Source organism: Malania oleifera, chromosome 6 (assembly GCF_029873635.1).
Source record: "Malania oleifera isolate guangnan ecotype guangnan chromosome 6, ASM2987363v1, whole genome shotgun sequence".
Taxonomy (NCBI): Eukaryota; Viridiplantae; Streptophyta; class Magnoliopsida; order Santalales; family Ximeniaceae; genus Malania; species Malania oleifera.
The window spans coordinates 73,306,667-73,374,167 of record NC_080422.1 but is presented as its reverse complement, the minus strand read 5'-3'; the positions used below and the strand labels follow the sequence as shown (position 1 = coordinate 73,374,167).

Below are 67,501 nucleotides of genomic sequence, written 5' to 3'. Positions count from 1 at the left end.
TTAACTTTTTCTCTTTCATCACTGTTAGATTACCTTTACACACTTTCATAATCCCACTTTCGGACTTGTAATTAAATCCATTGCAATCCAAAGTGCCAAGTGAAATGAGACTCTTTCATAGGTTCAGTATGTGTCTTACATTACTCAAGGTTCTTACAGCACCATCAAACATTTTAATTCTAACACTTCCAATGCTAAAGATTTTACAAGAGACATCACTGCCTATAAGAACTAAACCTGAATTTACCAACCTACAAGTGTTGAACCACTCCTTATTTGGAGTCATATGGTAAGAACATGCCAAGTCTAGGATCTATGAGCCCATGAGGTGGTCCAACCCCAATGAAACTGAAAGTACATCACCTTCACTGCAAACTGAATTTTCTTCTTGAACTACATTTGCTAATTTTGAAGTCCTTTCATGCTTTTCAGCATTTCCTTTCTTCCAATCCGAACATTTCGGTTTAATATGCCCCTTTTTACCGCACTTATAACACCGAATATCCTTTTTCTTCTTAGATTGAGTTCGAAACTTTTGACTCGATCCATTTCTGAATTTTCCTCTCCCATGATCATGGTTACCTTTCACCACAAGTCATTTTAGTGAATTTTCATCACAGACTTTCATCCTTTGATGAAACCCAACAAGGCACTTCTCATCTCTTCTAAGTTTAGGGTGTCTTTCCTGCATGTAAGAGTGGTAACTAGGTTCTCATATGTGTGGGTCGCTGGCAAGGAATTTAGTAGCATCAACGCTTTATCATCCTCTTCAAATTTCACATCAACACGCATTAAATTACTTATGATTTGATTAAATGCATGGATGTATTGATTCAAGTTTGAACCATCTACCATCTTAAGTCAATAAAGACGCTACTTAAGAAATAATTTGTTAGTAAGGGATTTGGATATGTATCGGGTTTCAAGCTTTTGCCAAATAGCGGAGGAGAATCATCCTCCATGACATGATAGAGCACTTCATCGGCCAAACATAATCGTATTGTAGCAACAACCTTTGCCTTTAATTCCTTCCAATTAGCGTTATCCATACCTTTCGGTTGAACACCATACGAGGCCTTCACCATCCCTTGCTGCACAAGAAAATCTTTCACTCTCCTCTGCCACAAACCGAAGTTTCCAGTTCCATCAGATTTGACAATATCAAATTTCACAGATGAAGTGCCCAATTCCATAACAACAACACTTTGATACCAATTGTTGTGAATGAACTTGGAATTGCACAGTGAAATTTAAAAGCAGTAATAATGAAGAACAAATATGGAACACACACACACACACACACAGAGTATATATGAAAGTAAGAACAATAACATAAAGAATTACGTGGTTTGAAAATGCCTACATCTATAGGAGCAATCAGTAAAGGTTTTCACTATGAGAATGTCAAAGAATACAATACGATACAATATACAATGATTTTCCTCTCTCAGAATACACCAAGAATGGTATATTTATAAACGCTTCGGAGGTTTACCTCCAAACACCCAACCAACTTAACTTACACATTCAAATTTTGAAAATTTGCGCTGGGTTCTCAAGCCAAACAATCGACTGATTGAGCCAAACCATTGACTGTTTTAGACAAAATGTAAATTGTCTGAATTCTGGAGCAAACGGTCGACGGTTTGCTGCTGCTCCTCAACACATGTGATTTTCAATTATGTTTTCTTCCTTATTTATGCACTCCACCAAGTATACGAGCCACAAAAACACAACATATTATTTACTTTTTTTGAAATAGGTTTCATGCTTGCATCATGAAGGAAACAAGATAGCGACCATAGAGCTTCTATATTTGGCCCGTGGCTTGAATAACGTGATTACTCACTTTTCTAGATATATTGTTAATTGCTTACACTTTCATACTTGTATGCGTGAAATTCAATGTGAAACACAAATAGTGGAGTGACTGTATAGGGTGATGAAAAATTAGGATGTTTGGACTATTTTAGGGTGTTAAAAGACATTGTTGAGTTAGAGTATGATGGGAGAAATAACATTGTGCTCCTTAAATGTGACTGATGCGATACATATAGTGAAGGCATAGGTCATAAGAAGGAAGGGAATGGAATCACTTCCATTAATTTTGCTCGTCAGTTGGCAACCAATGAGTCTTATGTATTGACAATTCAAGTGAAATAGGCTTATTATGTGGCTGATGATAAAAACAAATATTGGCAAATTGTAATAAAGACATTACCTTATAACTTCTGCAATTTCATTCTAAATGTAGACACCCCATTTTGATCGGGGCCTAACATAACAAAAATAACACATTTTTTTTATTATTTCATTTATAATACATGAGAAGAAAATACAAAAATTTGGGGGGGGGGGGGGCGCCAAATACAGCAGAGCATACAATACAAAGAAATACATAATTCAATACATGGAAGTATATAATGCAATACATGATATACAGAATATAATACAAGGAAATGCAATGGAAAATACAAGGAAATACAAAGATACAAGGAATATACAGATTTCCCCGAAAGGCCTCTGCTAGCACCTACACACACGCACAAAGAGAAAACGTTAGGGAAGGGAAAATTAAGCAATAAAAGAGGATTTATTTCTTAAGATTGAATGATTTGCAAAGAAGAAGATTGATTTGGTCTCCAATCCAATTGCTTAGATGGGAACTCATATCTGATTCAATGAGCCTTGAGTTAGGAGGGAAATTCTTGTACGAAGGAAAGCATGTGCATGGGAAGGTGTAAAATTTGGAAATAGGCAATTGGAAAAGGGTGATTTATTGCCAAAGAGGGTTGATTCAGTTTTAATGTTGGACAAGACCCTGGCCATATAAATAGGGGCGTCTGCAAAGGGAGAAGGCACACAAAAGCAATTGAGAGAGGAAGCAATTGAGACAAGAAATTGAGAAAAAAAAAAAAAAAAGGCAATTGAGAGGCCATATACACATTATTCAAAGTCTCTTCGAGATATTGAGAGTATAGTGAGGAATATTGGTTGAGAGAAGGGTGGACTAAGCCCTCCCTAAGCAAACTAAGAGTCCAATTGCTGAAGGACCGAAGGACCAACGATCCTATATAGCTTGAAGGGTTGTCAGAACCAAGGAATAACGGAGAAGATAGGAGCAAATACCAACACCCTTAAAGGAGCAACCCAAGGGGCAGAAAGCTTGGATAAAAAACAAAAGGAGTGGAAGACCCAATGTTAGTATTCCGTTCTGTATTTTGCTTTACTTCCATATTCTCAGTAGCATACTAGTTCTGGTAAACCAGGTCGTAACCCCCCCCCCCCCCTTCCCCATGCAATCTAACCTTGAGACCAATCCCAAGCTGGAAGTAAACTAGAAGCCTACTAGCAAAGGACTAAACCCAAGCCCAATTTTGGAAAAGCCCAAAGGCCACTGTTTCAAAAGACCTGAACCCCCCATGCTTAGTTTAGAAGAAGCCTGAAGGAGGCTCAGAGCCTGTGTTTTTAAAAAAGCCCAAAGCCCAAAGCCCACGATTTTAAATAACCCCCAAGCCCACATTTTTTTGTTTTTTAAAAAAATAAAATCCAGGCCCACTATTTTAAATAAGCCCCAAAGCCCACGGTTTTAAATAAAACCAAGCCCATTGTCTTAAATAACCCCCAAGCTCATGTTTTTAAAAACTCCAAGCCCATTGTTTAATTATAGAATGATTTATTATTTAATATAAAGAATAATATAATAAAACAACCACATAGCATTATATTTTTTTATAAAATAATATTTTTTTTTTGCAAATTGTATAATTATTAAAATTTACTATTATATAAATATATATATTTGTATTAATGATATGAATAATATTAATTTTATCTTATTCATGGTCATACACAATAATAAAATAACTAATCATACCACAATTATATCATAGTCTTTTATAATTTAATATATTCTATTACTTTTTTGTGTTATAATATTATTATATATAATGTAAATATCAATACTAATGGTTAAAACATTTTATATTATAATGTATAATATGTTATTATGTATTTATATTTAACGATGTCATAATATTATTTTTCAGATTTATGTAATGTATATTATATTGTATTATATATAGTATTGTATTAATATTTTTTTATATTTACATAATATTTATTATATTATATTATATATAATATTACATTATAATAATATGTACCTGCATATATTTAAAATACAATAGTATTATATTTTTTTTGTCCCATATCATAATTAAATTTTATTAATATATATTTATAATTAGTTATAATAATTGTTAGTTTTGGTGTATTCCCAAGAGGGGGGTGAATTGGGTATTAAAAAATTTGTCCCTAGGCCAACCAATCTAATAGCAGCATTACACAAACTTAGGGTCTTTCTATTTAATTAAAAATCCAATCAATACATGTACTACATATAATCAATCAAGCATACAACATACATGTGCTGAAAATAAAAGTGCGAAAAATAAATTTGCTGAAATATAAAGAACACACACGATATGTTATCAGGGTTCGGTCAATTGTGCCTACGTCTCCGCCTTGGCTACATCAACATAAGGATTCCACTACTGCTCACTTAATGGGTGGAGCGGAAGCGATTACAATCAGGTCAATTCAAGGGGCTAATCTCAACCAACACGCATGACCAGGATGGTGCACCTAACTTTCCTAACCGTGTCTAAGCCAGTCTGGGACTATTCAACAGGACTAGTCTCCCTCTTCAGGCCTGTGCCTAAAATACAATAGATTTAAAATTTTGCGTACAATCAAAGCACTTCTAAACAAGCAAATTATGTACCAATTCAGCACATGTAATAATCAACACACATCAACATGTATGAACTATAAGTTCGGTGCTCTACGTGTGCAATCAACACTCAGTAAGATATAATTACAAGTATGCTCAAGAGTGTTCTGACAAGCTATTTTTTTGAAACTAGATATATCAAATCTCAATACTAGATTAGGGTTTCAAAGATGTTGCAAACAATAATCAAATCAACTCAAAAATATTTTCCTCTATAAAATAGGCACAATAGTTGTTTGAAAAATTATAACTTGTAAAATCTTTTACACACAAAAAATATAGTTATAGGAATCTTGCAATGACAATGCAAATATCCTTAAGCTCATAAGTTTTTCCCAACACTAGATTTGTCAAATAAAATCTGTGAGAAAATTTATGCTTAACTCCCAATATCAAAATCAATCAATAAACAATACAAATGAGAGTTATAAGCAGTATGAAATGATGTATCCCTAAACCCTAGACCCTAAACCCTAAACCCTAAACCCTAACCATAAACCCTAAACCCTAAACCCTAAACACTCTTAGCACTCTCACTACACTTGATTAATCAATAAAATCAAAGTTGTAGAGTGTATGGAGGTAGTATGAGCAAAAAGGGTTTGGAAAATTTGAGAGAGTTTTTGGCTTAATCCTATTTGCTAATCCATCCTTAATCTTGACAAATAAACCCCTATAAATTATAACCGTTGGGGGACACTTAGGGTATTCTTGAATTTGTTTTAAAAAGTTTAGCAAAATTAACCTTGCTTAACTATTTTTAACTTCAGTAAAAATTTATTTAACCCGCTTGATTAGGGTGCCTGAATAGACTCACTCAAAAATTCATTTTTTTTAAAGGTCCGGGTGCTTGAAATGAGAGTCGGTTGGCTGAACCAAAGTCAGTAGCATTCTGTCTGAAGTTCGGGTGCCCGAATCTAAGTTCGGTTAACCGAATTACCCAATTCGGTCGCTCGAGGCCATAATGAACATGAAGGTTTAGGTGCCCATGTAGTTGAAAAGCATTTTGACATGGGTTCAATCGCCTGGGGACGATATGTTCATTACAGGTTCGGTCGCCCGAAACCTGGTCAACTCGTTAACTTTTTAGCAGTCCGGGGGCCCAAGGTGTTTTGAACACCTGGGGTTCGGTCGCCCGACCTCTCACAGGATTTTCAATTAAATCCAATTTTTGTTTCAATTAATTCTCCTGATTGTTTAAATGATACGAGAATTGTTTGTGCATTTGTTTAGGGACCTAAGGTCTTTCTATCTTATTGGAAAAATTTGACGTCGGTCGACCGAAAGGTGATCCCTAAGGTCTCTTCTAAGGTCTTGAGCTTATAGTCCTACATGCATGATATGCAGATTATTACAGACCTTGTATGATTATTATTACAAACCCAGGAAAATGAGATATATATTACAACAATTAAAAACATTCCGGATCTTCATTTTCCTCAAGTTGCCATGTGCCATAAATATGATCTTCCTGATATGATCTTACACACAAACTTGACAAACCTTAAAAACCAGAATATTTGTCGTAATCAAACTCATGAGGTCAACAAAAATAAATGTTTTATTTTATTTTATTTTTAAGGTTATAAATAATGGTATAATAAATCAATAGTCATATCATAATATTTTAACATCTAATATTGTTGTATTAATTTTTACATTGTTAATATTTAAAATATTTATATATTTTAATATAAATACTAAACCATCATCATTAATACTTTTTATTATTTATAATAATATTAATATTATTTTTAAATTTATATAATATAATATAATATTTATTTGTATTATCATATTATAATAAATACTATATTTTCAATGATAAAGATTTGATTTCAGACATTAAAAGGTAAGTTAAAGAAGAATAATTGTAATAAGATTATTGTAAAATAAATATTATTATTATTATTACTAAAAATTAATGATTTTTATTGGTTCTGAATTATTAAATACTGCCTGAATGGATTGTCAAAAATAAAAAAATTATACAAGGAATTTTTCTCCATAATATTAGACATGTAAATAGGAAGACGAGTTTCAATAGGCGTAAAATTTCCCCCAAAAGTGAAACCTTTATGCGCAATGGTAGGTTCGCTGCCATTTGGCCCTTCAGTATTTCAGAAAATTTTGAGGGAAGGAGATGGATGAGCTGTGTGTTCAGTTTTGTTGAACCGGGGAAGTGGAAAAAGAAGACTTAGGAGCGAGTAGAAGTGTACTGTGAAACCCTAGCGCACCAAAGTCGTCTCCGTCTCCGTCCCATATTTTGCTCAGAAGAAACAACAATGGTTTAGGTTTTAGATACTTTTAGTGAGGTTTGATCCTGTCGGGTCTGGTTTGGGTGTTTGTGCTTGAAACTTCGACTAATGGAGGGTCTGCAGAAGGTGCTCCAAAAGATACCAAGAGAGCACAAGTTGGGCTCTTCCTATTCAGAGAAACCATCTTTTAGTGGAGGAGTGTCTGCTTCATCTTCAGAACATTCTCAAGTTTTGGCCACTAGAGTTCCCAGGTACTTCCTTTGCTCTCTTTACTTATATGTTTCTGATCATTTTCATTTGCCAATTTGCGTGGAAGTACTTGCCGAATAGGCGACGGGTAAGTGAAATATGCTTGTTTTTCTTTCATGCCCTCTTTGATTGCCGAAAAAACGGCGATAAAGCAAAAGTAGAGCTTGAAACTTTGTAATCACTGCAACTCCTCTGTTCCAATGGTCGAAGGTTTTTTGCCTTGTTTTCTCGGCAGCTTAACAGAAGTTCCGTTTGGAGCTTGGTGAATATAGGAAAAGAAAGAAGTTACGAATGGATCTATTTTTCTCTTTTTGTTTAGTTATAAAATGAGAAATATTAAATATAAAGTAAATGAATAAATTAAAAAAAAAAGGTATTTTACCTGTCATTAACCTTTAATTTTCTTATTTTTCTATCATATTTTAATAAAATTTCATTCTCAATAGTATTTGGGATAGAGGGAAAATGTAGCAAAATAATTATATCTTTGTTTTATTACCCTTTGCTTTTTTCCCCACTAAATCCTTGATCCAAACAGAGTTTCGTGTTTTGAATCTTAAAATTTCCATGTGGGTGAGTGCCTTAAATTCTCAACTTTTTATAACTTAGTTTAAGCCAATGCCCTTCCTATTTTTAATTAATTTTGTTAATTAAGTAGAAATCGAACTCAAAATTAAACTAACACTTACATGTGCTGCACTGCTGCTTCACTTCACCATGACCTGTGGTCCATGTTTGATTTCTTCTGCCACTAATGAATAGGGTGTTGAGCTTTATACTTCAAGCTGACATGTGAATGCTTAAAGTCTGACTCATGAATGGCATCTTTCTATATTGCCTCTTAAGTGCTATACTTGGTTAAGCTAATTTACGAAATAAGGTTTAAAAGGTGGAGCTCTACGTTGAGATTTTTGAGCTAAATGCTCCAATCTTCATGCACAAGGACTTGATGACATGATGACTTGAGGGTCCAAGTTGAGGGCTTTATGCTTTTATGGTTTTACCTAAACAATGTGGAGGCTTTTGGGGGTTGAAGCCTTGATGAAAGGCTTCAAGCTGATGGATACATGCCTGAATCCCTATTGACATGCGGTCTCCAAGTTGAGGGCTTCATGCTTGAAGCCTTGACGATCTAAGGGTCTTTTAGTTGAGGACTTTGTGCACATTTTCTCCTGGGCTTACCTTTTCCTCCTGAAATCCTTGAATGAGACAGAGCTTAATGTGTTTAAATCTAAATTGTCTCGTGAGCGCCTTAAATTCCCAAAACTTTTCAGCACTTTGTAATTTAGTTTAAGCATATGCCATTCCCATGAAGTGTATAACTAATTTTTTTATTTGAAATTGAGCTCAAAATAAACTTACTGCATGGTGCTTCATTTCTCTAATGGCCAATGGCTAGTGTGATATGACAGTTTTCTTTCTTTTCTTTATACTTTATGGAAGCTTAGAAACTCAATTTTAAGTTGATTTATTTTAGTTAGTAATTTTTTTTAAGAAAAAAACATTTTTGGGTTTATTTTCCTTGAAATTCTCTTTTTTAACAACTAGCATTCAAATAAACCGAACTTTTTCTTTCATAAATTAGATATGTTCATATTCTAAGTTCTTTAAATTTTATTATTTTTTTTTGTGCTTTTCTTACACCTAATTTGGAGACAAATATGTATTGCTACATTTTTTTGTTCCTACTTAACATATGAACATTATATATTTTATGTTTGGATAATAAAAATTCCATTAAAGATTAAAAAGTACAAAAGATGGCATTATATACTTTATATTTATTTATATTTATGATTTCTTAGTTTAAAATTTACTTGTACTCAATAAAGTAGTGAAAATTAGCAAATGCATGCTTCTTCTCGCTGATAGCAACTGAAGCAACCAAGATGACATTGAATACTTGCAGCATCTGTATATTTAAATTGATTATATTTTATTAAAAATCATTTAAAGCATTAGTACATAGGATTTTGGGATTAATACCTGTGAATCTATATGTTTCTAACAAATTTTCTAGTGCAAATCAATTTAAAGAGGCAATGTCTGCTACCTGTTACATAATCTTTGTGATGCCACAACCATTACACTGCGACCATTATTGTTTTGCGGATGGTTATTGATATTTAAATTATGTTTATATATTTTTGGCACAAATTATACTTTTGATTCACAAACATATATATTTTTTTCTTACAATTAGCAGAATTTTCAGCATCATTATTAGTTATTATTTTAGTAAGCTGAATTTTTGATTCAAGCTCATGGGCTTCAGGTGGAAAGGGCATGATATGGAGAGGGTGTGCTTACAAATTAAGCAGGAATAAGGGGGGGGGGGGGATGGATGAGTGCTCGTAGATTGAGAGTAGATGAAAAGGATATAGATAGATGAGTTGCCCATAGATACAGATGAGAGGAGTGTTCCCCTAGATGAAGATATGAGTAGTGGATGATCATATGTTGAGTATGAGAACCTAAGTCAAGGTGCAAGTGCCATAGTTTTTATTGAATGATGCAATCTTGCTCTAGGAGAAAACACATTACATGCTAAAAACGATCACATCATTCATAATGAAGGGGTTAAGCACATACAAGAAGCAAACTTCAATTGATAGGAAAGTTGACACTCATATGGAGAAGGAAGGAGTCTCTGTCCCAAGATGGTAGGTCTTTAAGCACAAGTTTTATACTCTTAAGGCTCTATTCTATAGTTTAGGATTTCTATGGCCCATTATGTGAGGTTAGGCTCTAAACACTGACAATAGTTGGTTCCCAGTTTGTGTTTGCATATGCTAAGTCTAGCCAAATTCTCATCCGAACCCATTATAGGTTATAAATGGGCAAGGTACATCCTGAGTGGAATGCTTCATTCGCCCATTAGGAGACTCATGTCTCTCAAAGGCTAACATTACCACATTCTGAGCTAATCTTAGAAAGGGAGGAGCCCGAGTATAGGGCTTGTGAAGTGTGTGCAAGAAAAGGTTTAAGAAACCCAAGCTTCCATAATCTAAACTCATAGTAGCATGCAAAGGGTTTGATTATACATGCAAAATACCTTAGTATACACACAAGTATTTGGAAAGATTGTCAAGTCTTGATAGGTTAGACTTAAGGTAATCATAGGCTAATCCTTGGCTGGACTCTCTAATGTCCTTAGCAGAGTTTCCAAACTGTCAACATGTTCCAAAGGTGTGTCTACTAGAACGCATTTTGAATCGCCTCAACAGGGGTGGCGAACTCAAAATGTGAAATTGGTGTTTTGAGGATGAGATGTGGGTCAATGACATGTCAATGGAATTGGGACTAACCTACTTTATTTTAGGTGAGGTTAGAATGCCGAATGATTTATTACTGATTGATTGGTCAACTAGCTGATCTAGGGTCCAAGGAACCGATAATCAATGAATTATGCACTAGTGCAAAGTTTGGGAGTGCGGTTATGTGAAGGAAAGGTAATAGCATCTCTACACACCCGTTCTACGAACAGTACCGAATTAATCTATGGTTATCTTCGAATTCAACCCATCAAAACTTTAATTCTTTTATTTTAACATTTACCAAATTTTAAGATATTGGATAAACCCATACAAGACGATGATTAACAAGACACCATCTTGAGGTCCATTGTAGGACAAATTTTATTATGGAAATGTGCTTGATGTATATTACCTTCTATTAGATATTGGGCGCCGCACAAGATGACCATTACCCTCTCCTCGAGATCCTCGAAGGTATGCACAAGACACCCCCTTGAGGTTCGTCATCGGATTCCTAAAAGTATTTTTGGGTTTTTATATTCCTATTCATCCAAACCGTTCAACATTCAAATAAGAATTCAAACATGGTTTCACATTGTGGAAAAACGGGATCACATATCATTGAGGCATAATATGCAATTCAAACTATCTTGAACCCAAACAAACCGCATAGGAGTGTCATTCCATTGCATTTTGGCACGATTTAAACATCCCAACATTTATACATAGATAAATGCACAAAACAAGGTATTGAGGGCTACCAAGGCTTGGTTTCTATACATTCTTTTACCCTCATTCCGAAATTAGGGTGCAAATGAGTTTAAAATACTTTGAAAACCTTAAAAATAGAGTAAAAACCCCTCTGAAATTTTTTGATATTTTTAGAGATTTTTTTTTGTTTGCAATTTTTATGATTTTTTTGACAATTTATAAAGGCTGAAAATATGAGAAAATATAAGAAAACTTAATAAAAATTATTTAAAAAGAACTTAAAAACTTAAAAATCCCTAAAAATTGGAAAAGGGTCCCATAAAATTACGAAGTAGAAAACTCCCTAAAAATTTGAAGGATTTTTTTTTTGAATTAGAAACAGCCAAGTTAAAGAAAATAAAAATAAATAAATAATAATAAAATAAATTAAGAAAATGATTTAAAAATAAAAAAGAAAATTTTCTGGATGCCTCCTATTTTTTCATAAATTTTTGCTATTTAAAAATAATTTTTATTAATTTTTAAAGTTTAAAACAGATTTATTAAATTAAATAACTAAATAAAATAAAAAATAAAAAGACAAGATTTGACTGGTCAATTGGTCCATGTGGACCGGTCAACCAGTCCACTTAAAGATTCATGAGTGAATCACGTGTGTGGTGGGCGGATATATAGTAGTCATCTTCCTCAATTGTTGAGCGGATATACAAACGTCTTCCTCGATTGGACTCCGGTGAGCTGCTAGAACCCTAAATATAACTACACTCTAATTTTTCCTATTCCAACCCTTTATGACGTTGAAAAAGCTCCCTACCACCGCCATTCGCTCCTTGTTGCTTCGATAACCAATCCTTGACCTCCAAAGATGCCGGTAGCTTGCAACAAGACCCTCTTTGAATCATAAATGACTATCGCTGGTGATAATTGCAATGATTGTTCTCCTCTTCTAGAGCGTCTCATGAGATGTTTTTGACTTGCTTTGGACCCTTTGACCTGGGTTTGATCAATTTTTATCCTTCCAGCCTCCCATGCATATAAAAAAGGTGTTTTTTTGGAGCTGATCTCCTCCTCTCTTCGCCAACTGGCCATGGTAGACATGGCCTCTAGCCATCTATTTTTTCCCTCTCTTTTTTTGTTTTTTGTTTTGTTTTTGTTTTTGTTTTTTTGTTTTTCAAGCTATTCCTGGACTCTTTCAAGTCTAGACACACATATGGCCTCAAAACTCTAGCTTTTGGATTAGTTTTCATGTCAATCCTAGGTTGGCCTACCCTTGAATCATAAACACCCTCGAGCTTGCTCTAATGGACATATTTGGTGCAATCAAACCCTAAAAATCATGACTTTTTAACATAGTATTTGCAAGAAAAGTTGTAGCTTTATCTCGTACATGAAAGAAAACATGGAGGTCTCACCTTTTGCATGCAAATAGGAGGACTATGAAACCTAATCATTCATGCATACTTAAACTCATGAAATCATGCAAGGGGAGTTTGAGAATAAGAGATTTCCCTGGCAAGTCATGAAGTTTTGATTTCTCCAACGTTTGAATGAGCTTTTCCTTATCTAATCATTCATGCATACTTAAACTCATGAAATCATGGAAGGGGAGTTTGAAAGTAAGAGAGTTACCTTGCTATTCATGAAGTTTTGGTTTCTCCAATGTTTGAATGAGCTTTTCCTTCTCTTAGATTGAATCTCCAAGCTGCAAGGTTTCCTCCCCTCTCTTATTCTTTTCTTCCTTTCTCCTCCTTCCTTCTCTTGTTCTCTCCCCCTTTCTCTTGGAGTGAACATATACTCCAATTCCTTTGTGTGTTGAATGTGTGCCTCCTTTTTACAAGAGTCATAGCTTCTTATTTATAGAAAAGCAAGAGAGCTTGACCTAATCCATCAATTTTCAAAATGCCCTTTTTAGAACAAGGAAATCCCTTGTCCTAAATGGATTTTTGGCAACATGAAATAACTCTTTCAAGGATAGGAGCTTATCTTTATCCAGCATAACTCCTCAATAAACTCAACTAAGACTCAATTAGCCTTAAAAATGCATTTGAAGGTTTAAATTTGAAATTCATGAAGAAAGGCTTAGGGCAGGGGGAGAGAAATTTCAATTTGACTCTCCTGTTCTCCAATTAATTTCAGTTAGGACAAAATTAGGTGTCTACATTATGATTTTTGGAAGATTGAAATGTTGGTCTTGCTATGCTCTCAAAATTTATGGAAGTTTGTTGAGATTGGCTATACTAAATTGGAATATCAAGCCATTCCATATCTTTATTAAGTGTGGAGAAAATGTATGCAAAGTCATCATTGATTGAAGATGTGCTATGAACATGGTTTCTAGAAATGGAGTCACTTGCAACTTCATACAAAACCTCACCTAGAGCCTAATGAGATATCTTGGTTTGATAACTCTACAAGTTTGTGAAAGATGTTTGGTTCCTATCCACATGCGTTATTATTTTGATAATGTTTGATGTGATATCATACAGATGAATATTGGGCAACGTACATTTTGGTTCTCCTTGGTTAAATGATTTGGGTGTGACTCCAGGGTTTGAGAACACATATGCTACAATGTTAAGATCATCTTGAAGCTTGCCCTACCAACCAACCAAGATAAAGGATTTGCTAGGGTTAACTTGAAGATACTAGAAGCAAGGAAATGAATGTGTTTGAAGACATCCAAAGTCTTTTAGACATTCCTATTGTTGAGTTTGTCATTCACTCATTCTGGATGTGTTTATTGATGCCAACTCTCTATTCAAGTCTATGATGCTGCCGAAGGACTGTGGTTCCTTGTGTCACTGAAGTGCTAGCTTTCCAAGAGTCCAAGTTTGCTTCTTACTTCTAATCCTACAATGTTTCAAAATTCATGGCCGAATTTATTCAAACTAGGGGATGTTTTTTGGAGAATAATTAAGAACTGGATCAAGGGATTTTTGGGTTTAGTTAGTAGTTTATTATGTGTTTAGTTCAATTAGTATAATATTATGTGTATTTGGAGCTTGTTTGTAATACTTGAGCATTTCAGGGTAATTTTTGTAATTTCGTGTAGTTTGAGGGGGTATATGTAATCTGTGTAATTTCCTGTATTAGAGGTTTACTTATGAATAATGTATGAAAGACATGTATGTGGTTTCTGAATTTAAATTTGAAGTGAATGTGTGATTTTCCCCTTGTTTCTCCTCTCTCCTCTCTTCCCCATAGTCTCTTTGACCACATCAAGGGCACTCTACATTAGATGCAGAAATGGAGGCAGGTTGTTGGTTTATTTTTTTCTATCTAGGGGTGTACAAATATTTCCAAAAATAAAAAATCGTCCCAAAACCAAACTGTTTCACTATTCAGTTAGGTTTTTTGGGTTACTGTTTTTGCTCTTGGTTGTAAAATTTCAAAAAATCGGTTTTTGGTCTCGGTTCTGATTTTGTAAAATATAGGTTTATTAGTTATATTATTATTTATAAAAACACATAATTTTGGTTTTGTACTTTTTAAGATTTATTTGCATAAATTTAGTTATATTTGTATTTGATATCATATTTAAACATTCTACCATTTTCTCTTGGGTTTGGTATATAATATTAGATTGTATGAGGGGAGGATGGGACATTTTCACATTTTATAGAAGAGCTGGATGCTCTTCTCTTTTCCTTTAGCTGATGTAGGAAAAGGTTCTTCACTTGAATTGTAGCCAACAGACAAGACGAGCACACACTTGACACTATAGTACAACCACCGCCCCTCATTGTCCCACATCAATTATATAGAAAGATGTTGATCCCTCCCCTTTCCTATAAATAAGGCTCTCCCCAACCTTTCCTTGCAGGGTTCACGAGGGCTAACAATCAGCCCTCTATTTGTACTCACGTGGGTTGATTAAGTCCACGGCCCAATTGCCTTTCCTCTTTGGCAGCTTTAGTTAAAATATTAACATCTCAAAAAAAATATTGTTAACCAAACCGACCGGTTACATCTGCAGTTTGGGTTCTAACAGAGCTGGCAGTTTATGATTTGATTTCTGTTTGAGATTTTAAAAACCGATCAAATCCGTGTTTGGTTTTGGCTATAATCGAACGGCAATGAACTGATTAGCCCCTTATTTCTATCAATTGGGGCCCTCCCTTCACCAACCCTATGGTAGGATTGTGGCTCTATGAATGTGCACCAAGGTTTCTGGAAGCTGGAATTGTGCTGGGATCACTAGATTCTCTTATCAAAGGTTGATGATTCCCCTGCATTGCGACATTGGAACTCTAGCAAGGGCAGGCCAAGGAAGAGAAGTAATTGAGATGAGTATCTCTGATCAAGGCAAGAATAAGGGCATTAATATGAAATTCCATATTCTTGTCGAGGGATTCTTTTCAAATGGTTTGGGTAACTTTGGTTAAAAGAAGGGGAATCATTTATTGAACACAATCCATCCTGAAAGGCCCAATAATGGGAGTCGTCTAAAGCTTTACGCCTTCGCAACAAGCATATATCTTATCTAGAGGCTTTAACAAATGAGCTCTATGATATTTATCCTAAAATGGGGCTTAGTTTAATAATGGGCAGGGCCCACCAATAAACAAACCCTCACATTTTACTTGGGCTTGAAGGGGCAAGGGACTTTCAAGCCAGGTTCGTAGGAGGATACTATCTTCTTTTGGAGAATAGTGTTGGGAAATTGTCCTTGTTTTGTTGAGAATTTTTGAGAAGGTTTCAATGTTAAACTTGTCCAAAAGTGGGTGGCGAGCATTGAGTTGGAGAGTTTTAGATACCTAGCTAGGTTCGACTATTTGGCTTGACTTTTATCGTATATAGGTTGTCCTTTAGGGGGGTAATTCTTTGTTGGTTGCTTCTTGTGGTCTAGTAGTTGAGAGGGCAAGGAGGAGGCTAGATGGACGGAACTCTAAAAGAGGGCTTATTTATTGTTGAGGGCATGATTACTCTTATCAGCATTGTGCTGTCTAATATTCTCATTTATTTATTTTTTTCTTTTTGAAATTCCTGTGAGGGTGATATGGACATTGGACAGAATTACAAGAGATTTCCTAATATTCCTATTTTTTTTTTCTCTTTTTGAAATTCTTGTGAGGGTGGTATGGAAATTGGAGAGAATTATGAGAGATTTCCTTTGGTCTGATTTTTGAGGAGGATAAGAGGGATCAACTTGTTAGCTGGGGATGTGGTTAGGACACCCAAATCTAAGGGGTGGTTGGGGCTTGCTAATGTGGAATGTGAAAGCATACATTAATTAGGAAGTCTTTTTACCAGTGTTTTAAAAGGTGAAGGCGTAAGGCGAGGCATTTTACGCGTAAGGTGAGGCATTTTACCCTCCGCGAGGCGAGGCATAAGCCTTAAGGCTTTGAGGCGTAAGCCTTTTGGGATTATATTTTTTTAAATAATTAATAAATAAAATCATTTTATATATAATAAAAGAATATAAATTTTTTTAAATAATAGAAAAAATATAAAAACATAAATTTTGAATATCATATAGGCCAATTTTAAGTATTAACTAACAAACACAAATAATATATATTAAAAGAATAAGCATGAGCCAAGACAAATTAAAAATGTCTCTAAGATTCTAATTTTGAAGCCAGCTGCAGCCAACACAGTGGCAGAGAGTACGAGAGGGTGAGAGGGTCGTGGAGAGAGGCGAGGGACTGCAGAGTGTTGCTGCAGAGAGACGACAGCTTCGAAGGGTTCGTTGAAGGGAAAAAATACGTCAGAAGGAGTTGTCGGAGGCATATCAGACTTTGGAAGGGAACGTCGACTTGTTGGAGAGAGACTTGAAGTGTGGAGGAATTGTTGGAAGCAGCCGTCGATTCATTGGAGAGAGAGGAGGTGCTGGAGGAATCATCTGAGAGAGAGCAGAGGCTATCGTCAAGGAGAAGACTCGCTGGAGGCTTTGTCGAGGGAGCAAAACAGAAGAAGCTTCGTGCAAGAGAGGTATGATAGGGCTTTTGATGCATTTTGGCTTTCGTCAAGAATCCCGAAAGGTGTACGCTTGGCATTTGAGGCGTAAAAAGGTGAGACTTTAGGGCGTACACCTAAGGCGTACACTTTCTTCCCTGAGGCATACGCCTTTTAGGAATTGCGCATTTCAACTAATGCCTTAGGGCGTTTTAGGCCCAAAACGAAGGCGTGCCTCAAAAATGCCTTTTAAAACACCGATTTTTACTATTATAGAGGTCCCCTTAGAGGCTAACTCCTTATGGCATCAAGTAATTAAAAATACAGAATTCATCAGAATGGGTGGGATACAAAAGGATGTGGCAATGTTTCCTGTGCAACTCTCTGGAACTTTGTTTCCTAGATCTCGCTTTAAAATGGTAATAAAACCTTGTTTCTGGGAGGATGTGGGGTGGGAGACTGTTGCAGCTGTTGGTGCCTTTCTACTCCTTATAATGCACCAATTTCAGCTCTTTTATTTGATTGTTTTTAAAATTATTTTTTCCCTCTCTCTCTAGCGGGGGGGCTTCTTTCATGGGACTTTCATTTCTTCAAGAGTATCAGTCAAAGGTTGATGAGCCTACTGTGTGTATTGGATTCATTTGTTCTGATCCCCTGCGGGGTTGTCTTTTGGTGTTGGGGGGGCCGCGCGGGGGGGGGGGGGGGGGGGAGGGATGTGCTTTTGATTGGAGACTCTTCTAGGTGTTTGTCTTCCAACTCTCTCTTGACTCATCTTCTAAAACCTTTTAACTCCTAGCCCTTACCATTTGAATAAAGTTTGGGAAGCAGAGATTTCTTTTCATATTCTGGCTTTGATCTGGGTTCTAGTTTTCCACAATACCAATATGAATGACTTGCTACCTAGGAAACACCAACTCTTTTGGAACCCTGTAGTGTTGGTGTTCGACATCTGTCGGATGCAGACACCTGCCCAGTACTCCCTGACATGTATCTGGACGTGTAAAAAATTAATTAATTAATTTTTATTTTTGGACATGGTTGAGATACTTCTTGACGCAGTAGGGACACCTTCGGGACTTTTCTTGCCTTGAAATGTTGCATTTTGTTGCCCCTTTAATTTTGTTAACGGAACCCCAAAAAAACAAAAAAGGAAATCGAGTGAGAGGCAAGAAGTTCTTTGAGATTGGATTGGTTGGGCTTTGGAGCCCTAGTGCCACTATGGCAACCTTGTAGAGGCACCTTCCAGCGCTTAGAACTCCCCCCTTTCTCTAAGGCTATCACCTGTTTGCCACTCTATTACTCTCTGTCTCTCTCTTAATTTCTTGACAAGCCATGCTCATTGCCCTCCATCAGCCATGCTCATTGTTTTGTTTTGTTGCGTGAGGTTTGTTTTGTAGGTTCTGTTTTGTTTTGTTTGGACTTGTAACTCGGTTTTTGGCTGGATGTTGGTGTTGTTCTTTGGGAGGTGTCTTTTGTTTTCTCCCATTGATTTTCTTGTAACCACGGTATTCCTCCGCCAAAAGTGAGGGGTTATCAATAAATAAATGAAGGTGCCGCCCTTCTTGAAGAAAAAAAAAAAAAAAAAATGATATGAGTGATTTGATAAAAAAAAAATTATATGATGAGTGTACTTGATGGTTTTATAAGTGTAGTTTGTAAAATGTTTTATTAATAATTTTGCATGAATGGTGCTTATATTTCATTTTAAATTAATTACGACAATATTAGTCATAAAAAAGGAACACATGCCAATATATATATTTATATTAATTTATTAATGTATTCCTTCTGTGGAAAACATGCCTAGATCCCTGTGTTACCATTGTGTTGTATTTGTGTCTTGTGCTGGTATTGGTGCTTCCTAGCTTGCTACAGTTATGGAGACTTTTAAAGGGCACTCAGCCAGAGGTTTGTATGCTGTGCTGTGAGTCAAATGAGATTAGCGCCATCTTTTCCATTGTTGGGTGGTGAGGTATCTTTGGATATTTTGTTCTCTCATTGTGGTGAGGTGTGGGTGGCCCAGCAAAATGTGTATGGTTTTTGTTGGTCAATTACAGGGCTTTGGAGAAAGTGGAAGTGGGAGGGCTTTATGGATTTGTGCCGTATAATATAAGCCATTTTTTTGGCTGGAGGGAATGTGAGGATTTTCAAGGACTATAAAGAGAAGGTTATGTTTTTGCATCTTTTTGTGTACATTCTTTTGAGGCTTTTTTTTTTGATTTTTTGCTGTCCAATATTCAAAGAGATTGGAAGGCGGTATTATTGTGATTATGTATAGTTTTTTCTGAGGATGCCTTACTTTCTATCTCTAGTAATATTTTAATCTTCAATGGAATTTCTGTTATGTAAAAAAATGAAGAGGAAGAATATAATCAAATGGAGAGAAGAAAATATCCACCTTGTGGCATTTGTAAGCAGTAAACAAGGAAAGGATTTTGACATTAATGAACGCTGCAATGCTACAGTAGTTCAAGGTTTGAGCTTGTACAATAACTTCTCTGTCCAAGAAGAAGAATTATCAAGCAATTGCTGCTGAAGATGAAAAACAAAAAAAAAGAAAGATTATTTTCCCCTTTTAATAATTATGTTGGTGAGAGGTGCACTACAAAAAGATTGGAGGGATGGTACTCCAATGGACAAGAAGAAAGAAGAATACTCAGAGATGGTGCTTCTAGAGATATAAGCAATGAGATGCAAGAGAGGGGAGCAAGTGCTTCTGGTGCTAGTGAAGGTTATAAATTTTGAGGAAAATGAGGGGGAGTGTTGTAGTTGATGCACTTTCTAGGATGATTTGTAAGGATATTCGCATGTGAAAATATGTGTAAGCTTGGTCAAAATGTACCAATTTAGGAAATTGAAATATATGAATTATTTGAAATATTAAGAAATGGAATTGAAGTACTAGATGAATGTATGTGGGTGATTCAGTGGACTAGGCCTATAAGGTATGCTCCAATAAAAAGAATGGTTCCATTTTAGTGCCCAAGCATCTGACCATATCTGTCATTGTATTCCATCTACACAAAACCAACATATGGCATTATTGGTAAATGTCAGAATTTACATCATTTGTGAGCACACTGAAAAATGCAGCCAAGGCGGTCTAAAGTTGTGAAAATTTTTATCATCATGCTGCCTATAAATCAGTTTAACTATGGTAGTGCCTCTATTAAACTTCCATTCTCGTGTCTTGTTTCAGACAGGTAGTGTCATTGTGGACCTGCTCAAAACTTTGTGCAATTTTCTTTGCTGCTGGAGTAATTGTGGGATACACTCTGAAGCGACGTGTCCGGCATTGGGCCTCGAAGCTTCTAAAAAAATTGAAGGATGACTAGCACCACCCAGTTCTATGGACAAACACTATTCTCCCATGGATCTGCTTCTTTCCATATCCACTGAAAATTTGTTGACAATGATGAAAAAGTTTTGGCGGAGGGGTATTGATTTGGAGTAGTTTCCAAGCTCTAGATGGGCAACTGTTGGCACCTTGTTGTATCCTTATTTGATTTGACTGTGAAGTTTCAAGGTGGATGGATATGAGCACAGGTCGTTTTATGGTATGTAGGCTTCACATTGTCATTGTTTGAATTTTTTGAGATATACTTGGCATGGTTAATATTAGCAGGTTCATCCTGCATGAAGTTCGCTCTTTCTTTTCATGATATGGATACCTCCATCTCCCCACCCCCCCCCAAAAAAAGAAAAAAAGAAAAAAAGGATGCGTAATTGCTGTTACAGGCTCTGAGATATGCCTTCAATAAGTTTATTCACACTCCGGATGGTCTTCCAATTGGAACTGATGAAAATAGCATTTGTTCACACGATGTGCACGCTAGCATTTCTTGCTACTACCCTTCGACGGGCGCAGGTGTGTCCATGCTGTGGCTGCTCAGTTTCTTTCTAGCTGCTCAATTTTATTTCCCAAAGAGGTAAAAATCATAGGCTATTGACGCCTCTCTCTCTCTCTCTCTATATGGGGAAACGGGAGGAGGTGAATGCAAAAGATGCCTAAAAAAGGTGTTGAGAAACTGTATATGAAAAGCGGAGGCAAAGAGTTTCTAGCAATTAACAAAAGGCTGATTTGTTTGTCAGATTCTGTGAGTTGGATTAGTTGGGGAAAAAAGAAATAAAAAATAAGGAGAAAATTTATTTTTTACTATATTTTCTATTCATATTAAAAACTACTGAAAATGAAAATTTATTTTAAGGTGATTAAAAATTAAGAAGAAATAAATTTAAATAGTACTTAAAGTCATTTTTATTGATTGATTTTAAATAATTTTATTTTCTTTCCTACATTCTTTGAGAACTAAACATAAAAAAGAAAAAGAAAAAAAAAGATTCTCTCATATGGGTATCAATAAATTAATAAGCAGAATATTTTCTCTCATTATAAAAATCTTAGTAGCGATGAGCATGTTAACAAAGTCAACTCAAAAAGGCAGTAAAACTAAGCCTGTAAGGTTGCTCGGATGCTTTCCCCCTCTTATGCCGCTATTATTAATATTATTATTATAATTATATAACAGGTTGTCTTCGTTAAAGTCTTTGGTATATATATATTTTACGTGCATGCATTATATATGGATGCATATGGTCAACGGAATTGGCTGTTAACAAGTAGTTGGAAAGCATCGTGAAGGTGGTTAGAAGCCGTTGAATTCTCCACCCTATTTTTATTAAAACATTCTCTGCTTTGTACTTGTACATGGTTTGATACATCACCACCATTTGTCTATATATATATATCACTGCGTTTAATTTACATTTTTCTTCAGGTGTGGAGCTCATATGTGGTGGGCAATGGGGTATAAATGTATGTATAATAACTTGAATAATTTACAAGAGTACAAAATTAAAATATATAAAAAAAATCAGGATGAATTTATGTTTTCAGAAATACTCCTTGTGGAACTCGAAACGCGTGGTGGTCTTGTGACTTAGCTCGTGGGATAACTTCTTCAGCTCCTTCGCCAACACTGGCATCCCACAGTAGAAGACCCCTGCATTTCATATATCATCATCATCTATCTAAATTTTTATATAAGATATAATTAAACATGAAGAAAATTAAATATTAACAGTACTATGCATTTTATTTTATTTTATTTTTTCATTTTTCCTTGCTACCAAAAGTAAAGAAAAAACAGATTTTTTAATATATATATTTCTCTTCCTATTTTCATTCAATTTCCGAACATGGTGGAAGGTTCATGTTTGTGGGCTGATCAATGTATTTGTCATCATCTTAAAAATTATTTTAGTCAAACGTTGCGAGCTATCAGTATGTGAATGCATATGAACATGTATATTTTGGGGAAGGTATTTCTTTACCTACTGTGGCACACGGATGCTTTGCAGCTAATTTGGTGAATACTTCTCTCCAATTCGGCCTTGCAAAGTGTGTCCTTAGCTGCAACAAATCAATGTATTTACATTAGTTAATTCCAATTTTGGGGCGTCCCTTCTACATGCTCATGAGCTATGAGTAATATCCCAATCCCCGAGCTATGTGTATTTGCTCTTAATATGAAGGTGATAAAGGATCATTACCCTGGTGCCTGATACGATGTCAACCCCATGCTTGGCATGGTTGAGAGCTTGGACCATAGTGAGCAGCGTCGACCTTGCATCGCCCTCTTCGTAAACGCTCGTAAGATAGTTGTGCAGCTCAATTTGACCCTTTTCACAGGAGTAACCATTAGAAAAGGAAGGAAAGAAAAAGAATAAACAGTCGCTAAATGTGACCTAATAACCATGATTAAATATTTGTATGCAGTACTTTGTGATCCATTTCTGCAACTTCATTCATTACTCCTTTAAACCATTCAAAGGATCCAGGTTCTCTGGTGACCCAGTAGAAATGGGCACTTGTAGCCCTCTGTGATTTCTTCTTCCCACCACTTGATGTTAAACTAGAAGATGTAAAACTGTTCTGGCTGTCATCGGATCTACTGGTTTCTGTGTTCAAATCCTAAACCACAGATACAACAACAAACAATGATTGGAACTTCCCAAAAGAAGTAGTTTAGACAATGCAGAAAAATATTACTCCAGGTTATGAATGGTACCATGTCTTCTGCTGTTCTAGTATTGTTTAAGAGATCTTTAAGTATGCTTATGAATGGGGTTGCTCCAATGCCAAGCCCCACAAGGAGCAAGACGTCGTAGTTCCGATAGTCCTGTGCCGGAGCTCCGTATGGGCCATCAACAAGCAATCTGGGCAATCTGCATTTGATGTATATATATATCTATATATTAATTGGATGAGTTATATTCTAAATTTAACAGTGTTAAGATTTGGCTTAGATGAGGCTACCCTTTCTGATCCACATGATCGTGTTGACCAAACTTTGCTCGACCAATTACAGATGGTGAATCATTTGTATCAGTGAATACTCGCTTCAGCTCTTGCGTCCAGTCTCCCACTGTTCGGATGTGAACACTAAGGTACTCATCTCCTGGTGCTGAAGTGATGGAAAAAGGGTGCCTGCAGAGATATATATTGCAAGATTTAGTAGCTTAGTGCTTTACATACAACGCTTGAGAGAGAAAAATGGGAACAAATATATGAGTATAAATTGGATCATGCTTACCATTCAAACGGGGAGATTGTTGGACATTGTAGAAATATATATTGCCCACTTTTGTACCTAAATCCGTTTGGCTTGGACGTGATTAAGCTGAAGACATTTCCTGGAAGTACTGAAACCTGTAAACATTAGGGAGCTGTGGTGAAAGTTCTACAAACATAAATTTAAGGCAAGAGTGAGAGTAAGTCTCTTCCTCCCTCCCCACCATGGGAAAAGACTTTATATGAATTAAACCATACATTTACATATTTAATTCTTGTCCAACAATTGTATTTTTCTATCATTTCATTTGGATGACTTTATTTTGAAGGCGTCTTCCACTTTTCATTGCCTGTCAGGCAGACTGAATGAGAAAACTAAAAATAAGAAGAATATTTGAGCAAGATAATTACTTACTTTCAATATCTTAACTGAATAATGTTTTGATCTACGTGTTCGCAGACTCCTCTCAGCCATGTAGAGCAATAGTGGAATAGAGATATACATCCATGTCTGGCAAATCAATAAAATGGCGCAATTGTGTTACTCAAATTTCATTACTACAGGTTCAGAACGTGGTCCAATATTGAATTATCATAATTGTTAACAAACAGGATTCCAAAATTTACCGTTTTCTGATACCACTCATGGACGAAAAGCAAGAAGGTTCCATGAATAAGCACCAAAATGTAGACAAGACTGAGAAGGTGATGTGAATACCAGAACGCGTTAAAGCCTGTCAGTCGGTTGAAGGGTGATGGTAGCCTCACCACATTTTTCCGGAAGCGGTGTGTGGCTAGCGTAAATGAGATGGCCATCAAAATCACCATAACAATCCCAGTCACACCTTCAACGCTAATCAAAAGGTTTCCGTAAGTCGGCTTCTTGTTATTGAAATCAGGGGATATATAGGCAAATTTTTCCGGAGACGAGTTAACCAGGCGGGGAAAATCACATGCCAGATGGTTGCCTGCATGCAGAAGGATTCCAATGGCAATAGCACAAGCAATCATCTGTAGAAGCAAAATGCAAGGAAGAGGAAATGTTAGCTAGATTGGAAATTTTTCTTAAATGAGTCCGGGGAGGTTTCTTTAAATGTTTGTGTGTACATATAGTTCTTTAACTTGATATATAATAAGAATGGCTTTGCAGGCTGCAGTACTCAGTTAAAGAACCAAACAGAAGAAATTAAATTAACATGCTCAACTTCTGGATTGCATCTAGTCCATATATATCACAAGATAGTAGGGGTTGAACAAATAAGCAAGAGTTGGCTGAAATTTAGGAGCACAACTGATTACTGCAATCAATGTAACATTTCTTACCTTGTGGAAATTAATATTATCGTCAAAAGGGACAAAGAGCCTTGCTCTTGTGGATCGAAGCCATGTCAAAGTGTTTCGACAAACCGGTAAGAGTATGAGAGCCATGTTAAGCTTAAGAGTCTCAGCAGCCCCTTTCGCAGTGGTCAAGCAATAACCCATGACATGAAATGCTGCCCTGTTCTTGTATTGATTGAACTTCCAGGCAAAGAGGCAACCCATAGTCATCACCCACAACAATATAATCCATCCCCTTTGCCAGTTCTCTAAAATGAGATACCGGATGGTGAAGCTGACTCCATTCAAAATGTTCTTTGGCCTGATAGAAGTAATGTTTTGACTCCACCCCACGCTAGCCGTGCTTAGAGGTCTACTGTAGTTCATGTAGGTGTCTCTTTGTAGCAGCAGCGTTTCCAACTGCCACAACTGAAATGGGCGACAAAAAAGTGAACACGCAGCTATTAGGTGGAGATGAAACTGATGTATTTCACTTAGTTAATGGACCAAGTAAACAACAATAACTAGTTTATTAATGGGTTTTCTAAATGTATGAATTTCATATATATTTTATCTTTAGCACATTATTACGTTTAATGCTTATAGTTGTTTGGCCATATTAAGTATTCTAGTAGCAAATTATTGTCCAACAGCAGTACGGTTTACTTCAAAGCAAAGCCAACCAACACTTTCTCACTGATACAAATTTTGAGAACATTCAAAACAACTTTCGTTGTAGGTTTTGTTTTTATTTTTTGCCCCCAATTTTTGCTCTTGCTCTGGAAAGTGTACTTGCCTACTAAGTAAAGGCTCATTTGAATTGCTTTAACATCGGTTATTTGAATATGGACAAATATAAGGGGTTCCTATACATAAAAGGTTCGGGAATGTCATTATGCCATAGACATCATTGACATCAACCAGCCCTGCTCAAATCAAACGGCTCACAATAAGTAGAGCATTGCATACACTATGGAGCTATAATTGCAAGTGAACATAATGATTAATACTGGATGATTACCTCTATATACCCAAAATTTTCTGGGTCCAACTCTTCCATTATTAATGAAGCGTATTCTTCAGCTTGTTCTTTCAATTGAGATAGCTTGTTTGCAGAAGCACTGAGCATTATAAGCTGCACAAAATAGATAAAAGTATAATAAGTGAGGCTCATTTATTCATATTAGTGTATATATATAGTTATATAGTTATATGCATTATTATCCCAATTGCTTAAGCAATCAAGGTGGCACCAAAGTTCGGCATTTTGTAGACAAGTAATTATTTAGTTTAGCATAATCACCTTGAGTATTTACATATATGGAAATCATTCATTTTTAACAATTGTGCAATCACAACCATCCATGATTGTGAACCCCACAATCATTGAGTTGTGATTGCATAGTATTATTGCATGCAAATATGTAATTTGTATAGTAAGATTAAGAAGGAAGAATTAGCCATCCCAAAATAATATCTTAGGAGGCATTTTAAAAAGACACTTTGTTTGGTTCACAGTTAGAATCGGAATTGAAATCGAAATTCACTAGAATTGGAAGTGGAATGCAAGATTCTTCTCTCATGTTTGGTCCAATAAAAAATCGGAATCGAATTATATTATAGTGTTTGGTATATATAAACATAGGAATCGGAAATGAGGCTAGTTAGTATAAAAAATGTATTCAATTAATTTAACATGAAATAATAATATTATAAATAGAATGGTTATATAATATTATTTTATTAAGCTATATAATAAATAATATTTTACAATAAAATTATTTTAATAATCATGTACTTCATTATACTTTGCTTATTTTATTTTATCATATTTATTATTATTATTATTATTATTATTATTATTATTATTATTATTATTATTTTCTTTTAACTATATTATTATTTTATGTGTTATAATATTATTACGTATAATATAAATATTAATAATAATGGTTATTATATTTTAATGATGTAATAATATTAATATTATTTTTTATATTTATATGATATATATTATATTATATTATATATAATATTACATTGTAATATATATGTGCCTACGCATATTTAATATACAGTAGTATTATATTTTTTCTATACTATATCATTATTAAATTTATTTTATTTTATTTTTAAGATTATCAATAATACTCTGATAAATCAATAATCATACATAAGTATATCGTTATATTTTAACATCTAATGTTATTATATATAATAAAAAAGATTACTAATGATATCATAATATTAACATTATTTCTTAAATTTATGTAATATAAATTATATTATATTATAAAGTTATCATATTATAATAAATACCGTGTCTTTAGAAATTAGGATTTGATTTTAGAGTAAAAGTCAAGAATCAAAATATAAGTAAAGGGGAGAATCCTATTCCAACATAAAATGAAAATTAGAATAAGATTACTATAAAATAAATGTTACGAATAAGAATTAATCAATTCTATTTCGGTTCCTAGAGTTGATTCTTAATTACTAGACACCAGTTAGGTATAAGGTCTATACATATTGTATAGTTTACACGTGATGTTTTGCTTAGACGCATTCGAAAATATCACGTCCGTAGTATTTTAAAATAAAAAGTATTAAAAGTTATAAATTTAAATGTGTTGGACCCCACATGGGACCCACTTATGTGGGGACATGCCAAAAACTTTTGGCATCCCAAATTCATGATCCCCACTAATTCCCTAAAACATTATTCTATTATCACAAAAATGAAAGACAATTTAACCTAGCAGAAAAAAAATAAAGGTCATATGGAATTAAGGAAATCTTGCCTCCCGTACTTCTTCCCTCGTTATTCTTCCATCTGCATTGCTATCTGCCCTGCAAAGCAAACAACAAAAAAGGCAAAAAAGAAAACTCATACCACTGGCAGTTGCTTAAGCTAAGATTTTGATTCCTAGAGACGTACGCCTCCAAACATACAAAGGAAATTGCAGACGCATGTGTATACATAAATTTGCCATATACGAAAAAAGAGCATGCATTCAAAGGTAAGACAGTACAGTTCTACTTTCCAGCACGCATGAGAAAAGAAAAGAAAAGAAAATTGAGACGAGAAGGAGAAAGGGGGAAACAAATTTTTGAGCTAGTGAAGCAGTAGCAGTTGAACTTGGTATGGGGCGGGGATGGGGTGGGCCTAAGACGTAGATGGTTTCGACTCATCAAGTCTGTAGAAAGAAATTAATATGAGAGGAAAATCTGGAAAACCAGATCGGTCGCACCTGGTTCAAGTCTTCATCAGAAAAGACAAACTTATGTTGAATAATTACATTTAATTTATTAATTAATTAAAGACAGGAAAACAAAACCTCACGTGAACAAAGAAAGAAATCTCCAGAAGGAAAAGCGTAGGGAAATTCAATTATTTCTCGGGGTCCAAACAAACACAAATTTACGCAACACGCGGCGCGAAGCCGCATGCTTCCAGTGGATCGAGCGAGCGGCTCCAGAGAGAGAGAGAGAGAGAGAGTGTGAATTCTTACATGTCGAAGAAAATCTGGAGGCGAGCGTCAAAGCTCTGGTCTGAAATCTGGAGCCAGAACTCGTAAAGTTCTTCTTTCGTGAGCTTCCCTATTTTCTGACGCCTTCTCCTCGCCAGCGCATCGAAGATTCCCACTGCAAACTCTTTCGAGTCCACCATTCCTGCATTTAGCACGAACACTCGTCGATCAAATATATATTGTTCATGCAGACTTAATTAATTAATTAAAAACATTTAATTCAACACCTCCTTCGGTTGGCACTTCAATTGATGAATTAATTAATTAACCGCGCGCGCGGCCGGTCACCGTTTCTACCTATGCATTCACCGAAGTCTTCTCTGGCGAGGAGGTCGTCCTTGGCCAGCGACGCGAACCGCGACTCCACTTTTCGCCACAGCTCCTCTGACGTGCCGGCCGTTGTTCTGTTGATGAATCTGAGGCCTTTCAGCGCCTGTTGCGCGCTCGATTTCGTCCGCTGAAGCTTGGCGTTCAGCCTCCGAGCGTCGCGGGCGGAGATCGCGGTCGTCGGCTCTTCAATGTCGGACGACGCCCGAGACGAGCTGGATCTCAGCCAGGAGAATTTACGGCGGATTTTGGAGGTGGCGGAGAGGCTTCTCTCGAGGAGACTGCCCAGGGTTTGACGATCCTTGCCGGCAACTGGCTCTGGGGCTCTGGGAGTGACGCTGCGGACTAGAATGGAATCATCGTGGCGGTCTAGCTCTAAGGTGACTTCGACTAGCTCCTGGTGGTGGGGGTGGGTGTGGTGGCGGAGGTCGCTGAGGAAGAGGGGTAGCATTGCTCCGCCGACGCCGTAGTCGCCGGAGGAGTCAGCCGGATCGTCAGGGGGGAATTCGAAGGCGCGGCTGTAGTTTGATCGTTTGGAGCTGCCTCTGCTTCCGAAAGACGGCGACTTCATTTTCTTTCCTTCTATCTTAATTCGTTATTCCCCCAACCCCCTGTATTATTAACTGTATGCGTATGTGCGTGTTTAAACGTGGGCAGCGCTCTCTCTCTCTCTCTCTCTCTCTCTCCTCTGTGAATGCGCGTACCTGCTATTTGATCGACAGCTTATTGTTATTTCTCCCTCAATCGATTTCGCTCTCTCTAATTGTCACAATTGAATTAAGGTCGTATCATGCATTTCTAGAGAGAGAGAGAGAGAAGGACGACGGAGAGGGGGGCGGGCGGCAGGGCGAGTTGCGTGCCAAAGGATCTTAAAACAAACACCTCTCAACCGATCCTCCAACACGATTTCAACGCTTCTCTCCCCCCCAGCCCATCGTGATATTCATACCCCAGTGGTTGGGAGAGAGACATATTCCTATGTATTAATCTCTTTCTCTCTCTCTCTCTCTCTCTCATACGTATTCCTTCTTAATTAATCTAAAAAATAAAAATAGAAATCCCAGCTAGCCTAATGACCTAGATTAGCTAGCTAGGTCGCTCCAATATATATTAGCAATTAATTAAATGCCCCATGAAATAAAAATTCATGTTGAATTTGGGCTACACAGCAGCTAATTCATTTTTATTCGGTAGGTATTTCCCTTTATCCTTTCTTTTGAATCAAAGTTTTAACTCATTATATCAACCAGAAGACCATTAATTAATCACTTTTTTGTGTAATTGTTAAAGCAGTTTGTACGAGTGTGGGTCAAGTCGATCTCACACATTACATCAGTGCGTTGTCGTTTTGTAAATGCTGTAAATAATAAACTAGCTAACAACGAGTACCAGAAAGAAGATTTCACCATGCACGTAGTATAGTAGTGGACGAGTCTCGCAGGCGTCGTTGCTGTGCAAACGTTTTCGCCGGCAAAAAATAAAAAATAAAAAGGGCCACGAGTAATATCATATTAATCTAATAACATTTAGTTTTGAGTAATTAGTAATTAATTAATTTAACGCGTGTGAAAACAACGAATGATGAGTGGGCCGGGTGGAATTGGGGTGTTGTGGGGATTGAGGTGGAGATGGAGAATGCTGCGGCGGATGCAACAGTTCTCCAAAGGCATAATCATCGGTGGGGGGAAGTGAACATGTTCCTGTTTTTACGACGGCGACGCTCTTTACGTTTCTTTCATCCCACGCTTCTATATGATGACTATTTCGAGTTGAGTGGGCTAGGCTTCAGGCCGGCTAGCTATCCTTCCCTTGTGTCTTTCCTAATTAATCTCTTCCTCCTTCTCCGTCACCGTCGGTCGGATCAGCTCATCATCATATCCATGGAAGTATATGTATACATAGTGTATTTATATGCGTCATGGATGCATACATCTCGCAAAATGATGAAAATGAATAGGACAGTATATGCGTCAACATGGATAAAGCAAAAAGGTTGAGGCTATATATAGGAAACAACTTTTTCTTTCTCTGGATTTGTCCCCTCTAAATTACTTAAAAATATGGCTTATATATATATATATATAAGTACAAAAAAATTAACTATATTATCAACACAATTGGCTATGGTTATGTTTAGCTTATGGATTAATTTTTATTGTGGTTTGGGAGAATGATTATAGTATTGAGATTTGATGTTATTGTCGACACGTTCCGGGAGGGAATTCTATGCGAAGGGATGACGATCCCATTAAATGAGACATATAATGATGGAAGGAGTGTCAATCAATGTATGGGGTAAAAGTGTAGGAATGATGGTGGCTGTGAGATATGGTGTCAATAAGTCTAGGGAGTTGCCACTAATAATTTATTTGTCTAAGTGTAGTTAGATCACTTAATTACTACTGATTAAGTGGTCTCTAAGTCAAATCTAACACCAAAGGAACTAGTAGTCAAAGTTCGAGTCACAGGAATCAAGTTCTGGTGTTCTTTATGTTAGGGAAAGACACTAGCACCCCTTGCACCCGTTCATCGATGTTGAGGAGTAAACTTGAATAGTGGGACGGTGGTGGCAAAATTTTATGACAGTGGCTTCATCAACCGGTAGCCCATTTCTGTTGACATTGAAGATCGGCGGCCACCAACCTCACCAACCAGCCCACAATCTTTGATTATTTTGAGTTAGAATTTGCTATAAATAGGTGTGCGTATGTAATGTATAATGTGGTGAAGAGAGGGTGAATAACCAGTGAGCGAGAGAGAGAGAGAGTTGTTTTTTGAAGTCCTTTGTATTTATTTTCAGATTAAATTAAATTGTTTTTTGTAATTGATTCTCACTGAATTTCAGTCACAACCAGTGACTGAGTGTCTCCTCCACTCATCAGTGGTATCAGAGCATCTAGGTACGCCAAAATTTGCTAAACAGAGGCGAACAGAGGAGAAATTCAATTTTCTTCCTAGATTTAAAGTTGCTCAAAATCCAAAATTGAGCATACCATTCTAACATTCATGTCGAGACGATTTCAAAGGTGAAAATCACATCTCAAACAGAGTTCCAGAGCCCTCACACGTGCCCTCACACGCCAAAAGACGAAACAACGTTTGTCACATGCGCCTCACTCGCCGGTGAGAGCACTGACCGCCGGCGTCATATGATCCACGCGCCCGCACGCGTCTTCATTACCCGGCTGACATGATTCGACCCATGACTCGATCCACGACCCGCTTTAGAAACCCGATTTGCGCCCCAGTCCACTAACAAGAAGCCCAAACCTGTGACGTGTGAGCATGACCCGACTCGGTTGATTGGCTGACCAACCCGTGTCTAGTCGCCGACACGCGGCACACGCAGAATCCGCCACGTGGCCTTAACGGTAACAACTAACGCCGTTATTATCCGTTGAGTCAAACCGTTTTTTCTTAAAAAACCAATTTAGATTTTTTTCTATAGCCGGTTTAGTGATTTTAAGACTAGTTCTTTGCACCCCAAAACTAGTTCCTAAGGTTTTTTGACCTTCTGAACACATAAGTAGGGTAAGATTTACCAAGAGCATTTAAAGAATTCGTGATGTGTATGAATCTAGTGTACATGGATTGAATAGATTCATCAGCAGTCATTTTAAATGCTTCATACTCACTAGTGAGCATGTCAATCCTACTATCTTTTACTTCCTTAGTACCTTCATATGTAACTTCTATTTTTTCTCAAATCTCTTTAGTAGTGTTACATGCCATCACCTTATTGAACACATGCACATCCAGTGCACAAAATAATAGATTTATTGCAGTATCATTTATTTGCACAGATTTCCAATCAATTTCAGTTTACTCATCTTTAGTTTTGAGTACATTGACCTTATCAACTAATGTCATAGGGACATGGCTTCCCTTGGAAATAATTTTTCACACTTTCCAATCCACATTTAAAAGATATATACTCATCTTTCTTTTCCAGTAGGTGTAATTTGCACTGCAGAAAATAGGTGGTCTAGTGGACGAGTGTCCCTCACCGAATGGACTTACACCGATGTGTGTCATGTGATCTTTTTACAAAATGAACAGTTAAGTCTATGTAAACCCGCTCTGATACCAATTGTTAATTCAGGTGCAATCCCAAAAGGGGGGCGAATTGGGTTTATTTAACTTCTTTAAGATTATTTATCACTTAATCCCTATGTATATATTTAACAAATTAATTGCAGGGATATGAAATTGATTTAAATTATTATCTCAATAAATTCGATTTTACCCAATTAGTTATCAAGTGGGTGTGGGGTTATTCAACATATACACACGCGACATAGGTAATGAAATGTGTTGCGGAAATTAAAAGGAGTAAGGGAGGAGAGAAGGCAAACACAATTTTTACGAGGTTCAGTCAACCAGGCATACATCCTCGCCTTGAGCAACCCACTCAAGAATTCCACTAAATCCTTACTCCTTTAATTGGGACGGAGCTTCACTTACATCCACTACTTACAAGAGGCACAACTTCCTCTTCACCCGGTTCACAACCCGAACCGTGATTACAATATAGAATTTGAAATCTGCAAAACAACTCAATGTTGCTTCTAACAAAGCTAGTGAGTACAATGGAAAACCTAACACATATCCATGTGATAAAACTTGAAGCTCAGTTTGTATGTAATGATGTAATCGTTATATGAATGATATGCTTCACAAAATCTCATTTGATCAAATCTCCCAAAATAATTATATAAGTAAGTGCTTTGGAGAAGTTAGAGTTTTAAATATTCTTTGGTTTAAAAGAATATGACTACTCCACTTCAAATATTGAATCCAACTAAATGATCTCAATATAAATATGTAATTCAGTTTTTCTCCAAAAAAAATCTAGATCGATAAGTTTTATTCCAAATATCCAAAACACAATATGATCTTTGTATATGTATATGTATATATATATATATGATATGTGTTCCAAAGATAAAAAACTTAATATAATATTTTTAGAAAATACCCCTCAATAATATATATAGTTATGAGCACTAAGGATATTTAATCAAGTGGTTTTGTAATATCGAAAATATTGAGTCTTTAAATGAATACACATTTGAATCAAAAATATTTAACCATTGGCAAAACTTATCTCAAGTAGTGATCTTGTTAAAACAATCTATATGTATATAAGTACACTTAAGATCAATTTCTCAAATAATATTCAATGATAGATTTTGAGATGAAAAACTCTTTCAAGATAAGTAGTAACAAATAGATCGATTTACCAAACCTCAATACCTAGTTGAATGCACAACAATCGCTAGAATGCCCTTTTGAAGATCAATGTAGCCTTAGCTCAGACTTGACGTATAAGCTTTGAAATCCCAAGTAAGAATTCAGCAGTGTGTTCAATGCTCTCCCAAGTTGTGCTAAACGTTCAATACACTCAATCTTATGCCAAAAGTTGGGGTACTAGTGTTTAGAGGTTGACTTTATAGGTAACCTTGGCCTTAGGATAAATCCAAACCATTGGATCAACTTGATTAAAAAAATAACTCGCGTGTTCTCTCACTAAAGATTAAATTTTTAATCTTCCCGCAGGTTCATACGATTGAGGATTAGGGTCAGACGACTGAAGTTACTTAAAGTTTTGAAAAATTGAATTGGATATAGGGTCAGACGTCTAAAGTTGGGGTTAAGACTTCTGAAGTTGCGGGTTCAGATGACGGAAGTCAAGGTTCAGTCTTCTGATGTGCTTCTACCTATTTATATGTTTCTTTAATAAATTTTCAGACGACTGAACTTAATGTTCGATATTCTGAAGAAATTCTTCAGACGATTGAGCTTAAACTTTAGTCTTCTGAAGTTGAATCTTCAGACGACTGAGCGTAGACTTCAGTTTTCTGAAGTTGACACTTTAGACTTTTGGCCAGGGACTTCGGTCTTCTGAACAGTACACTTTTTGGTTTTTTTCATTTTAGTTTCAAAAATCTATTTTGCTCTCTTTCTTTACTCTTTTATAAAATATTTTCGGGGGTTTTAAAAAAATTCTCAAAGTCCATAAATATCCCCTAATGATTTTCATGAGATGCATGAGTCTTAAGGTCTGTCTAGTGTATATTTTGAGTTTCGAATTAAATCATATGAAATATGTAAATGCATTCAGTTCTAAATACCCATTCCCATTACAATCTTGAACTTGCCGCTTGTATCTTCATTCTTCAACTGTTTTAGTTCCATAAATTGTGCCAAGATGTATATACTTTAATCTTCATGGCTTGTATGACTTTCTAGCCTTTCGTGCATGCTAAATATTGTTCCTGATCACAATATCAATGCACAGATCAAATACCAAGTGATTTATCATTATTAAAACAGGATTGGACTCATGGAGTCAACATATCGGCGTCAATAATAACCACGTAAAATCCAGAAATAGCAAAAGTACACATTGATAAACTGAAGCACAAAAGACAAGTAGATACCAAAAACATCACGTAAGGGATTCGACGGTGAGTGGGCTATCTAAGAAAATTAGGGTTTCAGTATTTTTTTGTCGACAAGATGACTCACTAGTCGACGAGTGTACTACACTCACTCGTTGATGACTCAATGTGGCTAGTCGACGAGTGCCATGTTCTTTAGCCTTATGATCCATATAAAATACAGATCCACCCTATGACAAATGCATATGAATATGTCATGAAAAACATGCATCCTAGGGTCGGTCTATATGTCATTTTGAGCTTTGCATCATATCTTATGATATACGTAAATACAATCGAACCTAATTTGCAAGAATACAATTGAAAATTTGGATTGTCTTTATCCTTCTACTCTTACACTTCCATGGATTGAGCCAATTGGTATGTACTTCGTGTTCCTCCTGGCTTCCATAGTGTGTTTACCATCTGTACAAAATATTTTATCAAAATAGGATTGGAGTCATACAGTTAACACTATCAATAGTGTAATCACTGATTACACATGAGATAGTTGGAGCGCCGTGGTCTTTTACTTTAGGAGGAAGGTGACCTATTAGAATTGAGCTTACATGCTCGACCAGTCTCACTTGTTTGTTTATGTGCACCCTCGATTTTTGCTTCTGCGTGCACAAGTTTTTGAGGAACTTGGAATATGCAGACACTTGTTAATAGCATCTAAGAAAGGAATATTGACCTTGACTTGTTGGAATATGTCCATGATGGACTCAGTGGTAGCCTCCGTATTAGATTTAGAGGGTGCATAAAGAGCTACATGGTAAGGAGCTACAGAAACATAATATGGATGTGCTCTATCATTAGAGAGGGTAGGTGTCTCAGTATCAGCTACTAGACCAGGAGAAGGAGGATTACATGGTTCATCTACAAGTTCTTCTCTCTTCTTCTCCTCACCCTTTCCTTGGTCTAACTTCTCCCCAACCTTGTTGTTTACCTCCCCACCACTCCAAAAAATGGTTACAATTTGAGGTTACTCATGTTATAATGAGGGTCCAACAGTTGGCTTGCATTTTACCCCAAATTGGCCCTTAGGGTTCACTAGAGGCTGACTTGGTAATTTACCCTCATATCTCCTACTCAAAGAGGTAGCTAGTTGGCCCATAGTGGCTTCTAGCTTGGAAATGGATTGGGAGTGAGAGTGGGGTAATTTTCGATCTACTTGGCTATCAGCCTCAATGCCTTTGAGGGCTTTCAACATCGTCTCTTGAAAAGAATCATATTTGGGCTAAGGAGGAGATGGTTGCTAAAAAGCTGATGGTCTAGGGGTAGGCAAGGAAGGATTTTGAGAATTTTGGTATAGGTGAGGAGGTGGAGCAGTGGGTGTTATTTGAGATCTTTGTGATTGAAAACCCCGAGCTTGTGGGCTCCAGGAGAAGTTAGGATGCTTGTGGAACCCAGGATTGTATGTGTTCAAATAGGAGTCATTAGATGACCTATTGTACCAATTATGGGTAGCCTTAACTTCTTCTTGCAAAGCTCAGGTGGGGGAAGCACATGGGGGCAACTATAACATGTTTGTAAAGGATCAGAACAAATGGCACACACCTCTGCACATGCCAAAGGTTGTGGTTGCTGTCTTAAGGACAAGAATTGGTTAACTTTTTGGCTATGGTGTGCACAGTGGACCCAAGGTCATAGCTTGCAGCTAGCTCAAAGACTCCCTTAGGTTTGGAAGAGGTGGGTTCAGATGGTCTACGAGCAGTAACAACATGCTGTTAAGAATTATTGGCTAGGTTCTACCTCCACAAGATGCATCAACCATGGACCTAACTCGCTCAGCTAATCCTTTATAAAAGGTTTGAACTAATTGCCACTTAGGGACTTCATGGTGTGGGCATTAGTGCAAGAGGTCCCTAAAGTGCTCCTATGTCTCAAAAAATTGTTCCCCATCTAATTGTGAGAAACTAGTGATGGCCTTCTACAGTTGGTTAGTCTTCCCAATTAGGAAGCAGTTTTACAAGAACTCATGTTGCATAGCCCTATGGAATTCAACCAATATTTGGACCTATCCTTCAGAGAGAACGTGAAAAGCCTAAATCAGAGGGCATCATCACTGAAATTAAGTATTCAGATGATGGAACAATTTTCAGGAAATTCATCAAGATGCTTGTAAGGATTTCCAGTAGAATTCCCATAAAAGTTGTGAAGCATCGAGATGATGGTAGTCTTAATCTCAAATTGTACGCCTTGATCTCTGGAAACTGGATGCAAGACGGTGAGGTGTATGTGTTAGGCGTGAAGTAGTCTCTAAGAGGCCGAAGGGGTTGCTCTTCCACCACATGTTGGTGGCGATCTTGGGGTTTCGAGATTTGAACGGTAGGAACTAGATTACTTTCAGCCATGACTTTAGGTTCGGACAACTCAGCTGACCCAGGAGTAGAGGTAGACTCCCTAATGGACCTATGGGATCTCTCAATCTCGGGATCTATAGGAACTAAGAGAGTGCAAACCTAGCATATAAACATGCAACACACAATCAAGACTTCAAAGTATTAAAAAAAAATAAAAATAAAAGAAAACAAAGAAAAACAAAGTATAAAACTCTAGAATAGAAACTGGCCCACAATTGTGACACAATCCCCAGCAATGGTGCTAAAATCTTGTAGGCTCACCAAGGCTTGTGAAATGAAGAATAGCTTCCCAAGAGGGGGGATGAATTGGATTCTTTTTAATATTTTAATGATTTTTAGACTTTTGATTTTAACAACCCAGAAAACAAGATGTATATGAATGATAACCACACTCAAGAATATTGAAATTTAAATTTACAAGTCAATCAATGAAATCATGATAATTCAATCACTCAATCAAAATGTAAAAGCTTTTTTTGAGTTCCCTGTAAACTCTTAGTATACAATTTACTTGATCAAGATTTTCGCAGATTAATCAATGTACTCCCTTCTTGGGTTTCCGCAAACGATTAATCAATACGTACTTTCTAAATATCAAGTACTTTTGTTTCTTTCTCAATTTAGAACCTGCAACCTGCACATATAAATCATATAACAATAGCAAGTAAAGAATGTAAAGTAAATCAGAGAGAAAGAGACAAGAATTTTTACGAGGTTCGGCTTCAACACAGCCTACGTCCTCGCCTTTGGAAAAACACCAAAGGATTCCACTATATCAATTCCGTTACCTGGTGGAACAATACCAATTTACAACCACTCCTTCTGTCAGGCTAGAGCCCGCCTCTCCAAATAATAATCCCTTGTTTGGTCCAACGATGCAACAACTCTGAATCGTTTAAGAATGATGGTAAAGAAATTTGTGTACAAAAGAGAACTCTCACAATAGAGTAAATTAGTACAATGATCAGCTCACTTATACTCTAAGGTAATTCATATATAAGGAATTTGAAGCTCAACACTTAGTATGAATTACCAAATGATTTTTCAAAGAAAATTAAAGATTCTGATTTTTTTTTTAAACCTTTGCTTCAAAAATATAAATCAATATCAGATCATGAATTTTAAGCACAAGAAAGTTTTAGATCCTTTGAAAAATTTGAATACTTGAAAATCACTTGATCTAAAAACCTTTTGAAAAGTTGCTTGATCTAAAAACTTTGAAGATTGCTGGATCTGAGAACTTTGAAGATTTCTAGATCTGAAACTTTTGAGAATTGCTTAATTTCAAAAACCTTTCAATATTGCCTCTATGATCATTGTCTTAAACCTTTGAAGCTTTTGACTATTTATAGATGTTTTTAGAAGCCATCCATTACTTCCAAAGATTCCTAAAATTCATTTCCAAATATTTTGAAATAATATGTTTAAAAATATGGTTTAAAAATTCTTCCCGTTGAGAGAATTAATGCCAACGTTCGAGTGGCAGTCGCCTACCACGACTTGGCAGTCACCTGTCACAAAGCAACTCTCAACACAGAATGCAGGCAGTCGCCTGCCAGAACCAAGGCAGTTGCTTGGCTTGTTCACACAGGCGCCTGTCAGGTTAGGCATTCGCCTGTCTAACTACTGACTTTCTGAAAAACCTTATATTTAATTTGGCAGTCGCCTGCCTCATCATGGCAGTCGCCTGCCTCATTATGGCAGTCGCCTGGCCCTTCATTATTTTAAAAAAAAATTTTCTTTTCTTGTACCCTTTCTTTTTATTGATTTGAAAATTATTCTTTAGGGTATATGTATAAAAAAATATTTTTGATTTTCTATGAGCTTCAAACCACTTTATATTTGAAATTTACTTTGAAGTACTTACATTTTATAATATCCTTAAAAGTATAATTCTTTTAGTCTTCAAACTTGTTCTTCGATCATCTTTGTAGTTGCAATCTTTCCTTTGCGCTTTTCACAATATAACTTTGTTCTTTATGCTCTTTGTAATCCATGAGCTTCCTTATGCACTTGAGCTTTGTTATTTTCCTGAAAACTTTTACTTGAAACACATTAAACATATAATTTGATTTGTTATCATCAAAATAAGAATTATAAGCCTTATTAGGCCAACAACTTGGGTATTTAACTACAAAAGATAAAATTTATAAACCTAACTACTCCTAAGTTCTGTAGAACAGTGAGTAAGTAGGGTGTCGATCCTTGGAGACTGGTGTGCAATCGTTAACCACTTTTAACCTAGTTTACCATACTTTGTGTAAAAAGGAAAAAGATGAGATTTTTAGGGGGTTATCTAACAACTATTGAAAGGATGTAAATTTTACATTAACACTACACTTGAAAAGCATATCTTAGATTATGACTCACTCCTAGGCTGTCGTGTGCACTAGTTACGTCAAATCAACTATCCATCCTAGGCTAACGACTAAGTGAATCATTCGATGACATAAAGTAGCGAAGGTGCACCAATCGTCTGGTGCACAATTAGGAACCAGGGTATACTCTATCACAACAATCACGAGATCACCCCATACATGCATCGTAGCCTAATCCATATAGGTGACTGAATCCCTAACTAGGCTATCTTTTACCGTGGGGTATCATCACTCTCAAAGATATAAACTTGCATGATATTGAAATGAAAGCATGTAAATGAAAGCATGTAAAGAATCATTCCATTGCAACTTGAACGTCTATCACTAATGACCGAGAATACAATTGAAAGATTATCTATCTCTTTGGCAGCACAAGGAACTCGCAGCTTGTCACAGGCCTTTGAAGATTCCCTACACGAACTGGTACAAGAATTGAAATAAAAAAAATAGTAAATCCTACTCTAAGTGGCTTTCAATGACTTCCTAGGTGTATCACTAACCCAAGAGAGGCCAAAGAGGAGCGATAAGATAATAGATGAAGCTATTATTTATACCCAAAAGGGTTTACAAGGTTTAAAATTCAAAATAGGAAAGTTCTGTCAAGATCTCATGAAGTAGTTCGCGTCTGTCCACCAAGTCGCACCCCTGTTCTCCCCTAGTCGCGCCCTGGTCGAGGCTCATGGGAAATCAGGAATTCAAACTCAGGTCCTCTTGACTAAGTCGCACCTTGGGGTTTTGCTGGTTGAGATGATGGTCGAGACTTGCAGGATCTCAGTTTTCAAAAAAGTTTAGGATCTTGACTCGGTCGCCCCTCAAGGTCTCCGTTGTCGAGCAGTTGGTCATGACTCTTGGTATCTCTAGCTTAGTCAGCTTTAGTATCTTGACCTAGTCGCCCCTTGGGATCACTTGGTCAAGCACTTGGTCGAACCTTTCAACATTTCTCTCTCAATTTGAACATTGGAGTTTGCAACTTGTGCTTGGTCCCCTTTGTGTTAGCTAGTCGCACATGTGGTAGAATAGGGTCGTGTTTCCTTTGATAAGTTGAGGCTCTAGGGGTTTGGTTAAGCATATGGTTTGAGCTTTTTGCACTACAATTACTTCCTTGGCTTCTTGTATTCTTTAACTTGGTTTTAAGCTGTTTTTCCTGAAACATGAACAAATCTTGTATAACTCCGAACTATGTTAATAAAGGGTAAATACATGATAAATGAAGACAAAACAAAGGTAAATGGGGGCCCAAAATAGTTCATTTTAGGGAAACATCAAGGAAATTGTGTGATTGTTGGCCTAACATGGCTTTCAAATCCCCTTTTGATGATTACAAATGAAGGTTGATTTAACATGTGTTTTTAAAGTGATGATGTTTCAGGAATGCTTAAAGACAAAGTTCAAAAGAAAGAATAGCAATGAAAGTTCAAGATCACTAAGGGCTAAAAAGCCACGTTAATATTTAAAGTGATCCAAAGGAAGCTCAAGCAACACCAAAATGGTTAAAGTATATGGAAATCTAAAGCTGATTCAAGCTCAAGTCAAATGGGATTCAAAGCAAAAATACCATGGAAGACTTCAAGCTTAGAGTGTTTAAGGCTTTAAGACAAATGATGTAAGTACTTCATATTGAAATATCACATGAAAATATGTTGAAGCTCTTTAGGGGTTATTGTGACTTAGAGAATTTATTTTTAAAAACCTCGGAAAAAGTTTTTATAAGAAATCAAAGTAAAAGAGCAAAGAGTTTTTGAAAACCAAACTGAAAAACCAGTTTTTTAAACTGCCCAGACGTCTGAAGTGTAATTTCAGAAGATTGAAGTATTTCCTCAGACAACTGAAGATTAAGTTCAGACTACTGAAGAATTTCCTCAAATGATTGAAGATTAAGTTCCATCTATTGAAGAATTTAATAATGAATTGCTGAAGAGGCAGTATAGCCTTAGAAGATTGAACCATGTCAGCCCATTCGACTGACCCTATTTCTAGTTAGTTTTCCTATGTTTTACAGAACTTCAGAAGACAGAACCCGATACTTCAGTCTACTGAACAATGTTAATGACTATAATTTTTAAATTTTTTAAAATTCAAACTTAAGTTTCTTGTGCCCAAATTTCATAAAAACTTGGGAAATACTCTAAGTAATCTTGGGCAACATGAAAAATACCTTATGAGCCTATAAATACATGTTTTAGCAAATCAAACTAGACCAAGAAATTGAAAATCTATTTTAAAGTTGAATGCCCTCTTGCTCTCTCAAAGATCTCTTTTGCTCACTCTTGCAACTCTGAATTGCTGAAGAATTCTGAAGTACTGAATCATCCTTCTCAGAGTTCTAAACATTTGAATCGCGGATTCTCATCTAGAGAATTAAAAACTGAAATTAGGAAGACTCTTAACTTAAGAAAGTACATTTGATTAAACTTCTACGGAAACCCAAAAAGGAGTACGTTGTTTAATCATTTGTGAAAATCTTAGTTGAGCTCTACAAGCACATTTCATTCATTACAGGGCTTTAAACAAACATGGCTACAAAAAAACTCTACCTTGAGTTCTTGCTAAAGCTGAAAAGTGCTACATCTTATTTTTGATTGAGTATGTTGTGTTTGATTTAATTGTTTGATTAAATTTCACTTGTGTTGAGATTAAGTGTGATTGTTGATTGATTAAATAACTAAGCTTTTTCTGTGTATTTGCTGAATTAACAAGAGGTTAAAGATTCTTAAAAATAATTAAAATAAAATTTTAATAACCCAATTCACCCCCTTCTTGGGGCTACACCTTGACTTTCAATTGTTATCATAGTAGGGTTGTAGCAAATCCTAACTAGAAGCTACATAAAGATCTATATGGCACACCTAGGAGTAGCTTCCTTTGGAGAGGGTCAATCCTCAACTAGACAACCTATTTTTTGTGGACTTAATTATACTTTTTGGAAATAGAAAATGAGAATTTATCATAAAAACATGGATTGGAAAGCTTGGAAGGTTGTCACAAATGGTGACTTAATCGCTACCAAGCTAGTCGATGAAAAAGAAGTTCCTAAGGAAGAAAAAGACATGGCCGAAATCAACCATAAAATGTTGCGAGTCAACTCTAGTTCTATGAATGCTTTATATCGTGCACTTGACATTAATGAATTTAATAGGGTCATGGCTTGCAAAATTGCAAAAGAAATATGGGATAAACTAGACATAACCTATGAAGGTACCGTTGATGTTAGAGATAATAAAATCGATATGTTGACTAGTGAATATGAAGATTTTAGGATGAATCCTGACGAATCCATCACAAATATGTATACTAGGTTTACACATATCATTAATTCCTCAAACGCTTTAGGAAAAACATACTCCACTTATGAAATGATCTGTGAAATCCTTAGAGGTCTTCCACTCATTTGGGAACCCAAAGCCACAGCCATCACGGAAGGAAGAAACCTTAAGAACACCTCATTAGATGAACTAATCGGATCTCTTCTCACGTATGAGATGGCTATGAATGAAAGGAGTGGAAAATCTAAAGCTCAGGAATCCATTGCCTTTAAAGCATCAAATGAAAACTCTAGTGATGAAGATGAAGAAGAGATGAATGAAAATGAAATAGCCTTTATATCCAAGAAACTTGCAAAAATTCTTAGAAAGAAGAATAAATTTACAAGAAAAATCCGAAACTCAAAATTAGATGAAGAAGAAGAAAAGGAAATCAGTAAAAAGAAAACAAAGGCTGAACCTCCAACATGCTATAATTGTAAGAAAGTTGGACATATAAAATTGGATTGTCCACAACTTAAGAAAAATTTCAAAAAGAAAAGGAAAAAGGCAGTGAAAGCAACTATTTGGGATAATACGAGTACACGTAGTTTAGATAATGAATCAAGTGACCAATAGGTTGATTGTTTTATGGCATGGGATAATGATGAAGAACAAATTTCCTCATCCAAATCTTTTAATAATTCTTGTGAGGACTCAGTAGAAGAATCCAATGATGAAAGTATACCTTCTTATGAAGAACTTCAAAATGAACTATTCAAGGTGCATAAGATTCTAGTTAATATGACTAAAAGATATAAATAATTGAAAAATAAGAATGAAAGTGTAATGAAAAAGTTGGAATCTATAAAACTTGCTAAAAGAGAAAAAAATTTAAAATCAATAGACTAGAAAGCAAGAATGAGAAGATGATAAAAGAACTAGAAGATCTTAAGTCCAAAACTTCTATGGATAATGAAAAAAACTTAAATATTTTTGAACTAGAAAATAAAGTTACTAAGATGTCTTAAAACCAAGAAAAGCTGCAAGAAAAGGGTAAAAATACTGTAGACTTAAGAATCAGTGATCTTAAGAGAAAAAATGAGGATCAAACTAAAATAATTTATAATTTCACTAGAGGAAAAGAAAAATTTGATAGAATGATTGATGTACAAAGAATGTCTTTGAATAAAGAAGGCATAGGGTTCAATGGAGTTGAAAATACAAGGAAAAAGAACCTCTATAAGGAGTACTTTATGAAAGCCTGAAAAGACTATACTAGCACCTCCTCTAATGCTTATACTCACACTACATGTTTTTTATGTAAGAAGAAATGACACATTAACTTTGAATGTCCATTAAAGAGGAAAGATGTGAAAATTAGAAAAGTTTGGAGAATATAAGAATCAACTTCTTCTAAACCATTCGGACCCAAGAAAGTATGGGTACCTAGATAAAAAGCCTAGTTCACAAACTAAGGACTCCAAAGATATTAGGATTAGTCATTCCATTTTAGAAATTAATAAAGCTACTTAATCCAATTCGATACAAAGATATTGAACTAGATGAAATAGAAAAATCTCAAAGAAGAGTTTAAGAGCTTATTGACAACTATAGCATTGAAACATATAAAAAAAAAAATGACATTGTTGGCCAAAATCATAGGATGATTTGTACAAGGCTTAACTTAGAAAGTATTAAGATTTGGAAAGCAATATAAATTTTGGGTATTCATATGAAATCAAAAGAAAGAAAATCTGAAGCAAATTGATATGATATTGGTATTATTCTTGATATTGGTATCCATGAGCACTAACATGAAATTAATTGACCTTATGGACCTTCTTATTGCAATCTAAATGTGAATTTCTTTTTTGGTCCTTAGTACCTTAGCATAATATTTCTTTCAGTTTAATCATTTTGTTGATATAAAAAGAGGGAGAAAGTTTAGAAAAATTTAAATGTGGAAAAAAATTAAACATGAGCATGTTATGATATTGATATGATATTGGTATTATTCTTGATATTGGTATCCATGAGCACTTACATGAAAGTAATTAATACTTGAGCATGACATGATAAATTTAAAAGCATGATTGGTAATCTTGAAACCTTCATGAATACATAATTTATACTTCAAGAATGAAATTATAAATCTATTGAATATGAAATACATTTCATTCAGGGGGAGTTAAACTTGTTAAATAGTGATATCATGATTCATGCTGAAAATCATTGAAGATTCTGATATTTAATCTTTTGTATTTTCTCATGCTACTTTGGAAACTTATTGTTTATCTTTTTATGCGTGTTGAATGCAAAGTTTATATTTTGAGCCTTCATTAGATCTATACTTTTGCTCATGGTTGCTCATTGCCTTAGTATTTATATGTTTTTCTTGATATGTTACTCTTTTTGATTGATGTCAAAAGGGGGAGAAGTTTTGGGCAAAAATTGAGCATGATACTATATACATAAGCATGTATATTGTCTCAAATACAAAATTATTTGATCTTGAATGATGTGATCTTGATCTTGAATGATGTGATTTTGATATATGAGCATGATATTGAAATTGATTGTGATATTGCAAATATTGTTAAGTTGATGTTTATTGTAAGGGGGAGTCTTTTTGAGGCTTACTTAATTTTTTGCTCCTTGTTTGTCATCATAAAAAAGGGAGAGATTGTTGGCCTAACATGGCTTTCAAATCTTGTTTTGATGATAACAAATGAAGGTTGATTTAACTTATGTTGTTAAAGTGATGATGTTTCAGGAATGCTTTAAGACAAAGTTCAAAAGAAAGAATAGCAATGAAAGTTCAAGATCACTAAGGACTAAAAAGCCACATTTATATTTAAAGTGATCCAAAGGAAGCTCAAGCAACACCAAAATGATTAAAGTATGTGGAAATCTAAAGCCGACTCAAGCTCAAGTCAAAGGGGATTTAAAGCAAAAGTACTATGGAAGACTTCAAGCTTACAGTGTTTAAGGCTTTAAGACAAATGATGTAAGTACTTCATATTGAAATATCACATGGAAATATGTTGAAGCTCTTTAGGGGTTATTGTGACCTAGAGACTTATTTAAAAAAACCCCTGAAAAAGTTTTTAAAAGAAATGAAAGCAACAGAGCAAAGAGTTTTTGAAAACCAAACTGAAAAACCAGTTTTTTTTTAATTGCCCAAATGACTGAAGTGTAATTTCAGAAGACTGAAGAATTTCCTCAAACGACTGAAGATTAACTTTAGTCTACTAAAGAATTTCCTCAGATAACTGAAGATTAAGTTCAGTCTACTAAAGAATTTCTTGTTGAAATCCTAAAGAGGCAGTATAGCCTCAGAAAGCTGAACCATGTTAGCTTAGTCGACTGACTGTGTTTCCAGTTAGTTTTTCAGTGTTTTAAAGAACTTCAGAAGATTGAACCCGTTACTTGAGTCTACTGAACATTGTTAAAGATTATAATTTTTAAATGTTTTAAAATTCAAACTTAAGCTTCTTGTGCCCCAAATTTCATAAAAAATTGGAAAATACTCCAAGTAATCTTGTGTAACACAAAAGTACCTTTATGACCCTATAAATACGTGTTTTAGCAAATCAAACTAGGCCAAGATATTGAAAATATGTTTTAAAGCTGAAAGCCCTCTTACTCTCTCAAAGATCTCTCTTGCTCACTTTTGCAACTCTGAATTGTTGAAGAATTCTGAAATACTGAATCATCCTTCTTAGAGTTCTAAACTTACGAATCATTGATTTTCATCTAGAGAAGAAATTTGGTGAAATCATTCTTGAGTTTCAATTCTATTTCCTTTGATAATTTATATTGAAGTATATGGTGCTTTTAATTGTACTAATATGCTCTTTTTAGAGTGTCATTATACACCAGATTGTTTATTATCTTTCTTGTAGTTGTTGATGATTCGAGGATTATTTGGATCATTAGACCAAGTGTGGGGTATCACTTCGAGAGGGGGCTCTACCCTTAAGGAGGGATTTGTAAAGGTTTGCTCCGCCCAGAAAGGAATGCTATAGTGGAATACTTTGGTGGTATTGGCCTAAGGCGAGGACGTAGGCTAGGGATAAGCTGAACCTTGTAAAAATCTCAGTCTTACTCTTACCCTTCTCTTTACTTTCAACATATATATACATTGTGTTTTGTGAATGCAAAGTGCAGGTTGCTGAAAATTAAAAACCGAGATTAAGAAGACTCTTAACTTAAAATAGTACATTTGATTAAACTTTTGCGGAAACCCAAAAGGGAGTATGTTATTTAATCGTGTGCGGAATTCTTAGTTGAGAGAGGGCAAGAAAATTTCATTCATTACAGGGCTTGAAACAAACAGGGCTATAAACGAACTCTACCTTGAGTTCTTGCTAAAGCTGAAAAGTGTTACATCTTATTTTTGATTGAGTATATTGTGTCTGATTAAATTGTTTGATGATTGGTTACTTGTGTTCAGAATAAGTGTGGTTGTTGATTAATTAAATAACTAAGATTTTGCTGTTATTTGCTAAATTAACAAGAGGTTAAAGATTCTTAAAAAGAATTAAAAGAAAATTTTAATAACCCAATTCACCCTCCCTTTGGGGCTACACCTTGACTTTTAGTGATTAGTATGGGTTCCTATCACAAGAGGAACCTAAGAACATAAATGATGCAATCAATGATGATTCATGGATATTAGCTATGCAAGAAAAACTAAATCAATTCGAAAGGAATAAAGTTTAGAATTAGTTCCTAAGCTCGATGATCATTCAGTAATAGGCACAAAATGGGTTTATAGGAATAAAAAGGATGAAAATGACATTGTAGGCTAGACTTGTAGCATAAGGGTACAATCAAAAGGAAGGAATTGATTTTGGGGAAACCTATGCTCCACTAGTTAGAATGGAAGTCATTTGTATGTTTCTTGCCTATGCATCCCATAAAAACTTCAAACTCTATCAAATGGATGTGAAAAGTGCATTCCTAAATGGTTTCATAAATGAAGAAGTATATGTAGCACAACCCCCTGGTTTTGAATATTTCCATTTTCCGAACCATGTGTTCAAATTGTCGAAAGGCTTATATAGGTTAAAACAAGTTCCTAGAGCTTGATATGAGAGATTGAGTGACTTTTTGTTAGAAAATGGATTCTCGAGAGGAAATATGTATAGTACTCCCTTTATCAAAACCAAGACCAGTGATATGCTTATCATTAAAATTTATGTTGATGATATCATATTTGGTGCAAAAAATGAGAATCTTTCCAAAGAGTTTGCTACATGCATACAAGATGAATTTGAGATGAGCATGATGGGTGAACTCATATTTTCTAGGACTTCAAATCATGCAAGTTAAAAATGGCACATATATAAACCAATCTAAGTACATAAAAGAGGTGCTCAATAAATTTGATATAGAAGGCGGCAAGGGATTGAGAACACCAATAAGCACTTCCACTAGTCTTGATAAGGACGACTAAGGAAAACCGGTGGATGTCAAGTACGATCGAGGTATGATTGCAAATCTGCTCTATTTAACAGTTAGTAGACTAGATATAATGCTCAGTGTTTATATGTGTGCGAGATTTCAAGCCTCACCTAAGGAATCACATTAAATAACTGCTAAAAGGATTTTGTGGTATTTGATTGGTACCATAAACTTAGGTTTATGGTATCCAAAGGACACATCCTTTGAAATTATCAGCTACTTTGATGCGGACTGTTGACCTTATAGATCACGCCCAGTTTTGACAATGACAAATACCTATTATATTTAATGGGTATTTGAGGTTATGTGCAGGAACTCAAATTGGCAGATTATAATGCACAAAGACATTGAAGTTGAAGACCCAAGTTTTGTTGTATTGTATTTAATTTTTATGCAAAGGTTCTATAATAGTAATTAGGTTCTATGTTTTGTAATAATCACACACACACACACATCGCATGCATGATCTAATAGGTAAGCTTAAACCAAAAATAACTAATAGGACCTAGAAATGACCCTAGGACACTCACTCACTCACTCACTTGCATGCGTTAGTCATTTGAATAGGGTGTTTGTTGGTTGAAACAGGACCGAAATGCGCAAAATGTGCACACTTGGTCGACTGAACTTACCTATACCAAAATGCCTGGTCGATCAAACCAGTGCTGGGTCAATAGGTTGACCATAGCCTGGTCAACCAAACTCTTACAGTTCATTTGACCCCGGTTGACCAAACTCCCCAGGAGTAAACTTTATTGACTACCTGGTTGATCGTGCCCATAATACATTGCAATGCTTTAGTCGACCGAGTTCCCACGTATGGGAACTCAATTGTCTGGTCGACCTACTAGCTCAGTTCAAAATCGTCTCGGTCGACCGAACCTTGCAAAATGGGAAATCGCCTTTGGACATACAAGTCTGGTCGACCAAACTTATAGTTCATTTCACGCCCGGTCGACTGAACCCCAAGAACTTCAGTTAAGCGGACTTGTCCTAGTCGACCGGTGCTCTCGGGTTGGTACGAATTTTTTACCGCGATTAACTTTGTTAAACATAGTTAATTTAATTAAACAATATTAAATATTTTATAATAATTCCACTTATGTCCTTAATGGTTATAATCCAGGTGAAGTCTATATATACCCCGTCATTTGGAATGATTAGTAACATGATTAGCAAAGCTAATTAAAAATTCTCTCTCAATTTCAAAATCCACACTACCCATTTCTAAGCTCCATTCACTCACACTTACATTCTCTTATTGCCAAAATCCTTCATAAGTTTGATTTGAGTATTGTTTACTCTAAAGGTTTGCTCTCCTCTGGTTTGTGATTGATTGATACGATTTTTCTTGAGAGCCAAACCTAAGTATTCTTAGGAGACTTTGATAATAGGTCTCTCCTAAGAAGACTTCAATTGAACTTTTGAGTATTGCATATTCATTGCAATATCTTGTGAAGTTTGTATTTTTTTTTGGATTGCAAAATCTTTTCAAAAAATTTTCAAATATCTTACGTGACTTATCTTGACATACCTTTGAAAAGATATTTGTTTATGTGATAAAAATCTTTGTTGCAATATTCATTGATTTATATCATTTGCTGAATACAAAGATTAAACTCCTTTTGCAAACCAAGCATATACATTACTTGAGCTTTATACGATTAAGAAAATTTGCTAATTGAAATATATATATGCAATTTGATTGATATCTTTGTTTGAGCACCTAGATTGAATACATCTTTTGATACAAAGATTTTATTGATTGCAATCTCATGCATTGATTACATCGATAGTAAATATTTATTTGAGATCATATATTAAACCATATTGAGTTTACAAATTATATCATATTGGTGGTGTATGTGATTGCACGTAACTAGGTACATATGTGCTTTAATGAAAGCACAATCACTATACTAATATCATTGTTATGAAATCTAAGTATTTCCAGGTGTGGCCTGAGGGGGCGGTAATCCAGCCCGATAAGGATTGGTTGTAAAGGTTGAGGTCAGCTCTGTGCTCATTGACCTGGTTTGTTTAGGTTCCGCTCCACCCGTTTAAGTGAGAAATTATAATGGTAATCCTTGTACTTGTTATTCAAGGCGGGGACGTAGGCAATTGGCTGAACCTCGATAACATTTCTACGTGTCACTCTTCCTTTACTGCTTCGTGGTGCTTATGTTGTTAATTAGACTGCTTTATTTAATTACTGGTACATATTACAACTGATTTACATTACTTGCACTTGATTGACCATAGGGTTGTGAATATATTGCTGTTAGGAGATTTACCTAGGGCTTAAATTTTAAAAGTACCACTTCACCCCCCCCCTTTTGGGATCACGGTAAAGCTAACAATTGGTATCAGAGCCATGTAGCATAGACTAGCTATTATTTTGCAAAAAGATCACATATGACTCATAGCTCCGTGACCCCTTTCCTCGAGGGACCATCTTCCACACAACCTCCTATTTTCAGTGGTGTTAATTACACCTTCTGGAAATAGAGGATGCGTATCTACGTTCAGAATACTGATTGGAAAGTGTGGAGAATTGTCTCTAAGGGAAATTATGTCCCTATGAAAATTGAGGGCACGACTAGAATTCCTAAGACTGAAGAAGAATATGGTGATGATGATATAAAAGTTGTTAGTTTAAATGCCACTGCTATGAATATTTTGTACTATAGTCTCAATGTAAATGAAATTAACAGAATTATGGCATGTCCTACTGCAAAAGAAATCTGGGATAAACTAGAGGTCATATATGAGGGTACTGGGGATATGAAAGATAGTAGGATAGATATGTTGACTAGTGAGTATGAGGCCTTTAGGATGAATGTAGGTTAGTCCATTCAAAGCATGTACACTAGATTCACACACATTATAAACTCACTGCATACATTAGGAAAGACCTATCCCGCATATGAGATGATTAGGAAGATCCTTAGAGGCCTACGTCCTGTTTGGGAAGCCAAGGCTACGACCATTGCTGAGGGTAGAAACCTTAAGGCCATGACTCTAGATGAATTGATAGGTTCCCTGATCACTTATGAACTGGCCATAAATAAGAGAATTAATGAACATAATAGGGCAAAGAAAGTGACTGCATTGAAAACCTCCACTAACACATCTAATGAATGCAGTGAATCATACATTGATGATGATATGACAATGCTAACCAGAAAATTTAGCAGATTCTTTAGGAAGCACATAAAGCCATATAAAAGATACAGGGAGTCTACAACTGAGAAGGGAGAGTCTAGCAAAAGAAAAGAAAAATAAAGTGCTCCCACGTGTTATAATTGCAACAAGGTCGGGCACATCACCCCATATTGCCCACTACTGAAAAAGGAGGCTAGGAAAAAGAAGAAAGCCATGAAGGCTGAGACATCGTGGCATAAACTACAGTGACTTAGAATCAGACCATAGTGACTCAGAGGTCGCTAATCTGTGCTTGATGGCACATGACGATGAGGTATCTTCTTCTAGTTCATTATCTTCATATTATTCATCTTATGATTGTGATTCTGATTGCATGCCTATGTTTAGAGAATTACAATTTGAATATATTCGTGTATCTAAACTATTGAGAAAAACGACCAAAGAAAATGATGATTTGAAAAAGAAATGTGAAAATTGATCAAAATTGTTTGATATTGCAAAAACCTCTCATGCTTCTATTTTTAAAGAAAAAGATGTTACTATTGTTGAGCTTGAGAGGAAATTGGAGGATAGCTCCAAAATTATTTTTAAATTCACCGAGAGCAAATGCAATTTTGAAAAACTACTTGGTGCCCAAAGGACGCATCATCGGGGGTACATAAGGTTGGTAAGGATTCTTCTCGTATTATTGATAATGTTTTATTGGTTGATGGGTTGAAGCATAATTTACTTAACATAAGCCAATTGTGTGATAAAGGACATAAAGTATCTTTTTTTCTATCGATCGCCATGAAAATGTTTATACTACCTCTCTTGATAACTTAGCTTCATAACAAGTGACTTGCTTTTCTGTTGTAAATGAAACTAGTTGGTTATGGCACGCTAGCATGGATTTATCGTCAAAACTTGTTAGAAAAGAATTAGTAAAAGGCTTGCCTAAAATTTCATTTGTAAAAAATAAAATCTATGATGCATGTCAAATGGGTAAGCAAACAAAATCTAGTTTTAAGAAAAAGAAATTCACATTGACTACTAGACCACTTGAGATGCTTCACTTAGATTTGTTTGGTCCTAATTTTGTGCAAAGTCTTGGTGGTAAATCATATGATTTTGTAATTGTGGATGACTTTTCTAGGTTCACATGGGTGTTGTTTCTTGCACATAAAAATGAATCAAGTGAATAGTTTACCAAACTCTATAGGAGAATTCAGAATGAAAAATGATATAAGATAACTTATATAAGAAGTGATAGAGGCACAAAATTTAAAAATGAGGGCATATAAAATTATTGCGACTTAGAGGGCATATCACATAAATTCTCTGCACCTAGGATACTTCAACAAAACGGGACACCTCAACAAAACGGAGTGGTAGAAAGAAAGAATAGGTCACTACAAGAAATGGGTAGAACTATGCTAAATGAACATAACCTACCTAAATATTTTTGGGTCGAGACCATAAATACTGCCCGTTATGTCATGAATAGGGTGTTGATTATACCGTCAATAAATAAAACCCTCGTATGATTTGTGGAACAACCGTAAGCCTAATATTTCCTATTTTCATGTGTTTGGTTGTAAATGTTTTGTTCTTAGAGATAATGAACACCTAGGGAAATTTGACTCTAAATCTGATGAGGGTTTTTTCCTAGGTTATGCACTTAATAGTAAAGCATATAGGGTTTTCAATAAAAGAACACTGACTATTATTGAATCTATTCATGTTGTGTTTGATGAATCTAATCCAATGTCTAAGAAAGATGATGAAGAGGATATTGATAGTAGAAAATGCTTAGATAAATTATCTATTGAAAACAATGCAAGTGAAAATCCAGAAGCAAATGAAAAATCATCTGAAGATAATGAAAATGAAATTCAGGAGTTGCCTAGAGATTTGAAGTTTATTAGAAACCATCCTATAGATCAAATCATAGGTGAACCATCCCATGGTGTAGCCATAAGATCCTCTTTGAAAAAATCTGGTAAGTTGTTATGCTTTTCTATCCCAAGAAGAACCTAAAAATATTAAAGAAGCCATAGAAGATGAGTCTTGGGTGATGTCCATGCAAGAAGAACTTAATCAATTTGAAAGAAGCAGAGTGTGGACCCTAGTTCCTAGGCCTAGTGATCATACCATTATTGGAACTAAATAGGTATATAGAAATAAGAAAGATGAAAATGGGGTAGTAACTAGGAATAAAGATAGACTAGTGGCCCAGGGTTATAATCAGCAGGAGGGGATTGACTTTGATGAAACATATGCTCCTATTGCTAGGTTAGAAGTCATTCTTATACTACATGCTTATGCCGTTTTTAAAAATTTTAAATTGTTTCGAATGGATTTTAAAAGCTTTTTTCTAAATGGCTATATTAATGAAGAAGTATATGTGGAACAACCACCCGATTTTGAAAATCATAAATATTCAGATCATGTTTACCAGTTGTCTAAGGCCTTGTATGGATTGAAACAAGCTCTTAGAGCTTGGTATGAGAGGCTTAGTGGTTTTCTACTAGAAAATGGGTTTACCCGTGACAAAATTGACACTACACTCTTCATCAAATCCAAAAATGATGATATGCTCCTTGTTCAAATTTATGTGGACGATATCATTTTTGGAGCAACTAATGATGAGTTGTGTAATGAGTTTGCCAAATGTATGTAAAGTGAATTTGAAATGAGCATGATTGGTGAGCTTAGTTTCTTTTTAGGGCTTCAAATTAAGCAAGCTAAATGTGGATCTTTCATATGCCAATCTAAATATATCAGGGACTTGCTAAAGAAATTTAATATGGAAGATTGTAAAATCCTTGGTACACATATGAACTCTTCCATTAAGCTTGATAAAAGTGAGCAAGGGATCCCTATTGAAGTGAAATTATATCATGGCATGATTAGGAGTCTCCTATATCTTACTACTAGTAGGCCTGATATTATGTTTAGTGTGTGTATGTGTGCTAGGTTTTAGGCTGTTCCTAAGGAATTCCATCTAAAAGTAGTTAAAAGAATCCTTAGGTATCTAGTTGGAACTGTAGAGGTAGGCTTATGGTACCCTAAGCATACTACTTTTGAGATTGTGAGTTATACTAATGCTGACTTTGTCGGTAGTAAGGTTTATAGAAAAAGTACCTGCGACACTTGTCACTACTTAGGACAATCTCTTGTTTCTTGGTTCTCCAAGAAACAAAACTCAATTGCCTTATCCAAAGCCAAAGCAGAATACATTGCGGCCGGAAGTTGTTGTGCCCAAACTCTTTATATGAAACAACCACTTATGGATTTTGGATTGCACTATGATACAATACTGATTAAATGTCATAATACTAGTGCAATCAACATCTCTAAAAATTCTATCTCACATTCACGAACTAAACACATTGAGATTAGACATCACTTCCTTCGTGATCATGTGCAGAAAGGGGATGTTGCACTTGAGTTTGTATGCACTAATGAATAGTGGGCGGACATATTCACTAAATCACTTCCTGAAGATAGGTTCATACAAATTAGAGGTGAGTTAGGTCTAATGCACAGTAGAGAGGCTTCTTAGATGTTTCTCTATTTGCATAAATTTAAGGGGAGCTTTCAAGTGAAATTTACAAGTCTCAACAACTAACATTATTGTTAATATGTATTATTGCCTCAGACTTTGTGAATACTGATTATTACTTGTGTGAATAATTCTAATATCTATAGCATGTTAATTATGGCCTTTATAGTTTATTGTGTTGATCATACTGGATCTGTTTGAGTAGTTGTGGATAAACTATTAGGATTTATAAACTCAAACAAGTTATTATTTATACAGGATCTGTTTTGGGAAGTCCTATTTTCAAATGGCACTTTGCCGAAATTTTTCAAAAACTTTCCAAAACTTATAATGTATAAATATTGCATTTACCCATTGCCTAGAGCTCTTAATTCCTATAGCCCTTTTTGCTGTTGCCAAAAGAGGGAGATGGAGAGGCAAAAATAATGGGGTTAAAAATTAATTTTCCTTAATGTGCATTGATAGGGGGAGCCTTCTTAGGCTGTACCTATATTTTTGCTTGATGTATTTGTCATCATCAAAAAGGGATAGAATGTTGACCTTATAGGTCACACCCTGTTTTGATAATGACAAATACATGTTTTATTTAATGGGTGTTTGAAGTTATGTGCAATAACTCAAATTGGAAGAGCATAATGCACAAAAAGATTCAATTTGAAGACCCAATTTCTATTGTTTTGTATTTTATTTTTATGCAAAGGGTGTGTAATAGTAATTAGGTTCTATGGTTTGTAATAATCAAACACACAAATCGCATGCATGATTTAATAGGTAAGCTCAAACCAAAAATAACTGAAACATGACCTGAATTGACCCTAGGACACTCACTCACTCACTTGTATGTGTTAGTAATTTGAATACGGTGTTTGTTGGCAAAAATAAGACCAAAATGCACAAAATGTGCACACTCGGTTGAGCGAAAATACTTGTACAAAATTGCCAGGTCGATCGAACCGTTGTTAGGTGAACAGGTTGAGCACAACCTGGTTGACCGAACTCCCCAGGAGTCAACTTTATTCACTACTTGGTCGATTGTGCCTATAAAACATTGCAACGCTCTGGTCGACCGAGTTCCCACATGTGGGAACTCAATTGTTTGGTTGACTAACCAGCTCAGTTCAAAACGGTCTTGGTCAACTAAACCTCACAAAATGGGAAAATCGCCTTTGGACATACGAGTCCGATCGACCAAACTCGCAGTTTGTTTCCCGCCTGGTCGACCGAACCCTAAGAACTTTGATCAACCAAACTTGTCCTGGTAGACTGGTGCTCTCGGGTTGGTCCGAATTTTTTACCGTGGTTAACTTTGTTAAACAGGGTTAATTTAATTAAATAATATTAAATCTTTTCTAATAATTCAACTTGTGTCCTTAATGGTTATAATCCAGGGGAAGTCTATATATACCCCTTCATTTGGAATGATTAGTAACATGATTAGCAGACCTGATAAAAAATTCTCTCTCAATTTCAAAATCCATACTACTCATTTCTAAGCTACATACACTCACACTTACATTCTCTTATTGCCAAAATCCTTCGTAAGTTTGATTTGAGTGTTGTTTACTCTAAAGGTTTGCTCTCCTTTGGTTTGTGATTGATTGATACGATTTTTCTTGAGAGCCAAACCTAAGTATTCTTAGGGGACTTTGTTAATAGGTCTCTCCTAAGAAGACTTCCATTAAACTTTTGAGTATTGCATATTCATTGCAATATCTTGTGAAGTTTGTATTTGTTTTTGGATTGCAAAATATTTTCAAAAAATTTTCAAATATCTTACGTGACTTATCTTGACATACCTTTGAAAAGATATTTGCTTATGTGATAAAAATATTTGTTGCAATATTTATTGATTTATATGATTTGTTGAATACAAGGATTAAACTCCTTTTGCAAACCAAGCATATACATTACTTGAGCTTTATACGATTGAGAAAATTTGCTTATTGATATATATATATATATATATATATATATATATATTTGAGATTTGATTGATATCTTTGTTTGAGCACCTAGATTGAATACATTTTGTGATACAAAGACTTTATTGATTGCACTCTCATGCACTGATTACATCGATAGTAAATATTTATTTGAGAGCATATATTAAACCACATTGAGCTTACATATTATATCATATTGGTGGTCTATGTGATTGCAAGTAACTAGGTACATATCTGCTTTAATGAAAGCACAATCACTGTACCAATATCATTGTTGTGAAATCTGAGTGTTTCCAGGCATGGCTTGAGGGAGCGGTAATCCAGTTCGGTAAGGATTGGTTATAAAGGTTGAGGTCAGCACTGTGCTAATTGACCTGTTTTGTTTAGGTGCCGCTCCACCCATTGAAATGAGCACCACCCATTGAAGTGAGCAATTATAATGGTAATCCTTGTGCTTGTTAGCCAAGGCGGGGATGTAGGCAATTGGCCGAACCTTAATAACATTTCTGAGTGTCACTCTTCCTTTACTGCTTCCTAGTGCTTGTGTTGTTAATTAGACTGTTTTATTTAATTACTGGTACATATTACAACTGATTTACATTACTTGCACTAGATTGACCATAGGTTTGTGAATATATTGCTGTTAGGAGATTTACCTAAGATTTGAATTTTAAAAGTACCAATTCACCCCCCCTCTTGGGATCACGGTAAAGCTAATACGGACTATGCTAGGAGCAAAATTGACCACAAGAGTTCAAGTGGTACATGTCACTTCTTAGGAAGTTCATTGGTATCTTGGTTTTCCAAGAAACAAAATTTTGTGGTATTATCTATTGTTGAGGCTAAATATGTTGCCGTAGGTACTTGTTGTTCTCAATTCTTGTACATGAAGCAACAACTCAAATTCTATAAATTGAATTATGAGTCTGTGCCCATCAAGTATGATAATACTAGCATCATTAATATATCTAAAAATCCAATATCTAACTCAAGAACAAAGCACATCGATATAAGACATCACTCTCTTTGAGATCATGTGCAAAAGAAGTACATTAGTCTTAAATTTGTGAACACTGATGAACAAAGAGCCGATATATTCATGAAACCTCTTCAAGAACATCATTTCATCTTAATAAGAGGTGAAATAGGCTTATTACATGCTAGGGAAGTAGTTTGAGGAGAAATTGTTCATTAACAAAATTTTAAGTTATTTAAAAATTTCAGGATTTTGGGTGACCGAAGGGTGTAGGTTAGTCAACCGAACCCCCATTAGACTAGTCGCTAAGAGTATCTAGTGGTTCAGGTGACTGAAAGCTTAACACAGAGTCAATCGAAGAATTTGTGTGACTGAACTCCCTGTCCAGTTGCCCAAACACGTATTGTGTTAGGAGTTTTTAAAATCTAGGATATTTGAGTGACTGAACTTGCCGTTTAGGCGACTGAACCGCGTAGATATAAAATTTGAAACTCACTAAAACCCTAACTTTTAAGCACTTTAGCTCCCCGAATTCTATTATTCTCTTACCCAAACCTGCGTCTTGCCCTCTTCGAACATTCAACACTTTGATTTTGCTTCAAAAACTAAGATCTAAGCTCTGATCCTGCTTCTTAACCTCAAATTTCTCAGATTTATATGCACTCAAACTCCAAAATCATGCCAAGATCGAAGAATGTTGCTCACAAAATTCCTTCTTCTGGACAAGACGACACCTAGCATATTCACCGCTTGCTTTTGACTTAGGAACGAAGAAAATCTACAACAAACATCTTCATTTTGTAGAACCTATTTTGGGTAAGATTCTAGACATTCCCTTTATGCAAGAACACTTTCCCAATATTCTTCGCATGTTTGCTGTAATAGGTTGGGATAAATTTGTATCATATCATACTAAAGGGGTTTATCCAAATTTAGTATGCCTATTTTATGCGAACTTAGGAAAGGAAGGCACCGTATACAAAACTCAAATTATGATCAAATGTTTTTCACTCACCCCACAAACCATACCAGAAAAATTTTGTTTTCAGAATGGGGTTTTTGGATGTCCAAAGTTAGGACAATCTTGGATAATGGAACATGTAACGCCCCGGATCCACCACATGGGGCACAGAGTGTTAAGAGACCGACACGCGTCTCTGATACCAACTGTAATGCCCCAAACCCCCCATACAAGCCCGGAGTGTTAAGAGACCGACACACGTCTTTGATACCATTAACGCAACGGAAAATAACAAAGCAACCTTGAACATAAAATACCAGAGTTCTATATTTGTACATCAACAAACTTATACCATGTATCCATATTTACCATATTATAGACCTGGAAGAAATATAAAAACTAAAACATAACTGTTGACCCTATAGGTTATACACTGTTTTGATTATGACAAATACGGTATTTAATGGTTTGATGAGTTTGTGTGCAGGACCGATCAAACGTATAATATGGTGCACGCACACGACACATGAAGTGAAGACTTGAAGACCCTATTTATGTTGTATTGTAATTTAATCATTCATTTGGGTCTGTAATAGTAAATAGGAGAACATGGTCTGTAATAATTAATGCCTTACCTGCATGGAAGGATTGATAAGCTCAAGACCATAGATGGACTTTAGGGAACACTCGGTCGACTGACACTGGATTTTTTCGGTGTCTTGAAAAAGGCCTAAAAATGACCCTAGGACACTCACTCATGCATATATTTGAATGATCATTTAAATAGGGTGTTTGCATGATTAAATGGGATCAAAATGCTCTAAATGGGTACTTTTGGTCGACCGTACTTTACAGTACAAATACTCTCGGTCGACCGAACCCAGACCTGGTTAACCGTTTGACCACAATACGGTCGACCGAACTGTTATAGTTCAAAATCCCCGGTTGACCGAAACCTCCCAGGGTCAAAGTTTGACCATTTGGTCGACCGAACCAATTTGTTCACAGATCCCTAGTCGACCGAAACCCTTCTTGGTCAACATTTGACCACCTGGTTGACCGAACCAGGTAGTTCAAAAGGCCCTGGTTGACCGAAACCCCCTGGGGTCAAAAGTTTGACCATCTGGTCGACCGACCCTTTTTGTACTCCAACTACCTGGTCGACCGGAGGGTCCTCGGGAGAACTTCGAACGGTCTGGTCGACCGAACCAGCCAGTTCAAAATGACCTGGTCGATCGAACCTCGAAAAATTGAGAAATCTTCTTCTCCTGGTCGACCAAGACCTCAGTTCAAAAGTCCCCTGGTCGACCGAACCATATGAGACCTGGTCGACCGGACCTCTCGGGTTGCCCCATATTTTTTACCGCAGTTAACTTTTAAAAACAGGGTTAATTAGGGTTAAATTGGTTTAAAACTATATTAATAATACCCTACATGTCCTAACGGCTATAATTTTTCCTATCTCTATATATAGGGCTTCATTTGCAAAAATTAGTAAGAAGATTAGAAAAACAATTAGCAAAAAATCCTCTGATTCTCAAAAGCTCTATTTCTCACATCCAAGCCTTATTTCTTCATTCTTACTCATCATCATTGTAAATCTTGCTAAGTTAGAGTGCTATTGTGAGTATCTAGTAAAGCTTATACTCTCGCTAGTTTTAGAATCTTTGATATATATTTTTATCCGAGAGTAAGCTTGAAGTTTTTCTAGGAGACTTCATTAATAAGTCTTCCATAGGAAAACTTCGTAGAGCTTGTGAGTTTTGCATAATCATTGCAATACTCAAGAGTTTGTATTGCTTCTTGTTTGTGAAATAAATTTTTATGAACCATTCTCAAATATCCTGTGTGCTTATTTTTAAGAAAAATACTTTTGGGATATTTTCCTTGTGAAGATATTTTTTATTGCACCTTTTGATTGATAATACTATCTTGACACAAAGATCAAATATTTTACAAACAAATTTCAAATATCTCTTGTGATTTATCTTGAGAAAAATAATTTGAGATATTTGTTAGCATATTGAAGATCTTTGTTGCTATATCTTTTTATCTTGATACAAAGATCATATAAATTTTTGCAAATCATTTTTAAATATCTCTTGTGGTTTATATTGAGAAATATTATTTGTTGAGATATTTGAAGTGTGCTTGTGATCTTTGTTGGTGCATTGTGATTAAAATATTATTTTGACACAAAGATCCTATCATTTACACTCTCATGCACTGATTGCTATATTTACATAAATATTTGAGAGTAGACACTAAGACTACATCGAGCTTATCAAATCCTATCTTTTGGTAGTGTATTGATTATACTGTGCATAACTGGGTACATATCTGCTTTATACGAAAGCACAATCACTTTACCATTTGTTGTATTTCAAATCTGTTGTATATCCAGGCACGAGCCTGAAGAGGGAGACTAACCCTGGAATAGTCCCGGATTGGCTTAGACCCGGTTAGGAAAGCTAGGTGCGTCGTCCTGTTAAGGCGTGTAGGTTGAGGTCAGACTTGCTAATTGACCTGGTTAAGGTTTAGGTCAACCCTGTGCTAATTGACCTGGTTGTTTAGGTGCCGCTCCACCCGTTAAGTGAGCCTATAGTGGTAATCCTTGTGCTTGTTGGTCAAGGTGGGGACGTAGGCAATTTAGCCGAACCTCAATAACATTTCTGGGTGTCGTTTTTTTTATTACTTTATTGTGCATGCTGGGTTAAACGTTTATTGCAGTTTAAATTCCATTGTATATTTACATTGATTTATTTTACATGCACTAGATTGACCTTAAGCTTGTGTAATACTGTTGTTAGTGGTCTGACTTAAGGCAATAAATTTTAAAATACCAATTCACCCCCCTCTTGGGATTGCACCAAAGCTAACAATAACTTTTCCAATTTCACTCACACAACTACCCCGCCCTGGAGCTATCTAAGCTCGATCTCCTAGATAACCTGAAGAGATTTAACATATAACGGGGTGAGACACCTCTCAGTAAGAAAGAAATAGTTTATAATAGTGTGTGGCTGAAGTGTTTATAATACAATTAAAATATCCATCTAAAGTGTACACATAGTTCACAAGAAGTCCAGATAACATGCCCATAATCACACAAGATCAACGTCTTTATCTTCTAATCACATACCCACAACCATCAGTATTTTAAGGTTAGTTTCCGAGAATAGGGAAATCTACCCGCCCATACAAGTAGGTTCCCTCTGCTCTAGTGTTAACACTAGGGCACTCACCTTTCTCAGTAAGCCCTCGAGTTATGTATTCAGGTAAAGTTACCGAGAATAGGGAAGATCACCCGCCTGTACAAGTGGCTTCCCTCTACTCTGGTACCCATAATTAATTACCAGCGTACTTGCCTTTCTTAGCAAGCCCTTGGGTGGAGTAATCTACTTTACCCTAAATACTTAATTAATTAATAGTCATACACAGCCAACATAATCGCTGCATAGAATTTCACACATACACCCATAAAATGATCAATCCACACAAGATCAAGTCACACAACATCAATGTCCACATATGACTGGTCCACACAGGACTAATCAAATCACACAGCATCAATGTCCACACAAGACTGGTCCACACATGACTAATCAAATCACACAACATCAATGTCCACAAAGGACTAGTCCATATAGGACTAATCAAATCACACAGCATCAAGACAACAATCCGTTTACAGTAAATAGATAAACAACCTCCTTATACCACTACCAAGGTTTACCTCCCAATATAAACGTCCATATAACGACCTCCTCGTACCATTGCCAACGTTATATGACGGTTATAGCAGGTACGATATAATGACCTCCTCATACCACTGCCAACGCTATATCGCAATTTACATGAACCCCAACACAAGTAAACCACAAACCAATCATGCCACACATCCATAATTCTACCACAGAATACACAACATCAGTATCCACAATCAATCAGTATATTCAACCTAACAGACTTCACAGCCAAACAATATTCGCAGTCTTGATAGATCCTCATACCACATTAATCACAATCATTTAATTAGCAAAAATGGTTTCAACCACATGAATTTTCCCAATATAATTTCTCTACCTAGAAACATTATTTTCCATACTAGCAAGGTCTAGAAAATTATACCTGTATGTATATAAGAATTCATACTCGAAACTAGTCATTTAAAATTATAAAAAACCATTATAAAATATTTTCCCTTACCTGCTCCTCAAAATTGGACCTAAGATCAACAAAATGAGACCATGAAATTTAAAAATTCCCAAATTCCTCAAACCTTAGAAAGACACCCTTATAATACTTCCTAAGCTCCAATTGACCATATTTACTAAATAAATTCCAAAATAACTCATTTACCTTGGTTTTGGGATGTTTCCCAAACTACTCAAATCAAAGATTTACTTCGCCTATATTGTAGAGAATCTTCCCAGGAGTCTCATGGTAGCTTCTGATCGTCGAACCGAGCTAAATCCGGCCCGAAATCGAAGAGAGAAGGTGGAATGGCCGAAATTTTTAGAGAGAGAAGGGGAACATGCAAAAAATCGCACTGAAATGAAAAGAATTCCACTATTTATGCATAGGGATTCATTGATGAGACACTTCGATTCGTCGACAAGTCTTGTACCAAATTCGACGACGAAATAGTGAACTCGTCGATGAATTTCAGTTTGTGAAAAATCCCCTCTCGGTATTTCCTCATCGACAAGACACGTACCCTTGTCGATGAACTAAGAAGAACATTCGTCGATGAGACCAATTTGTTCGTCGACGAACGATTGCTGCCCCCCCCCCCTTTTCCCAACTTATTCTTCCTTCCCTTTTTATCTTCCTTATAATTTCAAATAGTGTAAAATTTCCCATGTTGTTATAGAACAAAAGTTCACCCCCAAGCATTTTTGCCTCTTATCTTAACCAAACCACCAATTTATTTTGGTCATCCTCCTTTGTACAGGTAGTTCACCCTTGAGGCTATGATCATTCACTTGCTCATTGCATATAACATTTTACCTGGGGGTGCGTCACGATACCATATTTCCTATTTAGATTGTTTTGTTATGTGGTGCATATATACTGGAAAGTGTCTTAATCTTCCAACTCTTATACTCAAATGGATGATTACCAATGAAGAAACTAGACGAGTCATTCTCCCTTATGGAGGGGCTCTGAATCTTATTTTTGAATGTCTTGGTCTAGATCGTTCATCAACTCTATTTGTCAAACAAAAAACCTCCGATAAATTTTCATCAACCATCATGAAACTCATGGGTTATGAATTGTATCGAGCACTTTGTTGGATCCTTAAGATCCCTTAACCTCCACAAGATAATGTGAATGTATGCTTGGAGTGAGAACATGCTCATAGGAATAATCCACACTATAAGGAGCCACCTGCTCCTATTGGTGCTGCTATTTATCCTCCTGCATAGTTTATAGATTATCATCGGGACATAGATTCATAATTTAGTGCTATTCATGGAGATATGGAATCTAAATACAATTCACTTCAACAAACAATCCAATCCAAGTTCAGTTCCTTCGATCACTGGCTCGCATGGATTGAAAGCAACATGGGCAGTGCTTCCTCGTCGAAAGGGAAAGCTCCCATGGAAGCGAGTTTGAGTGATGAGGACAACGATGATGATGAGGAGGACGAGAGCTCATCTAGTGGAGATGATATTGTTGAGGACTAGCTGAGAGTTATTGTTTGAGAGATCCTTTGAAACATTTGTATCTGATTGTCTTTTGATTGTACTTTTTTTTTTGTTTTGCAAACATCCTTATCATCTAATGATTTATAATATTGTTGTACGATTGGTCTACAGTCGTCATGAGTTCTACTTTGGCAATACTGGCTATGTATGCATGTTGAATACTGAATGTTAGTTGTGAGTTTCTCTTGATTGTCATATTTTTGTGAATGGCATGCTAGCTATTGGTGAACTTATGGTTGTTATTGATGTTCAAATGCATGATTGTTCTACAATGCTAAATGTTTGGTTAAGTAGTTTTTTCTGATGTCCAAAGGGGGGAGGGGGGGGGGGGGGAATAACAAGCAAAATGTAACAAAATACTTTTGTATTTTCCAAAGGGGAAGAATAATGTATTTTCCAAATGTATTTTGAGCTAAATGCAAAATTTATTATAACATACCATTTAAATTCTAAATAAAAAAGGGAAGAATTCTATATAAAAAGGAGAGATTTTAATCACAATTAAGCTTAAACAAATGTCTTGACTTTGATTATATTTTATGTTTATGCTTATTGTAAGGGGGATCCTTACTAAGGCTACCTCATTTTGCTCCTCTTTTTTCATCATCAAAAAGGGGAAGATTGATGGCCTAATAAGGCTTAATATCGTTTTGATAATGACAAACTGTTGAATTAGGTGTAATCCCAAGAAGGGGGTGAATTGGGTGTTTTAAAATTTTTTTGAATCTATCTACCACTTAATCCCTACTTGTATATTTAGAAAACCAATCTTTGGGATTTGTAACAAACAACAAACTCAATTTACCAATGAGTTCTTATTACCCAATTAATTGTGTGCAATGTTATTCCACCTATACATGCAATATGAACAGTTTAAATGTAGTGCTGAAAGTAAAGAGTAAAGGGAAGAGAGAAGACATACTCCGTTTTTACGAGGTTCAGCCAACTCGGCCTACATCCTCGCCTTGAGTGACCACTCAAGGATTTCACTAAAATCCCTGCTCCTTAAATTGGGACGGAGCTTCCCTTACAATCTGATGCTTACAAGAGGTACAACTCCCTCCTACTCAGTTGCTTACAAAAGATATATCTCTCTCCTCAAACACAGGTTCACATACCGAACCGTGTATACAATAGAATCTATAAAAACACTAAAAAATGCTTCCAAACAAAATCTTGTGAGTACAATTCAAATTCCTAATACATTTAACGTATGATATAACTTGAAGCTCAGAATGTATGAAACGATAGAATCGTTTATGTATGATATGCTTTAACACACAATTCTCATTTTATCAAGTGGAGTAAAATGTTTGTATGAATCAATACTTTGGAGAAACTTAGGTTAAATCTTTGAATACAAAAATAACTTTGAAGATTGCAAAGATTTGACACACACTTTGTCAAAGACAATATTTCTCTCAAGAGTTCAGTCTCAATGTGATCTTGGTAATATTTGACTTAAAGTATATAACTATATATATATATATATATATATATATATATATATATATATATATATATATATATATGACGAGAATACAAAAGATCAACAAACTTAATATTTGATTTTCAGAAACTATCCTTCAATATATATATAAAGTTACAAACATAAATGATCTTCAAATAAGTAGATTTGTTATATTGAAAATATCAACTCTTTGAATAAATCTCACTTGAATCAAAAGTGTTTAATCAATACCTAAAGCTTTTCTAAGGTGGTAATCTTCTTAATGAAATGATTTTCTATTTGTACACACAAGATCAACTTCTTAACAAGAATTCAAAAGTAGATTTTGTAATGATATACTTTATGAAAAAATGGATGTCAACAAGTAGATCAGCTTTTATAAGAAGAACTCTATCCAACTAACTCTTTTTTTTTTTTTAAAAAAAAATATGATTTATCAAACCTCAATACTAGAATGAAGAACCAGATGAGTAACTGAGTTCCACTTAGATATTCTGAGTAGATTTGCCTAAAGTAGAAGAATGTAGAGTGAAGAGTAAGCAATCGTATATCACTCAGCTCAAGTTTCATAGTTCTCTTCTCAATAATATGTTTTCTACGCTTTACATTGATCTTCTTCTGTTTTTTCTTTCGTACTAGGGTTTAGATATGAAGTATAAATAGTGTCTTACCCTTAGAATTGATCTCAACCGTTGGATCATAAGATAGCTCATGTGTTTGATCAATAAAAATTACACTTTTAATCTTTCCCGCAAGTTCAGACGACTGAGGTCTAGGGCCCAGATGACTAAAGTCATTTTTATCCTTTGAAAAAATAGCCTGGGCACAGGGTCATACGACCGAGGTCAAGGGTCAAATGACTGAAGTGTCGAGTTTAGACAACTGAGGTCAAGGTTCAGTCATCTGA

General features: G+C 35.6%; 2 protein-coding genes and 1 non-coding gene across 3 annotated transcripts; 2 read left to right on the top strand and 1 right to left on the bottom strand.

The window, feature by feature from the left end:
• Positions 1-6,798: 6,798 nt before the first annotated feature.
• On the top strand, positions 6,799-20,824 carry LOC131157615 (uncharacterized). The gene is made up of 2 exons (XM_058111900.1): positions 6,799-7,304; positions 20,368-20,824. The coding sequence occupies exons 1-2, from the start codon at positions 7,162-7,164 to the stop codon at positions 20,501-20,503; spliced, it is 279 nt and encodes a 92-aa protein (XP_057967883.1). The 5' UTR covers positions 6,799-7,161; the 3' UTR covers positions 20,504-20,824.
• A 967-nt stretch (positions 20,825-21,791) lies between these two features.
• LOC131157614 (respiratory burst oxidase homolog protein E) lies at positions 21,792-29,946 on the bottom strand. Its single transcript, XM_058111899.1, has 14 exons — positions 28,887-29,946; positions 28,572-28,731; positions 27,861-27,909; positions 26,081-26,194; positions 25,066-25,488; positions 24,370-24,753; positions 24,158-24,253; positions 23,765-23,880; positions 23,488-23,658; positions 23,240-23,396; positions 22,951-23,142; positions 22,722-22,850; positions 22,503-22,581; positions 21,792-22,171 (listed from the first exon to the last, which is right to left on the bottom strand). Exons 1-14 carry the CDS (start codon positions 29,485-29,487, stop codon positions 22,062-22,064), a joined length of 2,781 nt encoding a protein of 926 aa, XP_057967882.1. The 5' UTR covers positions 29,488-29,946; the 3' UTR covers positions 21,792-22,061.
• A 7,248-nt stretch (positions 29,947-37,194) lies between these two features.
• On the top strand, positions 37,195-37,300 carry LOC131158993 (small nucleolar RNA R71). Its single transcript, XR_009137608.1, has one exon. It is a non-coding gene; the product is annotated as a small nucleolar RNA R71 (small nucleolar RNA).
• Positions 37,301-67,501: the final 30,201 nt, after the last annotated feature.

Coding starts and splice junctions, on each gene's coding strand:
- LOC131157615 (XM_058111900.1), top strand. CDS start 7,162: ATGGAGGGTCTGCAGAAGGTGCTCCAAAAGATACCAAGAGAGCACAAG. Junction 7,305..20,367: donor TTGGCCACTAGAGTTCCCAG/GTACTTCCTTTG, acceptor GTCTTGTTTCAG/ACAGGTAGTGTCATTGTGGA.
- LOC131157614 (XM_058111899.1), bottom strand. CDS start 29,487: ATGAAGTCGCCGTCTTTCGGAAGCAGAGGCAGCTCCAAACGATCAAAC. Junction 23,397..23,487: donor GATCATGTGGATCAGAAAGG/GTAGCCTCATCT, acceptor CATCAAATGCAG/ATTGCCCAGATTGCTTGTTG. Junction 22,172..22,502: donor GCATCCGTGTGCCACAGTAG/GTAAAGAAATAC, acceptor TATGAAATGCAG/GGGTCTTCTACTGTGGGATG.